Source organism: Canis lupus, chromosome 35, assembly GCF_048164855.1.
Source record: "Canis lupus baileyi chromosome 35, mCanLup2.hap1, whole genome shotgun sequence".
Lineage (NCBI taxonomy): Eukaryota > Metazoa > Chordata > Mammalia > Carnivora > Canidae > Canis > Canis lupus.
The window spans coordinates 14,452,286-14,513,233 of record NC_132872.1 but is presented as its reverse complement, the minus strand read 5'-3'; the positions used below and the strand labels follow the sequence as shown (position 1 = coordinate 14,513,233).

The following is a 60,948-nucleotide window of genomic DNA, read 5'->3' as shown; positions in this document are numbered from 1 at the left end:
AGCTGTATCGGGATTGTGTGAAGTGACTGTATTGTTTTTAATTAGTGGGGGTTAGGGATAGCTCAAGTCTCCAAGGAATCTGGAAGCAAGGCTTTCAGGAACTTGAGGGGCCATCTCCTGGCAAGATAAGGTTACTTTTAAATATTAAACCACTAAGGCACCCATGAGTTCCTGGAGGAAGGTCACACTGCATATTTCAGGGATCTATCAGTGGGCTGCAAAGTATAGGGAGATTCTAATTTAAGCTACAATTCTTTTTTTTTTTTTTTTTTTTTTAGATTTTATTTATTTATTCATGAGAGACATACAGAGAAAGAGGCAGAGACATAGGCAGAGGGAGAAGCGGGCTTCATGCAGGGAGCCCAACGTGGGACTCCATCCTGGGACTCTGGGATCACACCCTGAGCCAAAGGCAGACGCTCAATCGCTGAGCCACCCAGGCGCCCCATGCTACAATTCTTTTGCCTTTGTTTCCCACATCATTATGAGGCTTCATCTTCCCTTCCCTGTATCATAGCCCGGGATGCCTGATTTGAGGCTTGGTCCCTTGCTCCTCGGGGACTACTCCCCACCTGTGATATCCCTTCCCGTGCTGGAAGTTTGGCTCCTGGCTGCATCTCTGCCCTTCCTACCCTTTTCAATGGGACTTCAGTTTATGTCTTTAGCTGTGAAAAATCTCTTCCACCAGAGGTCAAGTTATCTTTTATCACTAGCACTGATTAAGGTAAAGACATACTTGGGAACATGCCCTAAAAGAAATGAAAGCTACTTTTAGAAACTACTCATTAGGCCAGGTGATGTGGCTGTAAGTGAAAGAAGTACCATACACAGGCTCAGGACAATGAACCATCTGCAAGGGCTGGGGGGGTTGGGGGGGGGACACAAGCACTTCCAGTTTGAGTCAAAACCTTTAAGATTATGGAAATGAATCCTGAGAACAACCACAAGTCGTTGGCTACCTGGCAGGTACTTGCCCGTGGATCTGAGTAATCTTTCCTGTTCCATTGCTCGAATTCATACAAATAGGATACAGTCTTAGATTCATTAATAATAGTGAGAAACCAATATTTGCATGCTCGTCATGCATTTTTAGGCCCTTGAAGGGTTCCTGAAAAGATCCGCCCATTCTGTAGGCTGCCCTTTCAGTCTGTTGTTTCCTTTGCCTTGCAGTAGCTTTTTAGCTTGATATAGTTCCATTTGTCTGTTTGTGCCTTTGTTGTCTGTACTGTTTGTTGTTACAGCCATGAAATCATTGTCAAGACTAACCTCGTGAAACTTCTTCTCAATGTGTTCTTCTAGGAGTTTTATAGCTTCTGGTTTTATGTTTAAGTCTTTAATCTATTTTGAGTTAATTTTTCTGGTGTTGTAAAGGACGGGTCCAATTTCATGCTTTTGAATATGGATATCTTGGTTTCTCCAAGATCATTTATTCAAGGGATGATGCTACCTCCATTATGTATTCTTGGCACCCTTGTAAAAATCAGTTGACCACATATGTGTGGATTTATTTATGAGCCCTCTAGTCTATTCCATAGATCCATAGGTCTGTCATTATGCCGGTTCTGCACTATTTTGATTACTGTAGCTTTGTACTATATTCTGAAATCACAAAGTATGATGCCTCCAGCTTCATTATTCTTTTTCAAGATTGATTTAACTATTCATGTTTTTTTTTGTGTTCCATGGGAATTATATAGAATTGTAGTTTTTTTTTTTTTTTATTTCTGTCAAAAATGCTACGGGAACTTTGATAGGCATTGCATAAGAAAACCCAACTCTATTCCTTAAGGAGCTAGGAAAAGAAGAAAAAAGCTGATCTCAAAGATGGCAGAAGGAGATACCAAAGATTTGAGCAGTAATGAATGAATTAGGGAAAGGAAAGGTAGGAACGCCTGGGTGCCCAACGGTTGAGCACCTGCCGTTGGCTCAGGTCATGATCCTGGGGTTCGGGGATGGAGTCCCACATCGGGCTCCCCGCATGGAATCTGCTTCTCCCTCTTCCTGTGTCTCTGCCTCTCTCTCTTTATCTGTGTGTGTGTCTCTCAGGAATAGATAAAACTTAAAAAAAAAAAAAAAAAGTAGGATAGTGGGCAGAGCCAGGGGTGAGTGGCTGTTGGTGGTGGTGGCAGTGACAGGTTCTGGAGAGCTGGTAATGTGCAGCTTTTAATGTGCTTCTGGCTACGTAAGTATGTTTACTCAATGACACTTCAAGCTGTATACTTGTGATGTTTGCATACTCCTCTACAAATGATACATTTGATTAAAAAATTAAATATACTCATGTAGCAATGTTTATAAAAGTGGAAGTTATTTTTCTTCAATATGAAAATTAACGTATTGCGTCTTACACCTGGCGATGTCTTATGACAGTTAATGTCACTTTGATCCTCCTTCCTTTGTGTCTCTCTTCATTTTTGAAGTTTTTAGAATTTTCTCCTTGATTTTCTTAATTTGATCTTCTTAATGTCACTATACTATGTCTGTAAATCGATTTATGTTTATGTATCCTGTTGGGCAATCTGTAAGTCATTTAATCTTTTGATTAAATCTTCCTGATTACTTGTGTAGTCATGTTGATGACATTTTGGAACATAGGTGAGGTCCAGAGCCGATGACCAAGAAAAATTGTTTGGCAGTCTTTGGTGCAAAATGGTGGTTTTATTAAAGTATGGTGACAGGACCCGTGGGCAGGAAGAGCTGCTGCCCCCGGGGGTTGGGATTGTGGGGTTGGGATTGTGAGGGGTGGCTGATTATATACCTGCAGAGTTGGGGGAGGTAAAGAGAAGGGAGATTTCAAAAGGATTCTCACATGCTAAAGAGAACCTACAAGATACTGGAGGCCTTGCCATTGTCAAGTTAAAGATTGTTTTTCTCCCTAGCAAGGCATTAAGACAACTAGAAGCTTCCTGAGGAATGTCACACATATCCCATCCTGGGTGCGGGTTGTTTGTGGGCTATCAGCTGTGCTTTGTCCTCAGCTAGCCCTGTTCCCCCATCAGCTAGCCCTGTTCCCCCAACAGCTAGCCCTGTTCCCCCAGCTAGCCCTTTCTGTCTGGAAAGATCCAATCATTACACCATAATTTACAGCCCTCAGATTTATGGCTCCAAGGATGCCTAATTTAAAGCTCTTCCCCATCACCTTGTCCAAAGGTGGTGGTAGGAAAACAGAAAGACTTCAGGAGATGAACAATTCATGTATCTGTTTCTTTTTTTCCTCTCTCTCTAAAAGCCAAAAACTCTGGAACTTGTTAAAATAAGAAGAATCATCTTCCTCAATGCAAGTGGAAGGAAACCCTTCCCAGCAAGGAAAAAATTCAAACCAAACCAGTCACCGTGAAATAAGAGATCGTTACAGAACCGATAGCTTGAGTACAAGAGTTGATTCTGGATAAGAATAAACGTACATTTGGGTTTTTCTTTTTTTCTTTTTCTTTTTTTTTTTTTTTTTTTTTGCAAGCGTCTGTTGGTTAAATTCGGCTCAAAACTTTATTTTCGTAGGTGACATGTGGAGAAACTGAATAACATTTCTCAAAAGTCTCCATTACTCTCACGCCGGTGTGGAGTTGGATAGACTTGGAGAGAGAATGCGTGTGGACGCGCTACTCTCCGGCCCAGCTCACGAACTCAGGGAGCAGCCAGAAGCGACCAGAGTTCACAAATGGTTCAATCCCAACGCAGCAGACGGCATTCGGGTCCCAGGAGGACAGTAGTTAATCAGTACATACTGGGGGCCCACAGCCGGCTCCGCTCAGCGCCCCCGGAGCACCTTTCTTGACCCCCCGCACCTCCCCCTGCACCTCCCCAGGGAATCACAACCCCCGCCCCCCAGCCCCTCGCTCTCCCTGCAGGAGCACAGCGCTCCGGGTTCGCACCACCCGCGCTCCCCAATCGCACTTCCAAGACCCCTATTAAAAGCCTCCGTTGGGGGATCCCTGGGCGCCTGCCTTTGGCCCAGGGCGCGATCCTGGAGACCCGGGATCGAATCCCACGTCGGGCTCCCGGTGCATGGAGCCTGCTTCTCCCTCTGCCTGTGTCTCTGCCTCTCTCTCTCTCTCTCTCTCTGTGACTATCATAAATAAATTAAAAAAAAAAAAAAAAAAAGCCTCCGTTGGGTTTCAGCTCCTCCGGCCTAGACGCCCCCCGCCCTCGGCGCCCCCTGCCTCCCGGCGCAGGTGGCCCGACGGGGCGCTGATGCTCGGCCGCGCTCCCCCCGCCCGCGGCCCCCGCACCCCACCATTTCCTCCCTCAGTCCCGCCGAGTGGAAATGGAAAAACATGTATATATTTTCCTGCCAACGCGGTCTCAGTTTCTCTACGAGCTGCAGCTGTTTCGGGGTGCGAAAGTCAAGTGCGGAGCCCGCGGCCGGCTGCGGCGCGGCGCGGCGGGGAGGCGGTCGGCGGGGCTGGGGCGGGGACAGGGCCTCCTCCGCGCGCCCGGGCCGCCCCGTGAAATTCCCTCGGGCTCCCAGCCCCGGCCGCAGTGCGGCGCCGCCCGAGCCACCGCGGGGATGCGGGTGAGCGCGGCGCCGCGTGGACAGAGCGCGCGGGGGCGGGGGGGGGCAACGGGGGTACAGGGGGGCAGCGGGGGGCAGCGGGGGCTCAGGGAGGGCAGCGGGGGGCGCAGGGAGGGCAGACGGGGTGCAGGGGGGACAGCGGGGGCGCAGGGAGGGCTCAGGGAGTGCAGAGGGGGCGCAGGGAGGTCAGCGGGGGCGCAGGGGGGGCCGCAGGGAGGGCTCAGGGAGTGCAGAGAGGGCGCAAGGCGGCGCAGGGAGGGCAGCGGGGGCGCAGGGGGGGCGCCGGGAGGCCGGCGGGGGGGCGGGGCGTGGCGGGAGCCGGCGGCGCGGGGCTCGCGGGGGTCCTGGGGCTGGGGGGGCGGGGGCGGGGGCGGCTGGCAGGTCCAGCGCCGGGTCCCCGCGGGCACCGCCGCGGAGGTGGGACCGCGGAATCCAGCGCTCCCTGGCGCCGGGAGAGCTCGCTCCGCCCGGGGGGCGCCGGCCTCCCCCATCCTCCGGGCCTTGGGCTCGGGGGGGCCCAGAAAGGGACGAGAGGAGTCAGGGTTAAAGACCAGGGTATCCAGGCGACACAGGCACTTTGTGTGTTCGGGATCTGTTTACGCGCCGCGGACTGGACGAGGATCTGGGTCCACTGGGATGGTAGCAGGGAACCCTTAAGATCCAGATACGAGTAATACCTCGGGTTTGCTTTTGTTTTCTTTTTTCATATACGGTTTCTTGGCAAGACCGCTTGGCCAGTTATTTCAGTATCTTTCTTAACAAAGGAGAACGGTGGCCTCGGAGCTTGTGTTTACTCCGCGCCCTGGATGCTGCTAAATCTTGACAACCATCCTTCGGAGGAGGAATGCTTCTGTGATTTTACAAATAAGGAAAACAAGCAGAGAGGTTAATTTTTCCAAATCCATGCGACTACGCGCCATGGGATCAGGATTTGCTCCTAGAAACTCAGGGGAAGAGGCATGGATAGGAGCAGTTACCTGCCAGGGGGCCAGCCGCCAGGTAAGACCAGGCCTCTGGGAACTCTGGCCCTCTTGGCAAGGGGTAGAATTGGATTTCTCCATTTTCTCCATTTTGGACTCCCTATACGTGATTTGATTAATGGTATTTTTTTTCTTTTTTGAAAATGTTATTTTTTTTTAGGTTGCCTCACATATATCAGTGTTCCTATATCTTAGGCACTGTATTAAGTGGGTTAAATGCTTAATTCTCATAGTAACCCAATGAAATAACAATAGTATTTATTTAGCGCTTACTTACATCACTCACTAGTCTTGGGTGCATATCATGTGCTGTCTTGTTTAGTCTTTTTTAACAGAAGGATTGGTGATTTTATTTTTGCTTGCATCTTGGAGAGGTGAAGTCGTTTGTCGGAGCCCACACATCTGGTATTTGTGCTAACTCCGGCTCATCAACCACAATAATTATGTATATATTTAATAGCAAGGCTTTCCTTCTAATTCCCTTCCACCATCGTTGTGTTTTCTTTTTCTTTCTTTTTTTTTTTTTTTGGAACTGAGGGTATTTATTTTTTTTTTTGAGGTGCATATTTATTTTTTTAATTTATTTTTTATTGGTGTTCAATTTACTAACATACAGAATAACCCCCAGTGCCCGTCACCCATTCACTCCCACCCCCCGCCCTCCTCCCCTTCTACCACCCCTAGTTCGTTTCCCAGAGTTAGCAGTCTTTACGTTCTGTCTCCCTTTCTGATATTTCCCACACATTTCTTCTCCCTTCCCTTATATTCCCTTTCACTATTATTTATATTCCCCAAATGAATGAGAACATATAATGTTTGTCCTTCTCCGACTGACTTACTTCACTCAGCATAATACCCTCAAAGATACAAATGCAATGAAACGCCGGGACACCTGCACCCCGATGTTTATAGCAGCAATGGCCACGATAGCCAAACTGTGGAAGGAGCCTCGGTGTTTTCCTTTTCTTTCTTAAAAATTCTTTGCTCCCAGCCTACCCAGCGTGTTTAGGTGTGCATCTGCTTTCTCTGTTATCCTAAAACACAGATTTTCACTATGAGAGCCAATCCGTTCTGCATTCCTCATCATCTTTGCTAGGATTTGGGTTTCCATGTGAGAGAGGGGCATATGGTTAAAAAAAAAAAATGGCATGGAGTTCAAGTGCCAAAGAAAGCTTTTTAGTTTCGGAAGCCAAGAGCCTGAGCACTTGAGCCTTAAAGCCTAAATGCTGGAAAACCCAAGGACATACATTATTCCAGAGGGGAAGAATGCAGGGAATGGAGAAACCAGCTTTCTTGATCCTAAGGGAAATAAGTATTTTCTAGGCTGGGAGAGCAAAGAGGGACTAAATAAAATCTGAATTCAGACACGATCTTGTGTTCTGAAAAGGCAGCCCTGTGCCCGGTCTCTGTGAATGGGGAGGGAGTTCAGGAGGCTGGTAAATAGAACGTACAAGGAGGTGTTGAAATCCAAGAATGGAAAACACCTGCACCTTGCTTTCCTGGGGGGGGGGTGGGGGACGACTGTGGGAAGAGACCGGCCTTCTCATCATGACAAGGAAAGCATAAATTGGAGATGGGTAGATACATGGGGGTCTAGGCAGAGAAAGCTTGTAGATTTTTCCTTGGCCTAACACAGAGAGGACCTGGGAGCATGGAATCAAAACAAAAGAGAGTAAGAGAAGACACTTTGTATAAACCCAAGGTTTAATTGCACAAATGTGCCCAAGACTAGTGAGTGACGTAAGTAAGCGCTAAATAAATAAATACTGTTATTTCATTGGGTTACTATGAGAATTAAGCATTTAAACCACTTAATACAGTGCCTAAGATAGTAACACTGATATACGGACCATATGACTGGAGGGGAACGCAGCTGTCTCAGGGACTTCTACTGTGGATAGATGGTTGCAACCAAGGGTTAGTAGCCCTGTGCCATGGCTTGGCAATGTGTGAGCCTCTAAGCCTGGAGATGCAGTGCCAGAGATTGGGACAATTATGAGGTGCTGAAGTGGTAGGGGCTCAACTGACAGAGATTATGAGATATTGGCTGAAATGAAGTCTCTACCTCTATAGCTGAAATGACAATATGAAATTCAGTTAAAGAAAAATACAGAGAAACCCACATTTCTTCCACATCTCTATCATAGAGAACTATAGGGAAAAGTTCTGTTTCTTGCCTCTACCCTCATGAACACATGCACGAAGACCAAGTAAATGGATCCATGGGGGCCACTATAGAGAGAAGTTAATTTATCTGCTTCCCATCCTCTCATTTTGTAATAAATGATACCCAGAATAGCATTAAATGTTACCATGTAAGAATACCAAGGATTTCTGCCCAGACATGTGAAAATAAAGCAATTAAATAAATAAATAAATAAATAAATAAATAAATAAATAAATACTACTTTTAAAAAATATTTATTTATTTACTTGAGAGAGAGAGAGAGAGAGAGAATGAATGAGCACAAGTGGGAGGGACAGAGGGAGAGGGAGAGAGAATCTCAAGCAGACTCTGTGCTAAGTGCGGAGCCTGAGACAGGGCTTGATCCCTGGACCTTGAGATCATGACCTGAGCTGAAAGCAAAGGTTGGATGCTTAACCAGCTGCGCCCCTGGACATTACTATTTTTTAAAAGGAGTGATTCACATAAAGTTTGCAGAACTTGCAGGAGAATCTACTTTGGCGAAGGTCAAGGCAGTCATTATCTTTCTGGAAAGTGGTTGCCCCTGAATTATGTCTTTAATGTTAACAGATGTGGATTATTTGGGAAGTGGGTGCTCTTTAGCATTTATAGCCTCTGTGTTTTCTCTGTGTTTTTAGGGCAATTTGTTCCCCCAGCCATCCCCCATCTTTGAGGCCTTGCCCTAGACAATAATGGCCCTAAATCAAGACCTCAAATTGCTAGGGATTGCCATTACAGAGGAGTCATGCTTTTCTCTTCCCACATCCTGAGCACACTCCTTTATTTCTTCCATTATAGTCTCTGGTTCTGCATCCACAAAACCAAAGTCATCTGGTGGTTAAAACGTCAGCTGCAGCATTTCCCTCAAGTAGCCCTGAGACCGAAGCTTCCTTAGCTTCTGATCCACATGCAAATGCCCATTTCTGTGCTTTGCTTTCTGTCTTCAGGTGTTCAGGAGGCTCTTCTGTCAACTGTCTACCTGTGGACTGATTTGGCTCTTGGCAAGAGTGATGCTATGCAGGGCGCAAGGTAAAAAGATACCAGTTCCCCTGCCTGGAGTCCAGAAAGCATAATTTCTGGAGAGGAGACAGACATCTGGCTACTGTTGTTTTGTGCTATGCTACTTCATTTGTCTGCATGAATTATTTAAACATGTAATTTGCTTGGAGGAATGGGAGTGGTTCTTTCTGCTTTCCACATTTTTTGTTTTCAAAGTGGAAAAACACTTTGAATATTTAGAAACTGTTTCCATAGCTAAAACCAGACATGAAAAAATTCATTTCGATTAAGATATCTTTCTCGATTAAGATGTCTTTCACCTGTCAAATCAAATAAGTTTGAAATATTATTTAAGTTAAAAAAAAGAAATATTATCTAAATGTAATTCTCTATGTTTATAAAGATTTGGAAATGCTTGGGGAGGATGGATGAACATACCCTTCTTGGAAGATAAGCTGGCAGTAAACCTTTAAATTGGGTGTACCCCTCTTTTGCAGAAAACAATGGAAAATAATGAAATAGAGAGGTTACATAGGTTCACGGTCTATTATATAAAGCATATGCCTGTGCTGTCCACTTATCTGTTGAGTTTCCTAATTGTGCCAGGCCTTTCTCTGTTCCAGGGGAAGCCACCCCTCACTTTGCCACTGACCTTTTATCACCTTGCATGTGATGTTGCTCTCCGTCAGCCTTCACGGGTAGAGACAGGGCAGGCTTCACACCATCCACGGCAGAGCCTTTACCAACCGACTGGTGGGGAGCGAGGGGTGGGGGAGAATGGAATGGAATCTAAATGGAATTCCATAGAAGCATCCAAGAATTGTAAACTTTCCACTAAATTATTTCTTCCATTGTCAAGTAGGACAATCACCTAAGAAGTGAAAACCCTAGCTCTGGTTCCTTTTCTACTCTCCATTCTAAGAGCAGCAATTTCTTCAAATCTCTGCTCTGCAAAATCTCAACAAACCTTCAGAAAACCCCAACAACAGGTATAGACTCTAGAACTTTTCACATCTACCAAGAGTACACCTCCCGAAAACTATACTTCCGTGGCACTCGTGGCTTCAATTTGTATCTCTTGCTCTGCCTACCTTCTCATCCCTGACGTTGTGGAAGCGCCATTGAGAGGATATTGTTTATTTGTTTGTGCTTCTTTTTTTTTCTAATCACACTAGCTAACGTTTTCTCTATGTTATTCATTTAAAAAAAAAAAACAGATTTTGGTATTTTTGATTAGGTCTACATGTTGTGTACCATTTCATTAATTTGTGCCTTTATCTATGTTAATTCACTCCTTTTATCTTTTGGGGGAGTGAGATGTTTGGATATATGTGTGCATTCATTTTTTCCATCATTCTTGCTTCCTTAGGATTGAATATTTTCCTCTGAAAATGGCTTTATTAATTTCTATGGATTTTAATACATTATATCTCCTTGTCTTTTATAGTAATTGATGGAATTGGTTATTCTTGCTATGGTATCTGGTATAGTTAGAGTTCAAAGAAGTATGCAAATTTTTTGTTGATTGCGTTGAGGACAGTGTTCAAGGTCATAGGGTAAGAGCTTTTCTTACACTATTTCAAGTTCAATCTAGGGGAATATTTATAAAGATTATATGTTCTCTTTGGGTAAAAGTTTATAAATACATTCCTATATACACACACATATATAAAACCTAAACATATATGTAATGATTTATGTATAAATCCTCACTTTTCAAATCTTCTCATTCTTATATTTGACTTTTTTGCTTTATATGTAGCATCTAATATACGGAATTGAAAATCCCTGAGCAAACTATCGAAAAACTCTCCCATTATCATTGTGCATTTAAAATTTTTTCTTTGCAATTCTATGGCCTTTTATATTTTTCACTTAGGTTGTTAGACACATAAACCTTTGTTTGTTAGGGATTTATTTACTTATTTGAGAGAGAGAGTGAGAGAGAACATGGCAGGGAGAGGGAGAGGAAATCTCAAGCAGACTCCTCGCTGAGCCTGGAGCCCAACGTGGGGCTCAATCCCATGACCCTGAGGCCATGACTTGAGCTAAAATTAAGAGGTGGATGCTTAACTGACTGAGCCACCCAGGCTTCCCATCATAAAGGCTTATAATGAATATATCTTATTTTAGATTGCTCCTTTTATTATTTTGAAAAATACATTTTGTCCCTTACAGTGCTTTTGTCTCCCATTCTTCCTTTTGCCTTCTTGTAAGTCTCAACGGTCTGATGCCAGAACATCCCAGGTCTTTGAATTTTTCTTTAATTTTTTTTCCATATCTTTATCTCTTTGTGCTACATTCTGGAAGAATTCCATGACCTGCTTTTCCTACTTAGTTTACTCTTCAGTGACGTCCAGTCTACTAAGTCAGCCAAATCATTAAGATTTTATATTTGTCACTTTCTGCAACTCTACTTTCTACTATTTACAATGCTGGCTTCTTTTTACACTTGAGATATTGCATTTACTCGTATCAAAGTGTTTATCAATTTATGGTAACTTTATTCATTTGGTAGGTATTCTTGGGTTTGTAGAGGCTTTTTCTTCTTTCGTTGTGTCAGCTTTCTCAAATGTCTGCCTAATTATATTAAGATTTCCCACTGAATCATCTGTTGTATCAGTATGAACAGCAAGCATTGGAGGGGGAAGAAATTACTATCACGCCTTATATTCTTCACTGCATTAAGTAAAAATGTGGGAATGGGTAGACTGTTACTGGTTGTCAAAGCCATCTGGTCCTGTGCAGGGTTCCTAAAGCATATTATTTTCATATATATGTGTATATATATATATATATATATATATATATATATATATATATATTTAAAGATTTTATTTACTTATTCATGAGAGACACAGAGAGAGAGGCAGAGACACAGGCAGAGGGAGAAGCAGGCTCCATTCAGGGAGCCCGACATGGGACTCGATCCCAGGTCTCCAGACTTGATCCCAGGTCTCCAGGATCATGCCCTGAGCTGAAGGCAGATGCTCAACCGCTGAGCCACCTGGGTTGCCCATAGTTTTATATTTTATTGTTACACTTTTCTTCCTTATGTCCCTGTGTTCACCACTGCTCTCTGGAGGCAGACGCCCCCTCTGTAGAGTGTATGTGTAGAGTGTGAAGAGCTGCTACATCTGCACTTAAACTAATCACTCTGCCAATTGTCCATGGGCCCTTTCTTGCTTCTACCCCTCTGGGCATGAGCCCTCTTGGTGATGCTTCTGTTCTCTCTGGCAGTCTTCATCTCCAACCTCATTCTACCTACTTCCAGTTTACAGGGGTTCTTCACACAACTTCTAGTCACTGAGAGTTTACTTTCTTGTTTTTTTTCTTTGTTTGTTTTTGTTTTTTTACTTTGTTACTCTTAAAGACCGACTAAACATATTTGAACCTACATTTCTCTAGCAGCGTCAGGCATGTAGGTAAATGTTTTTTTTGCACTATCCACTATCTTTTCTATGTTGAACTTTGAACATGCATTTTTTAATCAGAAAAGTATGTATGTCATGTATTAAATTTTAAAATATAAATGTTCTTTTATGATTCCATGTAAGTGGTGACCCAAGACGAAAAAAGGCTGCTGAATACACCCGCTTCCTTAAGATGCTCTCTGCAAAATCCCGAGGAAGTCTTGATAGTGACATGGCAAAAAGTCAAGCCTGTGAGCCTGGAAAACATGGTCACCTTCAGCAAGAATCATGGGGTCGTGGTCCAGCCTGCCTACAAGGACAAGATAAATGTCACCCAGCTGGAGCTCAAGAACTCAACCATTACCTTCTGGAATACCACCCTGGAGGATGAAGGGTGTTACAAGTGCCTCTTCAACACTTTTGGTTCTGGGAAGATCTCGGGAACAGCCTGCCTCACCCTCTCTGGTGAGGATCTCCGAGAATACATTGTCTCTGGCTAGACGTGTTATGCTCCACAATGTTCGGAACGTGGTGGTAGGCCTAGTTTTTCAGGATCCTAACCTCAGAAAGGTTCATGAGAAGATGCTTAGCCTTTCATGTCTGCTATGACCGTGCTTGTGGTTGTTTTGGAAAGTTCACGGGGGCTACATTGAATCTCTGCGTGGAGGGACCTTTGCTCTGAGAAATCATGTTGTCAGCAAGAGTAAATTAAGTACCATGGTGAGGATGATGGGTTCTCCGTAAATGTGATGTGATTCAGACCTAGCGTTGCCATTAGCCATCACGTGGCCTTGGAAGAGTCCTGTCCGCTCTGAACCAGAGTTTATTTATCTGATAGATCATGTGTGGGATCTCTAACAGCTTTACCATTTTTGGATCTAACATGTTGGCCAGATTGGGCTCACCTGGAGCCAATTACAGTGGTCCCTCTCATTTTGTCTCACCAAAATTCTCTCGGGATTGATAAGGGGACATATGGCAGAGGCTCTTCATAACCTGATGCCAACTAGGGATTTAACTGGATAATAAGCATTCTTTTACAATCCAAGAGGCTTAGTTTGAGAAGATTCTTTTACTTTTAACTGACACATAGCTGAGATTGGGAACTGAGAAGTGGGAGTAAGGGGCAACTTTGGACCATGGCACAGCTGGTGAGTGTTTTAGAAGGGAAAGAGAAATGTAGACAGAGTTATCAGGAGTGTGAAAGTGAGAGTGCGAGCCCACCAAGAATATTGGACATGGGTAAGAGGAGGCTCAGTAGACAAGAGTGCAGAGGGGGGGATGGCAACACTGGAAAAAGGTTTCTCTTGCTTATTTTGCCTATGAAGAGTCCTCTCTGCAGGATATTACCTCAGGTTTTCTTCTTGACTCTAATTCTTTTGTTTTCTTTGTCTCTTTGAAGACAAAGAGACTTTGTCTCTCTTTGTCTTTCCCCATCTTCCCTTCCAGTCTTCCCTTCTTTCCTTTCATCCTTCCTCCTACCTCTTCACTTTTCTTTTTTCTTCTTATGTCATGTTTTACTCATTTCTGTTACTTTTTTAAAATTTTTGAGATTTTATTTACTTATTCATGAGAGACACAGAGAGAGAGTCAGAGACATAGGCAGAGGGAGAAGCAGGACTCCATTCTAGGACCCCTGAGCCACAGGCAGGTGCTCAACCACTTAGCCCCCCTAGCTTCCCATCTGTTACCTTTTCTTTTCTCCTTTCTTCTTTTTTTTCTCCTCATCTTTCTCTTTTCTACTGCCCCTCCTTTACTTATAACCTTTTGTATTATTTTTTGCCTGAAAACCAGGTTCCCCTGCGTCTTCTGGCTAGTAACCCAGTTCTTTTCCACACTGAGCCTTTCCAGCCACACCTTAGAGCTTTCATGGAAGTCATCTCTTGATATACCAGAGAGCCCTGACACCCAGTCTCCATGCCAACCATACTCGCCTTTCTTCACTTTTATCTGTCTTCCCCTCAAGCCCAGTGACTTTAGTAATCTCATGGAAAAAAGCCACAGTCCTTTGGCTCTGTATTTCCTCCAGCCCACTGCCACCTACCTGCCTCTTGAACCTCTAAGCACAGACCAGGCTTTCATTTAGCTCCTGCCCTTTAGTTATCTTGTAGGCTCCAGAGCAACCACAGGAAAGCTGGCTTGCATTTGCTTAGCAGAGATAAACTACACATTGAAAGTACACACTGATAATGACTTCGCTAGTCAAGGGACTTTTGAAAGGGAACAGGGTTGCAGCTGAACTAACGTAATATCCTTTTCTCATAAGCTCGTTATTTTCCTCTTAACTCCATAAGGTGATCCCCAAGGTCCTTCCAGCTGTCATTCTGTGACTTTCTGGTTATCAGCAGTGAATTTCTAATTTACATTTTCTATAGATAATTCTGAGTGGGGACTTTTCAAGTCTCCTCCATTGCATCTCATTCCCTGGTCCAGCTCCAAGCAGACCAAGGCCCACTTCTGAGCAGCAGCCCATCCACGGGCTCTGTTCTGAAGCTGCCCTGGGGCTTCCGAGAAGCACAGGCTACCTGTCTGGAAGCGCTGACCATTGTCAGACTATGAGAGGGATACCCAGAAGAAGTCAGAGATGGCTGCCTTGCCCATGGAAAAGGAGAACAGAATAAGTAGGCTCTAGACTGTTTGGGAAAGAAGACCCCCTCTGTCCATTGAGCTAATTCCCCTGCAGACAAACTACAGAGAGGATTTTTCTTGTTACAGGGTTGTACTAGGCCAGTTTCCATCCCTCTGGCCAGGCGATTGCTTAGACACAGGAAGAACCGAGAAGGCCCAGTTCAAGTCGGATGGGCCACCTTATCCCTTGAGGCCTCCCCCTCACCAGTGTCTTTCTGTAAAGATCTTCCTTCAGCCTCTGAGGAGCATGTGGTGCTTAATTCATGGTAGACCATCATTTTTTTTTGTCCCAGTACAGCCCACAGTGTTTCTTCACTACAACTTCTTCGAAGACCAGCTAAATATCACGTGCTTTGCCAATGCCCGCCCAGCACCTGTGATCTCCTGGAAGGTCGCTGGGTCAGGGATTGAAAACAGTACTGAGGTTCTCTTGCACCCCAATGGGACCACATCAGTCATAAGCGTCCTCCACGTCAAAGATCCCAAGAGACAAGTGGGGAAGGAAGTGGTTTGCCAGGTTCTGCACCTGGGGACAGTGACCAGCCTCAGGCAGACTGTGGATAAAGGTAAGAGAAGGTGGGCAAAGATGGCTGTGGGTGCGTCTGCCATCAGCACCTGGAAGGTGCTGAATGTTCTGCAAAGCCTCTTGGCCACTTAGCAGAGGAGCTCGAGGGAGAGAATGGAGTAAGTAAGGAAAGAAAAACAGAGTTGAGAAAGTTTTACTTAGTAAGTGTGGTAGGTTGGCCACATACCAAATACTTCTGCTGAGATCCACCCATGCATTTTTGTCGTTGTTGTTGTTTCCCATGCTGCTGACACTTCCAGAGTGTCTACTGTCGCAAGCTTTGGGACTCTTGAACTGGCACAGTAAGCGAGACTCAGGCCCTAGGCTCACAAAGCTCCTATCCCAGAATGGGAGCACAGAATGGGCAGTTATACCACTGTGTGCGATAAGAAAGCTACGGTACACACTGGTGCACCCCCGGGACGACTGAGGGTTTGGGAGGAGAGCATCAGCTCAGTCTAGAGGGATCCACGAGCATTTCCTGGAAGAGGTGACATCTATGAGGAAGGCTTTGCATAATCTACACTGTGGAAGAGGGGCCACTGAGCTTTTAAGAAAGGGATTGACCTGACGATGTCTTCCGCATCCCTTTGAAACAGACTGCCTCCTGCGCAAGACCCCTTTTGCTTTCTTGTGTTTCTCTTTAAGCTGCTGTCTCTGGGCCTCATGGATACAAGAAATGAGTGTTGTGGGCAGGAAACTAAAGGGAGTGGCAGTTTTAGGCAGGATGCTTTTGGAATAGCCACAGTTTTGATCTGTGTGATTTGGAAGCACTAGGTCTGGGTGAGGCTCTCCGTAATAAGCCTCCTAAAAAGATATTGGTGCTTTTTTTTTTTTTTTTTTCCCCAGGGAGCATTTTAAGCAATGAAGCCTAGAAAAAGTTTCCCCTGTATGCCTTATTGGTTTCCCCTGCATGCCTTATTGGTGTGTAGCTTCTAGGGAACATTTCCGGTTGTCATTTGGGGGGGGGGGGTCCTTGAAAAAAAACAGACTAATCAAAAAGTCGACATTTAGGTAAATTTAGTCAAGAGATTTGCAGGGTTAGATTTGGACATCTGTGAAGAGATCCTCATTTTCAGCCAAGGCAGAGGGTAAATCTCCCCAGAAAACAAACACCTGAAAAGGCACATGTCTTCTTTTCCAAGAATGCCAAACTCAACTTCCATAGTTTGTAAATTCTTTTTAAAGATTTTATTTATTTATTTATTTATTTATTTATTTATTTATTTATTCATTCATTCATTCATGAGAGACACAAAGAAAGAGGCAGAGACACAGGCAGAGGGAGAAGCAGGCTCCCTCTGGAGAGCCCAATGCGGGACTCGATCCCAGGACCCTGGGATCACACCCAGAGCTGAAGGCAGATGTTCAACCGCTGAGCCACCCAGGTGTCCCATGTTTGTTCTGTGAACATCGCTGAAAGTCTTCGATGCTTCAAGCATATTAAGCACTGGAAGTATGGAAGTTAGACACGTCTCTCTGTCTGAAGGTGCTCCATTGAATTGTGATGTGCAAATCCCTTTATAGAAGTATGGGGAAGATGCTGGAAACTCCTGAATCAGGAAACTCTCCCCCTGCCTTAGTAGTGCAGAGTGACACTGAGGAGCCGCATTTATTGACTGTTGGAAAGAGATTTAATAACAAAGACATAGGTTAGAAGAAATACAATAAAAACATTGAGATGAGTTACTCCTGGGGTTGGAATCCTGAAATTCGCGGTTTTTTTCCTTCATATTTCTCTATATTTTCCACAGCTTCCTCAATAAATATATTACTTTAATGGACTGTATGGCAAAGAATGTGTGCTTTGGAGGCAAACTGATCCCTGAGCAAGCCTTAGTTCTAACACTTAAGATGCTGATTTGGGGCTTCCTTAGCTTCTCTGAGCCTCAGTTTTTTTGTTCTGTTGTTGTTTTTTTATGTGAGGTGATAATACCTAACTCTTGGGCTGTCTTGAGTATTAAATGAAGTTACATGTTCAAAGCTCTTATGAGATAGTAACCACATAAAACATGTAGTTAGACTATTATTAACTGGTTGTTATTGAAATAATGTGGAACCACTAACAGAGATCTCAGTTGGTATATATTCAAGGATAATTTTCATTGAAAGCTCAATTTAAGGAAAAACTCATCACAAGAGTTGCTTTATCACTTTTTGCCTCACAGTTTCCACTTATGACTTTGTTTCTCCTTTCTCCCCCCTTCACCATCTATAGGTTTTTGGTTTTCTGTTCCGCTGTTGTTAAGTATTGTTTCCCTGGTAATTCTTCTGGTCTTAATCTCAATCTTATTATACTGGAAACGTCGTCGGAACCAGGACAGAGGTGAGTTATAGGACATACAGACAAGGAAACAAATGATTTTTTAATAGCAATTTGGGAGGGACACAGGAAGATGGTAAGTAAGGATGGCAACAATGTGTTTTGTTTGTTGTGTGCTGGTATTTTAGGACACTTCGGGATGTGTGTCATTTTCTTGTAGTTGGACATTAAGCTGGATGCTTCTGCTTTTCATTTGCTAAGATCATTTCATGGCTAATTATGTCTAAATTAAGAGGAAGGGTTGATGAGAGGAAATGTGGAAAATGTTTATGCACTCACTGCAGCTGATGGCAAAACTAGAGAAAGAAGTCTCAAGTACACACACTTGTTCCAATCCGTGTTAACGAGGACAATCTCTTTTCTATTGATAGCACTCCTCAGGCCAGCTACTGCAGTAAGAGACTCTGAGATAGTCCAGTATATTCACTAATTAGATAGTATTTTCTTTGTTATACTCTTGCTATGTCTCAAACACTATAGGTAGCATACAGGTGATCTGTACTTATAAATATGTCATGTCGGGCAGCCCCGGTGGCTCAGTGATTTAGCGCCGCCTTCAGCCCAGGGTGTGATCCTGGAGGCCCGGGATTGAGTCCCACATCGGGCTCCCTGCATGGATCCTGCTTCTGCCTCTGCCTGTGTCTCTGCCTCTCTCTCTCTCTCTCTTCCTCTCTCTCTCTCTCTGTGTGTGTGTATGTGTCTTTCATGAATAAATAAATAAAATGTTTTAAAAAAAATAAAAAATAAAATAAAATAAATAAATATGTCATGTCATTCTGTCCTTATAGACTATAGATTTTCTCTGTCTCTACAATGTCTATCACAGTGTCTCATGTATGTTAGATGTTCAAGAAGGTTTAATTAAAATAGTGAATGAATCATGGGATGAATGGATAGATTTTCAAACTGATGCTTTCAATTCTTTTTTTTTTTTTTTTTAAAGATTTTATTTATTCATGCAGAGACACAGGCAGAGGGAGAAGCAGGCTCCATGCAGGGAGCCCGATGTGGGACTCGATCCCAGGACTCCAGGATCACACCCTGGGCTGAAGGCGGCGCTAAACCGCTGAGCCACCCAGGTGTCCCTCAATTCTTTTCTTTTTGTAATTTCAGAATCTCATAAATGCAGAGTCTGAAACATTGGGAGATAGTATAAAATGAGACACTCTAAAACAAGAGGAGTCAGCGAGAGAGAGAGAATTAATGTTTTTGTTTTCATAAGGCAGTGCATAATTTATTAAAGTTAATGGAAACCTGCAGTTTATGGTGTTTGTGGTGGGGATTTCCAAGGGTGAAAGGCTGATAAGAGAGTTTTTTCCTGTAGAGAAGAAAAAAAAAAAAAAAACCTGTTGGTTTAGAGTGTTATTTTAAGTTTCTATGAAAAATTTCACTCAACCGCTACCCTTTTTCCCTTTTTATTTTGTGTCTCTTCAACTATCTTTCATGTTCTAGGTTTTTTGAACACTTAATTTTGCCTTATATAAGCCTTATATAAACACCAGATTAATTCTTGTGATTTTATAAAAAAAAAAAAAGGCGACAAATCTTCAGTTTCAACAACCCTTTTGTAAAAGTAGATAAAAGTATCTGTTCTGTGGGAAGAGAAGATTACAGATCAGATCATTTTATTGCATATAAACATAAGCCCTAGAATTCATTAGTGCTCTGCAGAATGTCAAAGGCAGAAGGCTCTTTGATTCTACTTTATCCAAACATTTCATTTTTTCCAAGTAGGATTCGAATCCAGAGAGGGAAATGGACTTCCTTCCCTAAGGTCACACAGCTAGTTAACAAGAGGCTTAGGACTAGAACCCCGGTTTTGGTCTGCTGACCTCTGCCAGAATGTTCTTCCAGCTATGATGCCCTGGAGTCCTGACTTGAAAGGCATTATTGGGCTGCATTGATTTTAGTCCTTGCTTGCTGCTACTGCTATACTCTTTTGAAAAGTAAAGCACGAAGTGTTCAAATTCATCTTAAAAAGTCCCTGTTGGAGGAGAATCTAATAATACAATCTATTCAAGTCCAAGGTAAATTCCACTAGAGTGGGGCATTTGCAAAATAATTGTCCTTTGTTCATTAAGTAAGTCTTGGGTTCCTGGGAAATATAATTGTTCAAGGTCTTTTCCAGTTCCTGAAGCAAAGGGAGTCAGCTCTCTTTATTCTCAGGCTTTTCTCATTTATGAAATAAGCACTTGAACCTCTATAGAATTTTGCAAGCACTGGGATTGCCATTTATTGGTGATATCTTCATGACATACGACTAACCTAGTTAATCACATTGGATGTTCAATGGCATATTTTGGGTGACTGAAGTTTTTTGCTAGTTTCAAAAATTTGCTAATTAAAAAAAAAAAAACAAAAAACAGCCAGATCATTTGGTCCCATATACTTAAATAGTTAGTAAAACTAAGTGCCAGTAATACTGGAGACTTAAACACTCAAGAACAAAACTTAAATTATACAAAAAAGTAGGAGAAAGGGAAGGAAACCCTTCCCTAGAAGATATTGACACCTTAAGGTTCTTTAAGTACCAAATTCTGATTATCAATTTGTGATGAAAGTGGGTGGTCCTATGACATTTGCTTCCTATCTTTCCTAACCTTACTTTGGGTTTTCTTTTTTTCCTCTCTTTTTCTTTCCATCATCACCCAAACACATAAAACTTTTGAATGGACAGGAAAACATGATAAAAAAAAATGACACCAAGTTTCTGAGCCTGGTGACTGGGAAAATGGCACTGTGTTTAGAAATAAGGAAGTGAAGAAGGGGAACTGAATGTGTGTGAACGTGTATGTGCCTGTGTTCAAAATTCATGGAGAGACATGAGGAGAGGGAGGCTGAATTAAGTCTTGAATTTACTGAAGTAGAAAAGAATCATCTCCAGAAAGCCAGCCAGTGGGAAGACAAATCTAGTTAAATAAGGTTCGACTCTTTGTTAAATAAATAAGAACAGCAACAACAAAGTCTATTTTAGAACAAAATCCCTTAGTCATTGCTCACAAAAGCACAAGCAAGTTTGTAGTTTTGGGATAGAGGAGTGATCTGTAATGGTGATGTTATTTTTGTAGAAACAGTAGACTCTCTTTTTATTGTGATTCTGTTTAATGCCAGAGAGAATGGTGGTGTTCTTTTCACCAGTAAAGGTACATGCTGGAGGAAGGTTATGATGAGATAGAGGCAGTTTCTCTCTGTGCCATTCCTGATGGGATCATCATGGTTACTGCCCATGAGACAACAACAGTAAGATAATAGGTTGATATGTCTTCAAAGAACATCCTATTTTCTTTTTCTTTCATGAATCTAGTTCTTTATTACTAAAATAGAAAGTGAAAAAATAAAATAAAATTTCCTAGGGAAATTTTCCACCATTCTATAATAATAGTTCTTTCTATTAAAACCCAGTTGATGTCATAAATTTGTCCCTTCCACATAGACTACAATGAAGTTAAGTTTGGAATTGAGAATAGCCTTTGCTTTCTCATTAATCAACCCACCAGTGATCACTTGCTTCTCAGAAACTAACCTCACTTTGGGGGCAGATCTTAGTAGATGGTTAACCACCTCAATTTTTGAAATTTTTATTTTGAGTACCAGTTTTCTTTTGTTTGATTGAGTCAAGGCAGCATTGGCAAACAATAGAAAATTTAGACTCTCATATGAAATGCATATGCCAAACTTCACTTTTTCTTCAAGTGTCTAGAGGGGTTTTTTTTCCTCATCCTCATCATCTGTGTAATTACCCTGAATTCATTAATTTCCCTTTGTAATAATGTAATCTGGAAATGGGCTCTTTTGGAGGTAACAGTGGCAGTATTACTAAAACTCTATGTCCTGGTTGGAATCGTGTCACTTTCTTCTATTTTAAGCTTAGTGCTATAACAAAGAACAGAAGTGCCCAATAAATAGATTGTGATGGTGAAATTGGTAATAGTTGGAAGGACAATACAAAGACTATTTGTTTCGAAAATAATAAGAATCTTTGCGTAATAAGTGTACTTATGTCTCCCTGACGCAAGCTGCATGGGTGGCAGCCCGCACCCCTAACCCAGTTTCCTCATAGCTCCAAGCAGAAGAAATGTGGTGCTTTACTTATTTATTTATTTATTTTTTAATTTTTATTTACTTATGATAGTCACACAGAGAGAGAGAGAAAGGCAGAGACACAGGGAGAAGCAGGCTCCATGCACCGGGAGCCCGACGTGGGATTCAATCCCGGGTCTCCAGGATCGCGCCCTGGGCCAAAGGCAGGCGCCAAACCGCTGCGCCACCCAGGGATCCCTGCTTTACTTATTTAATGTATTTTTTAAAAGATTTTATTTATTTATTCATGAGAGACACAGAAGGAGAGAGGCAGAGACTTAGGCAGAGGGAGAAGCAGGCTCCTTGCAGGGAGCCCAATGTGGGACTCGATCCCGGAGCTCCAGGATCACACCCTGAGCCGAAGGTCGTTCAACTGCTGAGCCACCTAGGTGTCCTGAAATGTGGTGCTTTAGATGAGAAAAGTGTGAGGCAATCTTTATTGAACTGCTTAGGCCAAAATTGCTGGAAGAAATCTTGCGTTCCAACATATTTTTCTACAAGAGTTTACCCTTGGATGGGTGCAGATGCCATCCGTCATATCCTGTCATGACCTGATTACAAAGTCACTTACTAGCAGAACCTTAGGCCTGGGCAATCTTGCCTGAGCTGTTCTGGGTCTTTTACCACAATTAGTGGATACTGGAATTTTGGGAGGTTTAAAACATTACAGTTTCTGGTAAAGAATTACTTAAGGTTACACCGAGAATGAGAGGTGGCACCAAGATAAAAATCCCGGGTCTTTTCCTTCATTGACTACATGCCTTGTGGGGAGGTCTACATCCTTTCAGTTTATGTGCTAGAAATCTGGTAGCCCTGAAAGGCCCTCCATATGTCCACTATGTGACCACTCCCAGCCCAATGTCCAGCAAGTTCGTATCTACAGGAAACAAAGCTCAAGGTCTTATAAATGAGACACGTGTAGATTATTTGGAATATTTTTGACTTTTTTTTTTTTTTTTTTTGCTTGTAGTCTTGATTCTCCAAAACATTATTTCCTAGAATTACCTATGTCCTTAGAAACAGTCACAGTCTCCCATATCACATTGGGTCAGGAATGTCCTTATCTTTGCCCAGGTATATTCTATGCTTACTGACCTTTCTGTTATTTATCCTCAAATGTATTAGGATAGGCATTATAAATGTTTGAAGTTAATATCTTGATCTTTCTTTTATCCAGAGCCCTAGAGGAATCACACCCTGAAAGTTTTCAGAACCCAGAAAGTTATGCCCTGGTCTACTTGAATCTGACTCAGGAGGAAGGCAGGAGGAAAAGGGTCTTCTCTAAGGGACCTAAAGAACAGAAGAGGTAGGGGTAAAAGACCTAAGAATTTCAAGATTTTCTACTGCCATCTAAGCTACCCAGCGCTTCTGGGAGTTCCAAAAGGAAGTCATTTTACCTCTCAAGTCTGTTGTAGGACTTGATTATGTGAAGCAATGCAGCGTTGTGCTGTCGAAAGGATACTGGATTTTGAATCAGTAGCCACAACTCAGAGGCTGACTCGGGCTCTACCTGATGGCAGCCCTTTGTTCATCGTTGTAGCTCAATGAGCTTCACAGCTGCATCCAGAAAATTAGAAATCTGGACCTGATAGTTTGCCATTCTGCTCTAAAAACTGATGTAACACCAGGAAAAAAAGAAATAAAGAAATGGAAAAAAAAAAAAAAAAAAAGAACGGAGAACACAGGAAGGTGTTAAGGACCAGAGAACTTTTCTGAAACCACCTTTTACCTTTCTGTTGCTGTTCCATCTCTTCTTCCATATTGTTCTTAGGTCCAGGAGTCTTGTTTCCTCATCACCTGGTGATGGTAGTCACTCTATGAGGTAACTCATTGCCTGGTTAGTCACAGGTCTTTCTAGAACCCTTGGTTTCACTGCTGTTCTTCATGTTCTTCTGTGATGTTGACCACAATGACTATGGAACTGAATTCATTACTTACTAGTCAGAATAACGCTGACAACCTTAACTTGACTTATCTACTTATATAGAAGAAGAAGTATTCTTGGTCCAGCAGCTCACATTTTAAAAAAAGCATTTCCTGTCCCATTTGACTTATAATATGATCGAGTTCTATATTAGTCATTGTGAACTCAATTTAGTATAATGAAAATATATAATGAAACAAAAACAAGCATTTAGGAAGTTTCCTGAATAACAGTCCATTCAAACGCTTTTCCCTCCTAGCTTCTTTTCCCATGAGTTAACTTCTCATAATAGCAGAGAAAATATGTATGGGTTTACAAATGCCTTTGTCCTAAATATATTGTTCTAACTAGTGAAACAATTTTGAACTCTTTTTTTTTTTTTTTTTTACAATTTTGAACTCTTAATCACAAGACCAAATTAGTGACTTTTTCAGTACCTTTTGTCTCTACTCAGTGACCTAGGAACTAAAACGCAAGTTGTGTTCACTGTTGAATTGGATATTTGTATATTTAATTTAGTAAGCTTTTCATATGTTATTTAATTCTGTATTATTATATTTGTATTAAGATACTGAATGATTATAAATGTCAAATCTAAATACTTGGTTCGTGATACTTTTTTGGGAAATGTGGACATTAATGATAATCTTTATATTTTCCCGCTGTATGTGAAACCCTCCCCTCCCCTCTATCTCTCACCTGCTAAAAGATGCCACTAACATTTCTGATAAATCACAAAGTCACAAATCAGATATCCCCAGTCAGGCCAGTGGGAGCTCCATAAAGTTGGTAACTGTGTCCTTTTGACGTAACCTGGTCATTTGGGGGGCACTTCCTTGTATATAGTCTTTTGATTTTGCTTTTAGATACCAACCTTTGAAAAACTGATTAGGTTACACAGTTTCAAATCTAATAGGAGCTTCCTTCCACCCTGCCTGGTATCTCAGCTGCCAGATCAGGCAGGATAACTAAAGCAGCAGTTCTCAAAAACTTAGAACATGCTCAAACACATTATTGAGGACCCCAAGGAGCTTTCTTGTAAAGAGAAGTAAATATACAAATTTACCACATTTGTAATTAAAGCTTATAAATTTTAAAAACAAAACTATACAAGCATGTGTCCTGTTAGCATCACCATCAGCGTGATGTCAACATTACCCATCACGTAGCATCTGGCAAGTTCCACAGCACACTTCTGAGAAGATGAGAGTGAAAAGGGCAAATGATGTATTGGCATGATGACAACAATAGTTTTGACTTTGTAGACCCTCTGAAACAGCCTCAGGGACAATATTAAAGACGGATGATTTAAAGTATATGCAAGGAAGGAGACCACCTTATGAGGAGATTTTGTGAGTCTCCCAAAGAAACTCCTTATTAAACAGATATCTTTTCAGTGCCTAAGCGTTCCATTATTTCATCAGAACAGTGCAGGGAGCTAGGACTAGTCCTTCTTCATCACTAATACAGGTGTGTCTCAGAGATATTGTGGGTTTGGTTCCAGACCTCTGCAAAAAGGCAAATATCACAACAAAATGACTCAGATGAATTTCTTGGCCTCCTAGTGCATATAAAGTGTTAAGTTGACAGTATACTATAGTCTATTAAGTGTGCATTAATGTTATGTCTAAAAAAAAAAAACCTATGTACATACCTTAGTTTTAAAATACTCTATTGTGGGGTATGTGGGTGGCCCAGTCAGTTAAGCATCTGCCTTCAGCTCACTCAGGTCATGACCCTGGGGTCCCAGGCTCAGGATCAGGTTCCCCACTCAGCTGGGAGTCTGCTTCTCCCTCCACCCTCCCCCATCTCATGCTCTCTCTTTCTCACTCTCTCTCAGATAAATAAAATCTTAAAAAAAAAATACTTCATTGCTAAAAAATCCTAACCATCATCTGAGCTTTCAGTGACTCGTAATCACTGATCACAGGTCACCTAACAAATAGAATAGTAATGAAGAAGTTTGAAAAATTGTGACAATTACCAACATATGACACAGAGACATGCGGTGAGCAAATGCTTTTGGAAAAATGGCACCAATAGGCTTGCTAGGGGCAGGATTGCCACAAACCTGCAATTTATTAAAAAAAAACACAGTTTCTGTGAGATACACTTGAAATTCAATTAAATTGGCTTAAGAAATGGCTTATCAGTTACCTTGGAGGATATCAAGATACTTGGAATTAGAATAGTAGGTTGTGATGGAAAAAATTGGGGAGGGTATTAGCCAATGAAGGTAGGAGGAGGAAGGGGTAACCCAGAAACCTGTCTTGCTCTAACTCCTGCCCCTTCACCCCTAGGAGGAGCTCACCAACTGCTCCACGCTTATCCAGAATGTTACAATTAGGGGTGCTTTCTCTGAATTTGTGAATTGGAAAGAGGCAGCTTGGGCTTTGCGTGTTTACATAAGATTGGGGAAGTTGTAAGCATTTAAGTCACTTAGAATAATTCAATCATACAGCTCTCTTGCTGGTAAAAATTTAGAAAAATTCCAAGGTGGTAATAAACCTGCCTCAGAGTCAAGGGAAACCAAAAGAAGCCTTTTTCACACAAAACTAAAACTGAAGATAATTTTGAGAGTGTGTCAAAATGTATTAATCTCCAACTAGGTAACATATTATAAATACAGGTTCAAAGAGTACAAAATACATATTGTACCTAGAGATCATAAAGCTTTGGCAAAAACAGTTTTCTTTTTTACAAACAAATTTTCTTCTGTGGCTATTCATTCTTAGCCTACCAAGAACGAGATTGAACTTTTTTTTGAGAAAGAAACCTCCCTAAATTAATTTCTCACAGCTATAATGCTCCTTTCTGGGTTTTGGTTTTTATATTTGCTCCCAAAACATTCCAGATTTGACCTCGGTCTCCCTGCCACGATTGCTCAGGCTGATGAATTTGCATGAGGTCACACAAAACTGATTCATTTCTGAGCAAATGAACTTGGGCACAGACATCACATTCATCTGAGGCTGTGTAATCAGGAATGTGTGAAAAATGAGGCCCCAATTTTTCAGTGATTTTCCTCAGGTAACTGTAAACATGAGATGGGTTGAAACTCCCAACTGAGAATCACAGGCTTCTGGCCCAGTGCCCTCTGTCCCTTCCACTTGTCCTGTGATTCAGCTCACACCCTACTTATCTGCATATCTTGTTTGTTCTTATCTATACTTTCAGAATCCAACTCCTCCCCCCCATCCTTCCACCCGGCCCAAACCATCGCTATCTTTCTCCTTGGCTGTTGCCATAGCTTTCTTTTTATTTAGCCTCCCTGCTGTTTTTCCTTTGTTTGGTCTATTTTCACAACTTTAAAAATCTAAGTCAATACAAATCATGTCATTCTGCACAAAATATCCAAACGCTTCCCATCTTGTTTTAGAAGCCAAGGTCTTTACTCGGGCTATAAGGCTGCCCATGATCAGGCTATGCCTGACAACTCCCTGAATTCATCTGCCCCTCTTTCTCCAGATCAAGCTCTGCCAACCACACCAGCCTCCTTCATTTTGCCACCATTTGGACATGCTTCCACCCCAGGGTCTTGGCACCTACTCTTCTCTGCCTGGAATATGCTTCCACATAGCCACATAAGCCCTTTCCCCAACAAATACTCTCTCCTGCTTTATTTTTCTCCACTGCACCCACTGCCATCTAGCATACTCTATGCTTTATTTATTTCATTTATTAGGTGTCTTCTCCCATTAGATAGTAAGCAGAGATTCTTATCTGCTTGCTTCCTTGCTTTTTCCCAGCAACCAGTATAGGTGGCCAATAAATATTTTTTTTTGGACAAATTAATGTTATGGTAATACATTCTGGGAAGGAGGACTGGTTCAAATAACTTGGCACTGGAACATCTTCCTGTTCTATGAGAAAGTGTGATTGACCTAGAATGTAGGAAGAAGACTCTTAGAAATTGGTGGTCATGAGGCATAGGGACAAACATAATAGATTTAGAGCCAAAAGGGGGGTTTTAAACTCCACTCCTAAAAAAAAAAAAAAATAAAAATAAAAATAAAAAAATAAATAAAAAAAATAAACTCCACTCCTGGGAGCACCTGGGGGCTCAGTGGTTGAGTGTCTGCCTTCAGTTCAGGTCATGATCCTGGGGTCCTGGGATCGAGTCCCGCATTGGACTCCCCACAGGGAACCTGCTTCTCCCTCTGCCTATGTCTCTGTCTCTCTCTGTGTCTCTCATGAATAAATAAAATATTTAAAATAATAATAAACTTCACTCCTGGCACTTAATAATGTGTGATCTTGGGCCAGTCGCTTCATCTCTCTGAATTTACATTTCCTCAGTTATAAACGGAGTGTGTACCGAGTCTCTAACAGAGGGGCTGTAGGGTTCAAGAAGCCGTGTGTCTCTCAGCAGGCCCAAGTGCTGGGGCATGTCTGCCCCCGGTGATCTCAGAACTCCCATCGAAATAGCACGGCCTCATGTCTGTCCTCAATTGTTCTTCAATCCCTCCTCATCTGCACAGCCAGCCCGACCTTTGTCCAGAAGTGGACGTGGGGGGCTGAGGGCGATGGAGGACTGCTGGCAGTGGGAGCCGTCCTCTTGCTGGGCAAAGAAAAATCCAGCTGGGCTTGTCTCCAACAGAAGCAGAGGCCCCAGTGTGCCATCCAGGATGACTTGGCCTCTCCTTGCTCTGAGGCTGAGACAAAGGGAATAAACCATACAAAAGTTAAAGTCTTTTCTGTTTAGCATTGGCTTTCTCTTTCTTTTTTTTCTTTACCAAGTTTATTTAAACAAGACACTTGACTTGAGGGGGAAACCATGTAGGATTCATTTCTTTTAGAGTAGTTTAGCTCTACTTACAGACAGATTGCCCTACATGTAACAACTATTAAAAAAAAAAAGCCATAAAATTGTCCTTGGTTTTACAGTGATAAATGAAAAACAATAAAATTCTCCAATTGAACAAGGTACGCAAAAACCTTTATGTTGTTCTCTTTTTTGTTGTTGTTGTTGTTAAACAGTGAGAGCAAAATAACTCATTGGAATGTAAGCAGCAGGAGGTGGCAGTGGTGGTGGAGGGAAAGTAGCATTGGCTTCCCAAATGTGGTTTTGCCATCTTGCTCTATAGTATTAACAACCACGACCCACCATCAGAGATGGCAAAGAGCCCTCCGAAACCCTTAAAAACGATGCCAGAATTGACATCCTTGAATTCCTGGATTCTCTCCCTAGACTTAATGTTGTTTTGGCAGATCTGATACTATGTCATGACCCAAGGACCTTGCCAGAACTTGAAATGTTCCAGAGAATTCCTTTGGCTTAAAGAGATCCTAGAATTTTATCTTCCTTTTCCATTTGTCCTTTCTGAGAAACCAAGGCAATCCTACAGCTGTCTAGACATAGCTGGAACTAGCTGGGCAGAGAAGATAATTCTCTCTCCTCTGTCTTAGAACTAACTTTAATCTACAAATCCCGTGGAACGACAGAATGTATTGTCCAAGGCAACTCTAGGTCTGTCAAGATGTATTTGATTTGACCAGGTTCTATCTCCAAAGTGTTACCAGCAGCCACCATCTTGTATAAACCATGGACAACAACAGTTTGAGACCTAATGTGTCAAGAGCTGATTGGTATGATGCTTCTGGGTGAGCTGAAACTTCCTGTTGTATGCCAAGGGAACAGCACCCTTTGAGTCTCTATGCAAGGGACCGAGTAGGAATCACAGAAAGTCAGCATTAGTAGTAATCTCAGATGGGGAAACTGAGTCCTAGAGATGTCAAGTGACTCTCTGAAACCATTCAAGCCTCATTCCTTTACCAGGAGAGACAAAAGTAGGGAGTAGCAATTTCCAACGTAGCTCAAAGACTCTTCTGTGGCCTGATAGAAGTGGTTAGGGGCATTGACTCAGCCAAGAAAAACCATTTCCTAAGTTTAAATATAGCCTCAGGAGGTCAGAGCTTTACTGGAACCCCAAATTTTCCTGAACTCCTCCCTCTGCATGAGGATCAAAGCTATTCCCATCACTGGTTTTTGATGTACTTCCAGCTCCTCTCACAGTGAACAGGTAAACATCTGGTTTGATACATATGTGAGGTTACATTCTGGAGAATTCTTTTCTTTGGCTGTCGTAATTTTGACTATCTTCAGCAAACATGTTTTTTGCCTTGGATCTTGACTATGGCGGGACGGAAACACATTCTTGGGTAGGGAGAGGAAAGTTTCTCCAAGTAGATTTAAAAACAAAAACAAAGAAAACCAAGAATCACCCTATGAAGTGAACACTTATAAAGCCAGACTTGAATGAGTTTCCATTCACCCTCATCAGGTTCCAAAACCTAAACATATCAGAGAACATTTCAACAGTGGCAAAAGATGAATAGAAAGAAATGATTTCACAAGTTGGAGCTCATGTTTGGCTTCGCTTATTGAACAAAGGGATGGACGAGAGTGATGATGTCATTCAATGAAGTTTGTAATGATTGGTTTTTACAACAAGTAAGTATATAATAATTTTCTTACCATACGATTATTAGAGAGAGACATGACATTTCTTTTTACCATCTTACATCTTTCTGTGAGTTGCATTTATGGTGATCAGCATGTGTCTCATGGAGGGTAGCATCTATAGCAAGCACTGTTCTAGCTGCCCCACTGTACTGGGTCCTGAGAGATAGTTGCAGAGGGAGGCACTAGTAAAAACATTTTCCTGGAGAAATCTGACACTTAATGACAGGCAAATTAACCTATCTGCATGTTTTGTTTTGGTTTTTTTTTTAGATTTTATTTATTTATTCATGAGAAACACAGAGAGAGGGAGAGAGAGGCAGAGACACAGGCAGAGGGAGAAGCAGGCTCCATGCAGGGAGCCCCACGTGGGACTCGACCCTGGGTCTCCAGGATCACACCCTGGGCTGAAGGCGGCGCTAAACCACTGAGTGACTGGGGCTGCCCCTATCTGCATGTATTTAAAAACAACTTGTGAAATATCATGAAGTGATGTCATGAATGGGAAATAAAATTTAGAAATATGCTGATTATAATTCAGTTTATACTTTGATGGCATGTGATGTCTTGAATATGGATGATAGGGAATGTGACACTGACATGTTGATCAGTGCTGACACTGAGGTTCCTTACCCTCTTCTTTCTAGTTTTCTGTAAATGTTTGAAAATCTCATAATCCAAAGTTTAAAGAACTGAGCTCCGACTTTGCTACTAACTGGGTGTTTGAGGGTGGCCTTTCTCTCAGCAAGAAAATTCTCTCCTCTATTTTCACTATCTATTCATCTCTCTTGCCTTTTCATGTGGTTTCCAAATAAAATCTGTCTTTAGTCAGTAACTTTGAATTCCTTACTCTAGACTTTTATCAATGAAAATCCAATATTATTATAAAACTTTAAACACATATTTTATTTCTCATCCTCAGATACTCCAAGCTACTATAGCCAGCTCTGAGCACATTTGCAAACCAGATCCAGGGAGCATGTGTATCTACTCACGCATGCGCTCATTTCACAGCAATCTTTCAGAGTAGTGGACTAAGGATACATAATCCATTTAATGGACATCTGGTCCTAGCCTGTTATAGAATCACTTATGACTTCTGCTGTTTTTGAAAAGTGAAGAAGCATTTGTGGGTGCTGTCCATGCATTTGCTGAGAAATGATTCCCAGATCAGACTGCATTATATTGTTTAGGGCTTCAAGTAAAAGACAGTACTGTAAAAACTTACTTTCTTGAGGGAATTGACCTACTACCTCTTCTCTAATTCTAATTATCTAAATGACTGATTTACTCTTCTTACCTTGATTATCAAGAAGGCCAAGTCCAATTAAGAAGTTACTTTCCAGTTATGAAGATAATAAATAATATAAGCTCATTATAGAAAAGTTATAAAGGACCGAAAACAAGGGAAAGAGAGACATCAAAGAATTAACCCATTATCCCATCATCAGGAAAATTCATTAACATTTTTTGTAAGAGCCCAAATATGACAGCCAGTTAATGGAATTGAACTTACCATCATGGTTGATGTGAGAGCTCACCTCTGACTCGGTTCTGATTTTCCCAATTTACTACTTTTTAAGTATATGTATTTTGAAAGTGTTTCAAATCACTTTGGGGAAGAAGAAGGGCAAATAAAAATTAATCCTTAAAATAATATGGTGGTAATACCGGGTAACGATTGCCAAGTTTGCATTTCCTGGCATAACACCTTTCTGACTGCAAGATTATGAGGATTATATCAGATGCATCTGGTTATACAATGAAAATTTCAAAGTACTATAAAATAATGATAATAAAAACAGCTAGTGCTTATTGAGTACATTGCTATTTTGCCAGGCACAACAACCCTATGCAAAGGCACCACCGCGGCATTTCAGCCTTTGGTGTTACTAAATAGTTCACTTGACTCTTTTGTGGGAGAATGAGGTCCATGCCTTAATCCAGAATGGCTGGAGCCGCCAAAAACTAGACAAGGTAAAGAACTGATTGCCCAGAGAGACGTCAGAAGGAGTGAGCCACGTGGCCAACCTTGATTTTGGACTTCTAGCTTCTAGAACTGGGAAAGAAGAAATCTCTGTTGTTTTAAACCACCAGATCTGTGGTAATTTGTTATGGTAGCCCTAGGAAAGTAACACTTTGATCCCGAAAACAGAGCCAGAACAAGTTCAGAAAAAGTAAAAACTTGCTTTTCTTTTTTATAGATTTTATTTATTTATTTATTCATGAGAGATACACACAGAGAGGCAGAGACACAAGCAGAGGGAGAAGCAGGCCCCATGCAGGGAGCCCAACGTGGGACTCGATCCCGGGACTCGATCACACCCTGGGCCAAAGGCAGGTGCTCAACCACTGAGCCACCCAGGAGTCCCCAGAAAAAGTAAAAACTTGAACTGATTATTGGCATTGTTCAGGAATGCAAGGGGCATGACTTATGAAATCATGGGCCTCTGGCAATTGGAGTGGTGGTTTAGTGGTTGACTAGTCAGGAGGACCGGGTTCAGGGACTGGAATTGGGAGTCTTTTAAAATTGGTTATGCTTTTATTTTCTCTGATTTACATATTTCTGATGATAGTTTCTGGAATCACTCCTCAAAAATCCCCAGATTTTACTCACCTCATTTTTCCATGATCTCTGATTGGCTTAAAAATAATACAGTTAGATCCAAACAGGAAGATTAGTTTCCAGGGCCAGAGGAAGCCAATGTTGACCATAACTGGCAAATAGATTTAGGAATACCTGTCAGGGTTTTACATCCGTGCAGTCACATCCCTGAGGTGGATTCATCTGATGCTTTCCACGTTTGTAGAGAAGCAGACTTCCCCACAGGCTCCAGCATCGTCAAAATGATGAGCGAAGCTGGCCAAGCAGAGTAGGTCTCACGGGCTCAGTGGGTGCCTCTCCTGGCATATCCTACGGTATATTTCCAGAATGTTCTTTAATTTATCATTTCATTGGTCAAGTCTACTGTCTCCTGTGCTTCCCTTTGGAAGATTGCTGGTGGGGCTATGATTAGTTAGCCAAGAGCAAGCTAATTCTACATAAACAAAAGATTTCTTCCACAATTCCAAGACTTGGAAAAGTGGTGAAGTGCTGTTTACATAACCCCAAGCCCTGTAATATGGCTTTCTCTAAAAAACAACCATTTGGAACAGAATATACACCCCCACAGTATATTTTCCTTGTCTAAACAAATCCTGCTCTCCCCTTCAAGGTACAGTTTACTCCTCTGGAAGAATGTTCTCAGATTTTCCAGGTTAAGATCCCATGGTACGTTTACAGATTTATATTTTAGTGCTTAATATAGCACTTAATTTTTTCCTTCAGTGTCCTGAGAACAAAATCTATGTCTTATTTTTTCCTAAGTATCCCTTGTGGCCCTCAGAACCCGGGGCACATAGGAGGTGCTCAGTAAATGTTTGTAGAATACATTAAAGTTGCTTCAAATTTGGGATCATGAAATGAACTTACGCTGTTTCTATTTGTTTTTTGTTTGTTTGTTTGTTTTTTGTTTTTTGTTTCTATTTGAAACAATAGGTGGAAAAGGGAAATTGTTGAATGTATTACATGTAAAGGCACAACTATTGATTCCTGGGAGGCTCAGGAGCCTGAATTTCTGGGTCACAGCAGATGTCTTTCTTCTTGTGGGTTAATTGAAAATGTGAAAAGCATTGAATTAAATCATGACTGAGTACTTAATATCTGTAAAACTCAGTAGACATTTTAGCATGTATTTTGGTAATATTTTGGTTAAAAATCCAAGTGTGCCTGTCAATATTTGACCCACACAGCTATCCTTACCCGCAGGAAATTTCAGATAATGTGTTGAGAGCCTCCTGGGGCCCAGTGATTCTACAGACACAGTCACTTTCTGGGGGGTTAATATTGACAGATAAACATATGGTGGCTGAGATTAATGACAAAGACAAATGTCACCCCTCTTCCTTAGTAGCAGACCTGCGGTACAAACCCAGGTGAGCAGGTTCTAAAGTCCAAGCTCTTTTTTTTTTTTTTTCCTCTATCTTTCAATAGAAACCACCTCCCAGGAAAGCAGCAGCTTTTCTGAGAACTGCCAGTCAGATTATGAAAAACGATACTGAAAACCCAACCTTGGAGATCAAGAGGGAGTCTCAAACTTTTGCACACTCCTCACAAGACCTTGCCCCCCTCGATTTCTCAAACCACATCTTTGTCACCATTGCCTGGCATATCTTTACCCCTGTTTATGTCAATCACTGCAAGAAGCCCAGGAGTGACTCCTAGGAAAGTGCTCATTCCTCTAGGCACTGAGCTCCCCTTTCCTGACCCTGCCTCCCACCGATCCCCAGCTCCAGGAATCCTTCACCTCTGTTCCCTGGAACTCTTTCTATTTTTTGCATTGATGGACTGATTGGAGTATAATCTATATACCATTTTATATTAGTTTCAGGGGCACAACATATTGATTCAACAATTCTATATATTTCTCAATGCTCACCAAGGTAAGTGTAGTCACCCTATCACCTTATGTCAATGTTGACTATATTCTTTATGCTGTCCTTTTCACCTCTGTGACTTTCTGATTTTATAACTGGAAGTTTAGGGGCACCTGGGTGGCTCAGTCAGTTAAGTGTCTGTCTTCAGCTCAGATCAGGATCCCAGAGTCCTGGGATGGAGCCCCACATCGGGCTCCCCACTCATCAGGGAGTCTGCTGCTCCATGTCCCTCTGCCCCCTCCCCTGCTTGTGCTCTCTCTCTTTCTCTCTCTCTCTTTTTAAAGATTTTATTTATTTATTCATGAGAGACACACAGAGAGAGGCAGAGACACAGGCAGAGGGAGAGGCAGGCTCCCTGCGAGGGGCCCCATGCAGGACCCAGTCCCAGGACTCCAGATCTCGTCCTGGGCCGAAGGCAGGCACTCAGCCACTGAGTCTCCAAGGCGCCCTCTCTCTCTCTCTTTCTCAAATAAATAAATAAAATCTTTGAAGGACAAAAAGGAAAAAGCTGGAAGTTTGTACCTCTTAATCCCCTTTATCTATTTCAACCAGTTTCCTAAATGTTTCCTTTCATCTTTTGCACTAACTGAACCCCATGCCCCCTCGAGAACAGAGTCCCCCAGAATCCCCTGCAGTGGGTTTTGCTGGACCTGGGAATGGTGTGGGGAGATGTGTTTTTTGTCTCCCTGACACTTTGAGGCCATTTTCTTCCTGATTCCATATAAAGCCCTTTCTTTGAATCTCAAATGGTCAAATAATTTACTAACCCGTCCTCTTAGAGTCACCTACCTCCCCAGGTCCTTCTCCTTATCCCTTGACAACCTTAGTCCCTGGCTAACTGTTACTGTCTCCAAAATGACTTCGGTCATAATTATTGGTTATATGTACATAGACGGTTCTTTTCAATTCCCATCCCTCTTCTCCTCCACTAAACGAGCCCCAGTCTTTATCCTACCTCAGGCACTTACTCATTTTTTTTTAAGATTTATTTATTTATTTATTTTAGAGGAGGGGAGGGGCAGAGGGAGAGGGAGAGAGTCTCAAGCGTCTCAAGAGTCTCAAGAGTCTCCCTGGGGACCATGGAGCTGGAAGTGGGGCTCCATCCCACTACCTGAGCTGAAACCAAGAGTCAGATGCTCAACTGACTGAGCCCCCCCGCGCCCTTCAGGCACTCACTCCTATGTTCATGTCCTAATCTTGTTTCTTACAGACACTGCTACTCATTCATGACCCCATTTTCACACCTCCTACTGCTGTAGGCCACACCCTATTTTTTCCCATTTACTTCCTCAGTTACCCCAACTCCAGCTAAACTTTGTAGTTTTCTTGTCTTTTTTAAAGATTTTATGTATTTATTCATGAGAGACACAGAGATAGAGAGAGAGACAGAGACAGAGAGAGATTAAAGATTAAAGATTTTATGTATTTATTCATGAGAGACACAGAGATAGAGAGAGAGACAGAGAGACAGAGAGAGAGAGAGAGGGCAGAGACAGAGGCAGAAGGAGAAGCAGGTTCTTATGGGAAGCCTGATGTGGGACTTGATCCCAGGACATCAGGATCATGCCCTGAGCTGAAGGCAGATGCTTAACCACTGAGCCACCGAGGCATCCCTGTCTGTGGTTTTCTTTATTCTTTATCTGTTGTTCTCAGTGGAAGACAATTTCGACCCCCAACCCCAACCCCAGGAGACACTTGGAAATGTCTGGAGACATGGATGGTTGTCATAGCTGGATGCTAAGAAGATGCCTTTGGCATCTAGAAGGAGAAGCCAGAGATGCAGCTAGACATTCTACAGTGCACAAGACAGCCCTCCGCAGCAAAACATTATCCAGTCCCGACTGTCAATAGTGCCAAGGTTGAGGTATTCTGCTTAATATGACCAGGATCCTCAATATATTGATTCTTCTAGGGCTTATGGATTGCATTGTGTCCTTGAAAAAGAAATATTGAAGTCCTAATCCCTGATTCCTCATAACGTAAACTTATTTGGAGACTAAGTCATTGCAGATATAATTAGTTAAGATGGGCTCATGCTGGAGCAGGCTGGGCCTCTCACCCAATGACTGGTATCTTTATAAAAAGAATGCCATGTGGAGATCTAGAGACACAGGGGAAAAGGCCACATGAACATGGAGTGATGCACCTACAAGTCGGGGAATGCCAGAGATAGCGAGGAAATTACCAGAAGCCAGGAAGAGGCGCGGGAGGAATCGCCAGGAAGAGAGAGTATGGCTCTGCTGACACCTTGATTTGGGACTTCTAGCCTTTGGGACACAAAAAGCAACCCAGGTTGTGATACTTTGTTATGGTGGCCCCGGGAAGCTATACTTGTGGTTTCACTAAACTTTACTCCATTTGTGGCCTCTCTTGCTGCCTTGCGCAGCTGAAATAATGGTGATCGCTGATACAATAGAATATACAATCTCGCTCCAATCAAGAGGCAGAGAGATTGAAATCTGAGTATATGTTACAGTATTTATCTATCCAAATCAAGAGATAAAAGATTGTAAGCAAATATGATAAAAGTTTGGGTAAGGATGAAACTGGGAAGAAGGCAAAGACTTATGTGATTCACCTAATTGACATACCAGTAGGTTCTCCAGTGACATAGAAGAACCCTTAAACAAGGCCTTACTCTCTACACCCAAACTGACTCTTTTTGGGGTGTGCTTTGTATTGGTTAACATCTTCCAGGTTTTACAAATCCTTGATCAATGACACAGAACCCCAAGTCCTTGGCATTGGTGTCAAATTTCTGACCAACGACTCCAAGTGTGTAATCTCAGTTACTGTACTGGGTCTGAAATAATGGTCTTGTTCCACTGTTGATTAAATAACTTTGACAACCTGAGAAAGAGATGATAAATAATAGATATGGTGCTTTTTTTTGGTATAAATTTATTTTTATGCAAAGATAGCAAGTTTAAAAATAATTTTACTGCTTTGTGCATTCTTTATATTAAAGACATTTAAGAGAAACTAACACAGTTAACAAAGTATTTTAACTGAAATATTTGGGAGGGTTACCCATTTTTGCCCATTTGCAGTTTAATACTTAATATAATCTGATTTTCTAAATTTATGAGTTTAGGGGGTTTTAAAATTCATTTTAAAAATTATTATTGGGACCCTGGGTGGTTCAGTGGTTGAGCGGCTGCCTTTGGCCCAGGACGTGATCCTGGAGTCCAGGGATCGAGTCCCACATCGGGCTCCCTGCATGGAGCCTGTTTCTCCCTCTCCATGTGTCTCTGCCTCTCTCCCTGTGTCTCTCATGATTAATAAGTAAAATCTTTTTTAAAAATTAAAAAATAAAAATTATTACTGAGGTATAATTGATACACCATCGTTTTGGTGTCAAGTATGCAACAAGTTGATTTGACAAGTCTGTGCATTACTCAATGCTCCCTATGATCATAAGTGTAGTCACCATCTGCCACTATTATGTTATTGCAATATTATTGACTATATTCCCTATGCTGTACTTTTCCATCTTTCTGACCTGTTTACTTGGTAAATGGAAATTTGTACCTCTTCTTTTTCTTAAGATTGTATTTATGTATTCATGAGACACAGAGTCAAACAGAGTCAGACACTTAACTGATTGAGCCAACCAGGTGCCCCCATTTGTTCTGTTTCTTAGATTGTACAGATAAGTGAAATCATATGCTATTTGTCTTCCTCTGTCTGAATTGTTCCACTTAGCATAATACCCGCTAGGCCCATCCATGTTGTTGTTTAGGAAAGATCTCTTTCTTTTTTGTGGCTAAGTAATATTCCACTGTATATAAATACCATATCCTCGTCATTCATTCTTGTATGGATAGATAATCCATATCTTGGCTATTGTAAATAATGATGCAATTAATGTAGAAGTGCATATATGTTGTCAAATTAGTGTTTTTGCTTTCTTTGGGGAAATACCCAATAGTGGATTTATTGGATCATATGGTATTTCTTTTTTTTTTTCATATGGTATTTCCATTTTTAATTTTTTAAGGAATCTCTAACCCACAATAGTTGCACAAGTCTCCATTCCCACCAACAATGCACAAGTTTTATTCTGTTCTTTATTCTGTTCCATTGATCTATGTGTTTATTTTTGTGCCAGTACCTTACTGTTTTGATTACCACAACTCTGTTGTAGATTTTGAGCTCTGGGATTGTTATACCTCCAGCTTTGGTTGTCTTTCTCAAGACTACTTAGGTGAATTTAGTTTTTATGATGCTTAAGAGAGTCATAGGTAAATGTATATGTTTTCTTTTGTGCTTTATTATAGTTGCTTATATGTTTAGGAAGGTTTGTTTATGGGGTTTGTATGTCTGTTTTCTTAAGTGCTTGGGATTCTTGGGGAAATCCATTATATGAAATATGACAGTAGCTGTAATATTCATGGGAATGAAAGTAACCAAGTCTGTAAATGTGCTTAAATATATAGGAATATTCAAATTATCAGGTTTATATATTCATTTGTTGAATTATACAGATTCAAAATATAAAATAATTTTATACGTTGTATCTAAAGGATTATGCAAATTTCACTTGTCAAATATATAAGCTAACCTAACAATAAGTACAAACTGCATTTGATTTCAAACTAAAAATTCTTAATTTACTAGAATTTTGCAATTTAAAGGTTTAGAAAAAGTACATTTTAAATTTATAACTGTAGACTATTGAATATCAGTGATAACACAGGCTACTGTAAGTATTGTTTTCTGTACACAAAAGCCTCTATGAGATTTAAAAAAAAAAAAAAAAAGCCCAATTGATGTCAGCCTCTGATGGTTCTAAGAAGTCTTTCTGATGAGAATGACTCTGAGACTGGAAATAATTGAAAAAGTTAGCCAGGACAGAAAGCCTGAGCAGGAGAGAGGAATGACAGTGTGAAAGGAACACAGAATTTCAGTCACCCTGGAAGTAAAGGATGAAATAGGAATCCCTAGGGAGCTAAATGTCACAACTCCTTATTTGGAAAACTATTCAAGAGGCAGCTAAACAAAGCTCTCCAATATGCCTCCCACTTCCAAAGCACATACTTGTTAGGATAAAAATGAATCTAACTGCCTTCCTCCAGAACTTTTTTCCATGAAGAGGCCTTGGTGGGCAGCACCAACTGGGAAACAAGGCTTTGGTTTGTGCTTCGTTCAACAGAATCTGGTGCCAGCTCTGTGGCTCAGGAAACAAAGCTCAATTGTATCTTCCACTCCTCTCTCTTTTTAATCTAATAAACTTTTCTGATGGGCAATGGTACCAGTCAGGCCTCCCCCCTGGTAGCCACAGGATCTCCATCTGCATTGAGGTCAACACACAGGCATCAATGGTAGGAAGCAGAAATCAGATCAGTAGGAAACATGTGAACAGAATAAAATGTGAACTAGACCTCTGCTCTGCTGCTGGCCCCTCCAGGTTCCCTGGGCTCCTCCTCCTGCCTGACCATTCCCACAGAGCCTCCCAGATTCACTAGGGTTCGACACAGGTAGCTTTGGCTGTTTCCATGCATCTGCATTCTCAACTCAGGGCCTTCATTGGCATTTGCTGTTTCCTCTACTGGAATATGAACCTTCCCTGCTTTGTCCACTCCTATATTTCCAGTATCCAGACAGCATTTTCACATAACGCCTCTCAGAGAACCTGTGTGAGTGAGGACATGAATGGAGACTAGGAAGTATAAGAATACTCTTTCAATGGCCTCTTCAGCATTTTCTGGTTTTATTCACCAAAAAAGGAGATAGGGCCCTTCTGGTCAGCACCAGATTTGTTCTCTGCTCTCCATACAGGAGATGCCCAGCACCCTTCAGAAAGCTTTCTGGAAAACTCACAAAGCAAAGTCTTTTAAAGGTACAGATGGACTGTGTGTACTCAGTCTTTTTTTTTCCCCCTTCCTACTGGCAGTTCTTTTGTTTTAAAGATTTTATTTATTTATTTGACAGAGAGAAATAGAGAAAGCACAAGCAGAGGGGAAGAGGGAGAAGCAGGCTCCCCACTGAGCAGGAAGCCTGAGCAGAGCCCTGGGATGCTGACCCGAGTTGAAGGCAGATGCTCGAACAACAGAGCCACCCTGGGATCCCTCATACTGGCTGTTTTAAGTCCTGCTCAACCACATGGAATAAGAGACCAGAATAAAGTATAACCCAATCAGAGTCCTTCTGTCCAATGTGCAGCAAATCCGATCATTGAGACATCAGGTTTGCAGCAAGGAAAGAGTTTATTTGGGAGGCAGCCAAAACAAGAAAAGACTGGGGGATTTCTTAGAGACACTTCATGTTCTGCAGATTTTTAATTTTTAATTCTATTTTTAATAGGCTTTTTTTTTTTTTTTACTTTAGAGTTGTGCATGTGTGTTTTTTTCAAATAGACTTTGGTTTTAGGTTCAAAGAAAAATTGAGCAGATGGTATGAGGTATCCCATATATCCCTTGCTTTCCTCCCATGTACAGCCTCCTTCACTATCAACATCCTGCACAGAGTGGTACATTTGTACCCACATTGATACATCATTTTCACCCAAAGTTCACACTATATATTAAGGTTCACTTAGCGTTATATATTTTATGAGTTTCAACAAATATATGATGACATATATCTACCATTAGAGTGCATATAGAATAGTTTTATACTCTAAAAACCCTGTGTATTCCCTTCATCCTTCTCCCACCCCTCTCCCTGTAGGCTCTGGCAATCACTGGTCCTTGATTATTTTGTTTTTTCCAGAATGTCCCATAGTGGGAATCATCCAATATGTTGTCTTGTCAGATCTGCTTCTTTTACTTAGTGACACGTATTTAAGTTTCTTTCATATTCTTTTCATGGCTTGATAGCTTTTTTTTTTTTCTTTTTTTTAAACATTACACGATAGTCCGTTGGCTGGATGGAGCACAGTTTATTTTTCCATTCACCAAGGACGTCATGGTTACTTTCAAGTTCTGGCGATTGTAAATAAAGCTGCTGAAATCATCCCCATGCAAGTTTTTTTGTGGACATACATTTTCAACTCTTTTGGGTAAATACTAAGAAGTGGGATTGCTAGATTGCAGAGTTAAAAATATGTTTAGTTTTGCAAGAAACTGCCAAATTGTCTTCCAAAGTGTACCATTTTATGTTTTCATGAGAAATGAATGAGAGTTCCTATTGTTCCATATCTTCCCGGCATTTGGTAGGGTTAGTATTTGGGGTTTGGGTCATTCTAATAAGCGTGAAGTAGTAGCTCATTGTTGTTTATACAGGTGCTTATTTGTCACTAGTATACCTTCTTTGGTGAGGTGTCTGTTCAGGTCTTCAGTCTTTTGGAAAATAGGTTATTCATATACTTATTCTTGAGTTTTAAGAGTACTTTGCATATTTTATTTTATTTTATTTTATTTTAAGGATTTTATTTATTTTTTTATTTATTTGACACATAGAGAGAGCACAAGCAGGGGGAGCAGGAGAGGAGAGGGAGAAGCAGATTCCCTGCGGAGAAGGGAGCCCATTGTGGGCTGGATCCCAGGATCCTGCAATCATGACTTGAGCCGAAGGCAGACGTTTAGTGACTGAGTCACCCAGGCGCCTCTCTTTGTATATTTTAGATAACAGTCCTTTATCAAATATGTATTTTGCAAATATTTTCTCCCCATCTGTGGCTTGTCCTTTCATTCTCTTGACTGTGTGTCCCATGAAGAGCAAAAGTTTTTAATTTTAGTAAAGACCAGCTTATCAATTAATTATTTAGTAGACTGTGTCTTTGGTATTGTATCTAAAGAGACATCACCAGCTGCCTCCCTCGTTGGCTGCTCCTGGTCCTGCTGTGTGCTCGTTCAGTGTGGACCTGGTACCTCTTTTGTGAAGGGGCTGCTGAGGAGACTCTGGCCCTCACCATGGCCAACCAAAAGCCCAAGGAGGGAGTCAGGACTGAGAACCACAATCATATTAATTTGAAGGTACTGGGGCAGGATGGTTCAGCCTGCTTTTCCCTCTGCCTCTGCCTCTGCCTCTGCCTCCCTCTCTCTCTCTGAGTCTCCTATGAATAAATAAATAAAATCTTAAAAAAAAAGAAAACTATAATTTGCTTTTATCACATCCTGACTACTATAGTAGAGTTTTCTCAATTCTTTCGTTTTCCCCTTCCCAATTTCTTTATTGCACATAACTGTGTATGTGCACAAGCATATTGTATTTTTTTAACTAAATGGCCAGTGATATGTTTTGATTGACATCAAATGGACATGAGATGGGGAAAAGGGGGTCCTGTGAAAATGCCCCTTTTCCATTCTTGGCATTCAGCTCCTGTCTTTCTATGTCACAATTTAACAAAAAAAGAACAACATAAAAGTCCTTGCATGTCTTGTTTGATTGGAGAATTTTAATGGTTTTCATTTATTGTTGCAAAATCAAGGACAATTTTATAACTTTTTCTGTATACAGTTGTTACATGTAGGGCAATCTGCCTTTTTATTTTTTTTTAAGATTTTTTATTTATTTATTCATGAAAGACACACAGAGAGAGGCAGAGACAGACAAAGGGAGAATCAGGCTCCTCGCAGGGAGCCCAATGTGGGACCCAATCCCCAGACTGGGATCACGCCCTGAGCTAAAGGCAGAGGCTCAACTGCTGAGCCACCCAGGCGTCCCGAATCTGACTTTAAGTAGGTGTAAATCGCTCTAAAAGAAATGAATCCTACATGTTTTCCCTTCAAGTGAAGTGTCTTGTTGTTTAAATAAACTTCTTATTAAAAATGGGGAAAAAAGTCATCATGCTCAAGTTCACCTGTATTTTTCTCCTACATTATCTTCTTGGACGTTGACAGTTTTGCACTTTCTATATTTAGGACTATGATCTATTTTGAGTTACTTTTTATGAAGGGTATAAGGTCAGCGTTTAGATTCATTTTATTACGTGTGAATGTAATAAAAGTTCTTCCACCATGAATAGTTGAAGAGACTGTCTTTGCTCCACTGTTTTGCCTTTGCTCCTTTGTCAAAAATCAGCTGACTATATTTTAGGGATCTATTTCTGGGCTCTCTATTCTGTCCCATTGATCTATTTGTCTTCTTTTTCACCAATACTAGACTATATTGATTACTGTAGCTTTATAGCAAGTCTTAAAGAGGATAGAGCTGGTCTTCTGACTTTGTTTTTCTTCAATATTGTGTTGGCTATACTTGGCTATTCTTTTGCCAATTAATATAAACTTTTGAATCAGTTCATTGATACCCACAAAATAGTTTATTGAAAAAATTTTTTAAAGATTTTATTTATTTATTCATTAGAGACAGAGAGAGAGGAAGGCAGAGAGATAGGCTGAGAGAGAAGCAGTCTCCTCACAGGGAGCCGGATGCCAGACTTGATCCCAGGATCCCAGGATCATGCCGTGAGCCAAAGGCAGACACTCAACCGCTGAACCCCCAGGTGTCCCAATTTGTTGAAATTTTGACTGGAATTATGTTGAGTAGAGAATAAATACCATCTGGACAATAATGAGTCTCCCTATCCATGACCATGGGATAGCTTCCCATTTAGTTCTTCTTCACACTCTTTCATAAGACTTTTGTAGTTCTCCTCATATAGATTTTTTTTAAGATTTTATTTATTTATATATGAAAGACACAGAGAGAGAGAGGCAAAGACATAGGCAGAGGGAGGAGAAGCAGGCAGAGGAGAAGCAGGCTCCATGCAGGGAGCCTGACATTGGACTCGATCCCTGGTCTCCAGGATCACGCCCTGGGCTGAAGGCGACGCTAAACCGCTGAGCAACCAGGGCTGCCCTCATATGGATCTTATACATATTTTGTTACATTTATACCTAGGTATTTTTTTGGGGGGGAAGTAATAACATAAATACGATTGTGTTTTGAAATTCAAATTTCACTTGTTTGTTGCTGGTATATAGAAAAATGACTGACTTTCATATATTAATCTTGAATCCTGTAATTCTGCTATAATCACTCCTTTTTCAGATTTTTTTGTCAATTCTATCAGATTTTTTACATAGATAATTATGTTATCTGTGAACAAAGACAGTTTATTTCTTCCATCTTAATCTGTATATGTTCTGTTTTCTTTACATGTCTATTGCATTAGCTAGGACTTCCAGTACAATAGTGAAAAGAAATGGACATTCTTGCTTTGTTCCCAATCTTAGCAGGGAAGTTCTAGTTTTTCACCATTAAGTATCATGTTAGGTAAATTCTATTTTTAAAAGTACTTCTTACGCTGTTATAAATTTGAATACAAAATAACACTTAAGTATCTTTTTATGCCTAATTTTAAATAAGTGCAGCCAATTAAGGTACCATATTTTTCTTCCAGGGTGACTTCTGGGAAATCTTGGAAGGAAGCCCACTCACAGAACTGAAATTCTGATAAATTTGCCATTGATAAAGAACATTTTAGGTCTGGAGTAGTTTTCACTTGGTTGGAAGACAATGCTGAGAGCTTCCTCAGGAGCCTCCCTGGAGAAACGTCCAGCAGATTAATGGATGATCACTGACTCAACCAAATTTTGATCAACCTATAGGAAACTTGGGCTTGGAATTCAGACCCAGTTTACTAATGGCTTGCTTAAACATTGAGAAAGGCACATTTCCTTAGTGTAAACCCTGTGCTTTTCAATACTAAATTCAATGGCAGATATAAAGCAAGTTAAAGGGGCTCCATGACATCTTCTGGAGTCATTTTAGTGTCTTGGTCCTAAAGGGCATTCTAAAGAAAGTATTTTATCATATGTTCAGACTTTTTACAAACCTTACTATGGATAGAAAAACAGAAATAAGTTGGTTAGTAAAATCCTCCCAAATGCCAGCAGAATGGACCCCATAATGCTCCTAGACCCTCTGCATAAGAGGAGTTGAAGATGTTTGTCTGTTCACCTCCCTTTAACTTCAGCTTCAGCTACAATCTTTCCTTAACTCTATAGATAAGCAGGGGGCAAAGCAATGAGTTTTTGGTCTTTCGTGTGTGCGTGTTTTTTTTTTAACTCATACAGCTTATTTTATTTTATTTTTTAAAAGATTTTATTCATCTATTCATGAGAGAGAGAGAGACAGAGAGAGAGAGAGAGAGGAGAGAGAGGCAGATACACAGGCAGAGGGAGAAGCAGGCTCCATGCAGGGAGCCCAAAGTGGAACTCGATCCCAGGTCTCCAGGATCACGCTCCAGGCCAAAGGTAAACGCTACACCGCTGAAGCCACCCCATAGGGATCTCCATAAAGCTTATTTTAAATTAATTTATTAAGAAAGGATTTATAAGGAATACAGGGTAATATAATAAACGTGTAATGCAATTACACAAAGTTTAAGAAATAGATTATTGCCAACTACTAACACTGTTTAAACTCAAAGGAGAAAAAAAATAAAAAAAAAATAAACTCAAAGGAGGGCAATCTTAGTATTCATTTCTTTTTCTAAGTTATTAGAGTCGTGTTTTTTCTTAATTGCCTTTGAAAATGATAAATAATACGTAGGAACCAGATGCTTGCTTATTGTGCCATTAAGCATTATATTTATTGCCAAACAAGGACACCTGTCCTAATGACTTCACTTCATTTACTCATTCATTCAACAAACATTTCTTCTATTATATGACAGGTGCTCGTGTTTTACTTGGCATCCTATGATGATGTTCTTAATTTAAGAGGAGATGATTCCCATAACTTATTCCTTATGCCATATTGTCAGTCTTAGGGTTCTTTCAAATCTCACCTATGGGCAAGGCTTTTGCAGCTTTGTTCCTCTCCAAGGAAAATGGACCTGCCTTGTTCTTGCCTATAAGTATACACTTGTTATAATTACTAACCATCTTCCCTGGATTTTCAGGGGTCAGTTCTGTGTTCAAATTTTTGGCTCATAAAATATGCTAATTACAGTTATGTGTAAATGACTTCCTTGTACTTGTCTTCGTTGAGAATATAGCCTGTATGTTTGTCACATGAGGGAAGGTACTCTATAAATATTTGTTGGATAAATTGATGAAAATGTTTTCATTGGAGGCAGAATTTATTAAAAGGAAAAAATATATCACATTTACTTTTCAGCTAGATTAGGGTACTTTTAAGGAGAAAATAAGATCTTTCTCACCTCAACCTTGTACTTCTGCCATCTCTGCCTCAAAAATCTCTGTTACAATCTTTCATATTACTGTGTTTGTGCTCATATGCACACCTTTCTGACTAAGGTGAACTGTCCCTCCACTTCTGCTCCACTTATGTAAATCTTTCCCACCCTTCAACGGTGATTCATCCAGGAAATTTCCCCAGGATCTGTCTCTATGCTTTTACTGACTAGTCACTAGACATATAAAGACCTAGGGATAAAAAGAAAAAAATTCAGATAATTTTTTCTAAGCTTTTGATTACTGTTACTTCCTAACTTCTTTTAAAAAGAAAAATAAGGGGGTAAGAGTAAATAGACTCCATGCCTCCATATTTTTTTCAGAAAGACAAGTATATATTATATCTTAAATATAACAAACTGAATTATTTACATAAGTAAACCAAGTGTTACATAATGGACTTTCATGCCCCCAAATACTGTAATTTCACATTTGCTCAAGTTACAAAAGGGAAATAGGTCTCTATATTTTCCTTAAAAACATCATTCTAACCTCATTCTCCTAAATTATAGCTTTTGACGGACATTTGGAAATTAATCATATAATGCCTCATGACATGATCTACATCATGTTATTTGATATTTATAGGGTTGTTTAATAGTTAATTATTTAAACAACATGGTAAGGGTACCAAGAAAAAAGTAGGTCCCCATAAATCTTGGAAGGAGGGGAATTACTTTGGGATTGATTGAAGTTTTGAGGCTCTGGACTTGAGAATTCTAAGTGAAAAAAAGGAGGGGAGGGGAAGGGAAGGAGTGGAAACAAAGTTTATGTATGTCTCTAGAATGGGACCTGCATTCTCAGATGCCTGGAGAAGTCAGGGGAGGTAAATTAAAATAAATGATTAATAAGAATGAGTGGTAGGCTCAGTGTCAAACTTGAACTCAAGCACTAAGTAGTAAGAAATAGAATGGCTAAGAAGATAGGAAACTGCTCTTGTAACATTGAAATATTAGTTCATGGATCATGGAAATTAATATTTTAAGTATAAGTCTTGCTAGTCTTCTTCTATATCCCTGAATATGCCTTGACTGAGACCAAGATAATTTTCCATTTCTCAATGGAGTATTCAACCTGCCTTGAAGCTTTTGAAACTGCCTTCCCCTTCATCCCACTTGAAACTGAGATTTTTAAGTGAAGAATAAAAAGATTAGAACAAAGCTGGTGCTCCTGGACTTCAAAAAAAGTATCTTCAATCCAGGGCACCTTAATAAAACTCCTCATGCTCTTTGTAGGCACTTCTAGGCTAGCCCTTGTCTTTCTCCTCACCTTGAACCTGGCCTCTTGGCTTTAGAGTTGGTTTTCTCCCATGACTCATCCTCTTGCTCTTTAGAAAAAAAAAAAATCTGTATTTGGTCTGCTTGACTCCCATCTTCATTTTCCCCCAAGATTCTTGCCTCCAGGTTCCCCTTTGCCCTACAATCCATTCCCCTGTGAAACTTTATATTATTATCAAGCTCAGTGCAAATTTTCAGAACGCCAGGGAAGAGCAAAACCCTCAGGTCCCTACTTGCTAAGGAAAGGAATTTAGGTATGAATAAAGTTGCAAGGAAATTGAGAGAAAATGTTCCCCAAGCAGATTAAGAGCTGCCATATGAGTGGATAAGTGAACAGAGAGCCTTCTCCCCTTTGGCAGAGATGGCAGCCACAGGACTGGTTTTTGTCAACAGTTAAGCTCTCCAGGTAGTAGCAAGGTTCTTGTATCCACAATGCAACCAGTTTGATTGTGTTTGAACTTCTTAGTAAATAAGGTAATCGCAAGAGAGGGGAGAGGAGTAGTAGCATATCTCCAGGATGAGAAAGCTCTCAGTGGAGAAAGGAAGGAAATGGAGGAAGGACAACTATTGAAATTGTTAGTGTAAGGAAACTGTGGGAAAAGATAACTGAGAAAGCATGCAGACTCTTTGCTGCCCTTCTCCTGACCGTCAGCCCCCAGGAACGAAAAAATACAGATGTTTCCTCAATAAAACACTCTGAACACAGCAGAGTAATGCAGCTATTCTGGACTCGGAACCAGAAGATTCAGGTTCATTCTGGTACAAATATCACCTTGTCATCTCCCACAAGTCTGTTACTTCTCTAAACCTTGACTTTTCCATTTTTTAAAAGAGAGATGACATAAGAATATCCATCTTATACTGTCAAGAGAAATGCAAGAGGTAATGTACCTAAAAGAACTTTCAAATAATAAAATACCCCATTAATTTGAAATTGCATTATAATTTGCTAATGTTTTAGCAAGTATAGTGTTCATACTAAATCTTTGTGATTTAAATGATACAGGTTAAAAATAAAATTTGAGAGGTGCCTGGATGGGTCAGTGGGTTAAACATCTGCCTTCAGCTCAGCTCATGATCCCAGGGTGCTGGGATTGAGCCCTGCATCAGGCTCCCTCCTCAACAGGGAGTCTGCTTCTCCCTCTGCCCCTCTCTGTCCCCATGCTTGCTCGCTCTCTCTCTCTCTCTCTCTGTCCCTCCTTCTCAAATAAATAAATAAAACCAATAAAATAAAATAAAATAAAATAAAATAAAATAAAATAAAATAAATTTGGATTTTTAATCCAAAAAAGTGTATTAAAAGAGACCTCTAGCAGTAATATAATAGCATGATGAGTTTTGAGTCACATTCAGTGCAAATCCAAGATCTGCAACAGGCTAACTACATGATCATAGGTATCACTTTTCAAGCCGCCTGTCCTCATCCGTAAATAATTCTTTGCAGGGACGCTTGGGTGGCTCAGTGGTTGAGTGTCTGCCTTTGGCTCAGGGTGTGATCCTAGAGTCCCAGGATTGAGTTCCACGTCGGGCTCCTTGCATGGAGCCTGCTTCTCTGCTTGCTTCTCCTCCCTCTGCCTGTGTCTCTGCCTCTCTCTCTCTGTGTGTCTCTCATGAATAAATAAATAAAATCTTAAAATATTAATAATTCTTTGCATTGTTTTCCAGAGTTAAATAAGAAAGCACAGCAGAGCATAGTGTTTGTTTTCTTTCCTTTCCTTCTTTTTTTTTTTTTCCTTTCCTTCTTTCTACTGCTTGATATACCCTCTTAGTTTCTCAAGGTTATTAAAACCCGAAAAAGAAAATTACCTTAGTGGATCCGAGCGAGAGATACTGGCATGGGAATATCCTAGAGTCAGGTGGGGAATAAATGTTTCATGGATGGCAGACAGTACTAGAATCAGCTTCTGCACCTGCAGTCTGGTATCATTTGTACTCTCATAAACCTATAATAATTAGTTTAAAGAATTTCGGGTGATGCAAGGTTGACTTGACAGCATGCAGTTGTTATTATGAAAAGGGATGCAGGGCTACATAGGAAAACTATGTGTTCATGACTGTCACTGATTTTAAAGATTTCTTTTTTTCCTGAGCTGACACAAAATTGTACCTCCTGAATGCATGCCCTACAGTTTGAAGAATTTATTATCAGGTCAATGGGTTGTCTTCTTTGTGCTTATTTATGGTTATGATACCTTAGTTATGAGTCTGTGGAATGAATAGTTAAGCTTCCATCAAGGATACAGTAAGCTGAGAGATTCAAGCAATGACACATTTACTTAACACATCCAAACACATGCTACAATATTTTAGCAGTGGGAGGATGCTTGGGCAGGCAGACCTAGCACATTTCTAAGTCACACAGTTGTGTTGAAGGAACAAATTCCTTGGAACCCAGGCCAATTTTGCCATGTAAAAGTCACTGGGTGTAACTCTCCCAAGGAAGGGTGGGTTATTATTTTTTTCCTTCTAATGTGTACTTTGAGAAACTATTACAAGACAAATAGGTTGGCAAGAAACAATGAATGCAACCGGCTCTGTGGGAACAATAAGGTAGGGTATCCTAATCATCCCTGAAGAAGATCTTGGCATTGGGACACCTGGGTGGCTCAGTGGTTGAGCAACTGCCTTTGGCTCAGGTTGTGATCCCAGGGTTCTGGGAATTGAATCCCAAATTGGGATCCTTGCAGGGAGCCTGGTTCTCCCTCTGCCTATGTCTCTGCCTCTCTGTATCTCATGAATAAATATATAAATAAAATTAAAAAAAAAAAACAAGGAAGATCTTGGCATCAAGGCTGATACCTGGAAATGAATGGAAACAAACTGCTTTAAGGGCAGCAGTATCAGTGCCAGGAGGAAGACAGGACCAACTCAAATTATCTCCCACACATAGCCAGCATCATTTCATAGCAGCTGGGGCAACATCAGCGAGGGAAGAATTTCTTTGGAAATAACCTTTACTTTAGGTCATAAAGCATGACTCAGTGGAGTGAGTTTATGGAAGCAGGTTTGACACGCTCCAGCTTCAAGATGAAGTGCTTCCTGACATGCTTATGATGAATATGTGTAAACCCTTTAGGCTTTTGGGATTACCACAAAGAAGATGACTACAAAGGAGGAGAGAAGCTTATTATCATGAAGAGCAGATCTATACAAGGTTTAACCTGCTTTTGATTTGAATAATAAAATATGACCTCACTTATCCTACTAGGTATGATTAAGAATATAGTGAGATGGGACGCCTGGGTGGCTCAGCGGTGGAGCATTGCCTTTGGCTCAGGGTGCGATCCCAGTTGAGGGATCGAGTCCCACATCAGGCCCCCCCCACAGGGAGCCAGCTTCTCCCTCTGCCTATGCCTCTGCCTCTCTCTCTGTCTCTCATGAATAGATAAAATTAAAAAGAAAAAAAGAATATAGTGAGATGAATTTCAGACTGAAGCTCAGATGTAAAGATACCACATTTCTTTTATTTAAGAAAACCCAACTTATCCTACTTTCTAAAAAAAAAAAATTATTTTTATTTCACATGGGAAAAAAGCATGCTTTGGAGAGAAGATTGAGCTTGGGTCTCCTTGAACTCTAAGAAAATATGATTATGATTCTACAAAGAAGTAAAAACACCACATATATGCTAAATTGTAATTACTCTTGTTATTCTGTATAGTAGCCTTTAATAATAATATTGAAGGACACATACAAGGTAGACAACTGACTTTTTAAAAAATAATCATACTGATTAAGGCCACTGCTTGAGCAACTGGAAATTAATTGATTTTAGTAGTAGTGTAACATGGTAAGAAAATTGCCAAAACTGACCAAGGGAAACAAATACTGTGAAAGATACAACCGCAAAGCAGAACGTAGGAAAATTAATGCTATCAAGTTAGCAGAGTAGTTTCAAGTATGTTTTGGTATTTCTTTTTTTTTTTTTTTTTTTAAGATATTATTTATTTATTCATGAGAGACACACACACACACAGAGGCAGAGACACAGGCAGAGGGAGAAGCAGGCTCCATGCAGGGAGCCCAATATGGGACTCGATCCCAGGTCTCCAGGATCACGCCCTGGGCTGAAGGCAGCGCTAAACCGCTAAGCCCACCGGGACTGCCCTGTTTTGGTATTTCTTAAAAAAAATAAATAAATAAAAATAAATTAAAAAAAATTAAAAAAAATAAATAAAAAAACTGGAGCCTGCATATTTTGGAGACACAGAACATGCATTCATGAGTCTGTTCCTATCAGTTTAATAGTAACATTCTTGATTGAGGCCCTTGCTACAGCACGGAAATTGTATCAGATTAATTCACATTATTGAGCAGGAATAATGAATCACAAAGGCTGGAGATTTGCAAGTTAAATATAGTGTCTGTATGGAGAAAGATTGCATTTCCTGATGGGAATCTTCAGTGACATAAGAACCGATATTCCAGAAAGTTATTTTAAAAATTAATCCGGAGAGTTATTTCCAACCACTATTTTGCGAGAAACAGCAAAATTTCTTGGGGTAAAAATCATTTGAAGGAATTCCATTGTCACTTATATCATGGTGAATCATGAGTATTTCAGCAAGTAATATCGGGGTGCCACTTCTCCTGCAGGCTTTTCCCCATTTTGCACTGCTGAAGCCCAGTCACTTGAATATAGTGGTTTTCAATTACTATTTATTGGATGGATGAATGATAAATACAGAATAGTTTAGAACTTTCCAATTCGAGTAAACTTGTTACCACTAAACTTTGACTTAATCATTTCCTTTCTTCTTGGCAAGCATCGCAGAAGAAATAGTTCTAGTCTTTCAAATTGCTGTACAAATCTGTGAGGCCTGAATTCCCTTAAAGGAATTGTAGTAGAAAAGCAGACAAATTATAAGGTATTAGAAATAAATCCTAATCCATGTTTTGACAGAGCAGTTTTACTTATTAAATTAGAAAATTTCTCAACTCAAACTAAATTTCTACATTCTGAAATTAATCATATCATACCAAACTATGTTATTTTGCTTTTGTTATGAAAAATAATAGGAAAATCCAATGTGTGCAAATGAGTAAGGGACAGGCAGGCCTAGGTAGGGAGAGATAGGAAGGGGGCTACAGGATCAGGCTCACAGAAATTCCCAAAATGCTGAGGTGTATGGAAACCAGAAATAAGGGAACAAACCAGATCACCTTGCCCTAGGTGTGGGTGGGGAGGGTGTCTTTGTTTATGACAGTCACCTGTGACCAACAAATAACCAGGCCTTAAAAAGAAGTAAGCCATCAAAGATGTTATTGATGGGGGAACAGAGGACGGATGAGCGGAGGACAAAGCACACTGACAAGTCCTTGAAACAGGGAGAGTGACAGTCCTTTACAGACTCAACTGCCTCCATGTTCATACTTCGTTAAGGGCCAAAGGCTATATTACCCTGACCCCTAGGATCCTGTAAGTCTACTTTAACATATAAAAACTCCTTTAGAAACTTCCCTTTATCTCTAAACCCCCAAGATACATGTTGGCAATCATCCTCCAAGCACATGGCCCACCGATATTCTTCTGAAGGGTCTCATGACTCAGGTTTTATTAGACAGTAATAAGTGACCTTTTCCCAAAAATAGCCAGCCCCCTCAAGGTGCTGTAAACCTTGCTTCCAAAATTCCTTAGACAGTACGCTATCCTCAAACCCCTCCCAACTGCCAGGCATTAATCAGCCACCCCTCACAGGCCTGGGGCAGCAGCTCTTACTGTCCATGGTTCCTGTCCCCAGGTTTTAATAAAACCACCATTTTGCACCAAACACATCTCAAGAATTTTTTCTTGGTCGTCGGCTCTGGACCTCACCCATAATTCCAAAACTTCATCAGTATCCCCAGTCCTTACAATCCAAGACATCACAAGAATGGTAAGGCCACAAAGCTCCCTGGCCAGTGTATCCTGCCTGAAAGACCATCAGATAAATAACAAAATTAAATTGCATTCTTTTTCACTTTAGTATGGAGAGAGAAATCCTGGCTCAATGAATCGATAGAAAAGAGAGTGACTTTAATCCAAGGCAAATGGGCTGATTGTGGAGCCCAAACAGAAAAGTCTTTCATTTTAGGCATCTTTCTATTGCTTTGTCTTTGCTCATTTACTTGTCATCCTTTCCAAAGATGAAGAAAGGGCAAGGAACTGCTAAAATAAGAAATTTATAAAGGGAACTATTTTTATAACACGTGCCCAAGCTGATTAAACAACATCAGACTACACATCTGTCACTTACTTCATCTATTTAATGTCTAAACTTTGTGTCAAACCCACTTGACACTCGAAAATAAGGAATTATGGACTTGTCATTTATCTCATCTCTATACAATTTAAATGTTAGAAATTATTCTCTCAAATATGGACACAGGCTGTATTTTTATTATTTTATTTATTATTTTTAAAATATTTTATTTATTTATTCATGAGAGACACACAGAAAGAAGCAGGGACATAGGCAGAGGGAGAAGCAGGCTCCATGCGGGGAGCCCGATGTGGGACTCGATCCCTGGACTCCAGGATCATGCCCTGAGCCAAAGACAGACGCTTAACTGCTGAGCCACCCAGGTGTCCCCAGGTTGTATTTGTCAATTCTGGGATCCCCAGCACGTAGAACAGACACTGACATATACTTGATATTTAATAAAAGTTTGTTGAATGAATGAATGACCTATGCATTGGTGATAGGAGACTGAGAGAAATAATGAAACAAAGGAAGAAAAATCCTATGTCACAGACATGGTCTTCTTTCTGTTATCTGCCTGGGCAGTGGCAACAAAATATTACCCAATATTTGCAACAGTGGAAACCTGATTTTGAAATTTTTTGGACTTTCAGAAATGGGATGCTGTTCCAAGGAAATCAAAGAATGAAGTTTACTGAACTTAGTTTTCCTGTGTATTCAAGTGTCATTAACAATGGAACTCATAAAGACATTTCTATTGCATATCAAAAGCAAAAACTGCAAGGAAATGACTACTTTCTACAATCATTTTTCTTGAGTTATTTGAATGTAGAGCTTCTCAAACTCTAATATGCCCGTTAATCACCTGGAGGACTTACCAAAATGTGGGGCTTACCAAAATGTGTGGCTTACAGGTTATGATTCACTGAGTCTGCCCTGGGGCCTGAGATTGTGCATTGCTAACAGCTCCCAAAAGAAAGCAACACCGCTGATCTGTAGGTCACACTTGAGTAATGTGTGTTTTGTTTACTTTTGGAAAGGATTCCCGTATTTTCCTTTATCTTCACTCAAAGCCTGACCATATATTCAATGTTAAATATGAAGGTCTAGGTGAATCCCTAGGTGAATCCTCAGAGTGATTCTTTATTCTTCCTGTATCACTGGTTATTCTGAGGTCACCACATCAGGCTGTTGATGTGACATATTCTGATGAATCAATCTTATTATTAAGACATTCTTTTCATTATTGAGACATCCAAATTAACCACTTAGGGAAACTGCCCCTGAGTATGACTGATCATCTTACAATAAGTATAGCATCATTAACAGATTGTTCAGTCATCAGAAAAATTCCCTTTCTTTCCCATTTTTTCAGTTTTTTTTTTCTATTACCTGAAGCTATGAGTTGAACCACTTCTCTCTGAAAAGGCTGAGCAACTACTCTCAATCATTATCCTTTTAAGTTGTGAAGTATTTAAAAATATTTATACTGTTAAATTGAATATAACAAAGCAGTGAGGTTGGCAAACAATTTGCATTATTTAAAAATTATAGTCCATTCAAGGTTATTGCTCTACCAATAGTTCTCAGACTTGAGAATCACTAAGAATCATCTGGAGGACTTAAACCACAAATGCTGAGGCTCACTCTTAGTTTCTTGCTTCATTAAGTGTGGGTGATTTGTATCTCTAACAAATACCCAGGTGAGATTCTATGCCATAGTTCCTTAAGCTCAGCACTACTGACATTTCAGAACGGATAATTCTTTATTGTGGGGGCTGTCCATGACCTTATAGGATGTTTATTAATATCCCTGGCCTCTTTCCACTAAATGTCAGTAGTACTTCCACTCCCTACAGTTATGACAATCAAAAATGTCTTTAGACATTGACAAATGCCCCTTGAAGATGAATTTACCTTGGGCTGAGAATCACTGTTCTAAGCTATGTTATTCTCATTAATGCACATTTTAACATGCTTTATGAAGTGGAAGACTAAGGATGTGCCAACTCTGATGTAACAGAGGCCTGTGTGGCAAGTGTGCACAGCATTCCCCATGAGTGTTTCTGTGAAGAAACTGGTTATTACTGATACTTGAGGTCACTACTATCCTAACAAAACTGTTCCTACACCTAAGCAAAAGGACATAAATTAACATCCTTATGCCTGGGGAATCTCTAGATATCAAGTAGGGTGTCCAGAAAATACATGTGATTAGTGTAAGATCACATCCTGTCTGTCTGTCTTCCTCTCTTTTTCTCTATCTGTCTCTCTTCCACAGAACTGTGCTTTCTCCATGTTTAGTAGTATTTTTCCAATATCCCTTTGGATCTCACATTAAAATCTTATCTCTGTATCCAAGAAGTATTGTGTAATCTTTCTGTATTCATTGATTGTGTAGTTCCTTCATTTAATTCATTGAGCTACTCCTTAAAAGAAAAATGTTACAAAGACTCATGGAAAACCCAATGAATAATAATGCTATTGATATCAATAGAGGTTAACTTCTTTCTGTTAAACTCTAGTTCTCATATTGACCTGGAATTCTTACTAAGAGAGATTTCTCAAAACTTGTTTTTGTTCATTTGCTGAAAGAAATCCATTGATCTTGGATTCAGATTTCCACTGAAACAGAAAAAAGAAATGTTAATTTAGAAACTGTGATTCAAAAAAACAAAATGAATTCCAGAAGTCTCAAATAGTAAAGACTAATAGAAGGCTGAAGAAAAGAAGAGGGTGGATTTTCTTCAGCTATATTCTCTACCCCCTTCCTCTTGCCCCCATCTTGAACATCCCTACAACAAGCCGTACCAGGCCCTCCTGACTATACGGTCCCAATATCCCCATACCCACTCCTGTAGCCTCCTTTTGCTCTCTCTACCCCATCCCAACTAAAGAAAAAAGACCCAGTAACAATGCTGAAAGAAGACAAGTAAATTCCTGCAATACTAGATGAGAACAAAGAAGAGCTCTAGAAACTAAGCCCAAGACAATAATACTCATGTTCAAGGGAATCCGCTCCTTCGGAGGCAGATCTCAGAAGATGCTCTGGGACTAAAAGAATTGATGCTGAAAGAAGTGGAAGAGCTCTGAAGGTTAATAATTTACATTAGAATGATAAGGTATATTTAACACTTATAAGTTCACATTTTATTTGATACTGTTTAATGTGTATATAAATTTTTGCATTTTAAAAAAAGATTTTATTTATTTATTCATGAGAGACAGAGAGAGAGAGAGAGAAAGAGAGAGGCAGAGACCTAGGCAGAGGGAGAAGTAGGTTCCATATGGGGCCAGATGTGGGACTTGGTCCTGGGACTCCAGGATCACGCCCTGGACCGAAGGCAGACACTTCACCGCTGAGCCCCCCAGGCGTCCCAATTTTTGCATTTGAAATGCGTTATATATTTAGCCATGTGGGTTTTTTTACTTTATGAATTCTGATCAGGATTTCAAATAAAACTCTGAAATTTGGAAACACTGGAACAAATCCTTAATACTGGCATTATATTTTTTCCAGTGTTGTGCTTACTTATTCAACATGTCTAAAACTGAAGTCATACCCATTCCCCAAATACTTCCTTTCTATTGGAATCTTCAGTAAAAGGAATTCCCTTTTCAAGCATTCAAACCCTGGGTTTGATGCCTCCTTCTTACTCGGTCCTACATTCCAACCTGTTAACAAGTCTCAAAAGTTCTGTCTGTTAAATATATATTGAATCACATGGACAAGAAAGAGATTGGAGAAATCCAGTCTTCCTAAGCAAAGATTATAGCACAACATTGGAGCAAAAGAAAAATATGAGTTTGGATGCATAGGGGAGACTAAGAGAAACCTTGCCTGTGCCACCCCTCCCTCAAAGGTTACACAGGATAGGGCTGAACCACTAGTCAGTAGTGACTTCCCTACAAGGGAAAAAGCCAAGTAGATACCTGGCTACCCTAGCTGTGCATGGCATTGGAGAAATCCATTTCCCTCCCGCAACACTCACAGTACTGATGCAGGATCTCTGTGACTGGGAGAAGGGAGAAGATTGGGAAAGAAGCATGCAAGAATATCAAAGGCATTAAGGAGACTTGGTTCTTCCTGACTGCCCTCAGGACTTCTACAGGAGGTCTGCTCACAAATCCTTGGGGGAACCTCACCCAAAGGTTGTCCTAACAGTTTGCAGTCAACCCAAGGCTCCGAGTGTCAAGCCCCTATCTCTACCCACTCTGTGACCAGCTCCTCTGCACACTCCCAAATGTGGTAGCTAGTGAGCTCTAGTTAACAGAATGCTTTCAGAAAATCAGACCTGGGTCTTTGGACAAGGGGATATATGTGGTCTACAAGAACTCTCCACAAACTTGAACTATAGCACCATCTGCTGGAAAGCAAAGGAGAGATGGGGGTTTTGGGGGGTTTTTTTGCTTTTTTGTTTTTGTAATAACCACAGAAGACTTAGAATTTTGTCATGAGAAAAATCAAGAAGTGTGGAGCAGGTGTATCCATACAAAGTTGTAGAGAACACCAGATATAACAGGACCAATGAACAGAACATCCCAACTGAAGGCAATTAGTAAAGATTTGAGAAGATGTCTGCTACTTTAATTGTGAAAGCTGCAATGCAAAATTCCAAGAGACATGAAGAATCAAGAAAACACATTATTACCAAAAAATAACATTATTCCTCCAATAACTGAACTCAAAGGCATGGAATTTTGTGACTTAGCTCATTATTCAATATACCTTTTCCTCTTTTGAGGAAACTCAACAAGCTACAGGACATAGAGACAAATCAATGAAATAAGGAAAATAATACATAAATAAAATGAGAAATTAAGCAAAGAAATAGCAATCATAGAAAGGAACAAACAGAAATTCTGGAGTTAAAAAATTCAGTGAATTAAATGAAAAATGCAGTAGCATCTATAGCAAAGTAGACCCAATGGGAGATAGAATCAGTGATCTAGAGGATAAGAACTCTGAAATAACCCAATTGGAGGAGAACAAAGAAAAAATAATGAAAAACCACAAAGAAAATCTATGAGATCTTTAAAAATATACCAAATATTAGAATAACTGGGTTTCCAGAAGGACAAGAGAAGGAGAAGGGGGCAGAAATTTTATTTAAAGAAATAATAGCTAATAATTTCCCAAGCTTGAGGAAAGTCATGAACATTCAAGTTTATGCAGCTAATAGGAGCACCCTATCATCTTTTTTTAAAAAAAGATTTTATTTATTTATTCCTGGAAGACACAGAGAGAAGCAGAGACACAGGCAGAGGGAGAAGCAGGCTGCTCATAGGGAGCCCAATGTGGGACTTGATCCCCAGACCTGGATCATGCCTGAGCCAAAGGCAGCAGCTCAACCGCTGAGCCACCAAGGCGTCCCTGATCACCCTTTTATCTTAATGTAAAAAGAACTTCCGTATGACACATTATAATGAAGCTGTCAAAAAATCAAAGACAAAGAGAAAAATGCTAAAAGCAGCCAGATGAAAAAACCTACAAAGGACCTTCCCCCCTTGGGTGATAAGCAGATTTCTCAGTAGAAACCTTATAGGCTTGGGAGGAGTGGAATTGCATATTACAAGTGTTGACAGAAAGAAAAATTACCAAACAAGAATAGTTTATTTAGCAAAGTCGTCATTTAAGTAGGAGGCAGAAATAAAGGCTTCCCCAGACAAACAAAAGCTGAGGGAGTTCATTCCACTATATGTGAATTGCAAGAAATGCTGAAAGAAATTCTTTAAGCAAAAATGAAAAGATGCTAACTAGTGATATGAAAAAATGTGAAGGCATACAATACACTGGTAAAGATAAATACATACTCAGATTTAGAAAACTATTCTATAATAGTATGGTGTGTTAACCACTTGCCTATAGTATAAAAGTTAAAGGAACAGTATTAAAAATAACCATAGCTACTATAATTTGTTAATAAATACACAATATAAAAAGAGATAAATTTTGAGATAAAAAATATAAATGGGGTGAGAGCAAAAGGGTGGAGCTTTCATATATTATCAAAGTTAAGTTGTTCTCAGCTTAAAATTCGACTGCTTCATCTGTGGGTTTTTTTTTAAGATTTTATTAATTTATTCATGAGAGACACAGAGACATAGAGAAGCAGGCTCCCTATGGGGAGGCTGACACAGGACTCAGTCCCAGGACCCTGGGATGACAACCCAAGCCGAAGGCAGACACTCAACCACTGAGCCACCCAGGTACCCCATGTATTATCTGTGTTTTATGTGAACCTCATGGTAGTCATAAAGCAAAAGCCTAGATTAGATTAAGAAAATAATTTTTAAAGGATAAACAAAGCATACCACTACAGAAAATCACCTATTTACAGAAGTAGGCAGAAAGAGAGGAAAGTAGAAATAATGGCACTACCAAACAGTGGGAGAGCAAGAATGTGGCATTAGTAAATCCTTACTTATCAGTAATTACTCTAAATGTAAATGGATTGAATTCACCAATCAAAAGGCACAGAGTGGCTAGATAGATTAAAGACACAAGACCCAATAATATGCTGTATACAAGAACTCATTTCAGATTTAAGGATACACATAGGACCAAAATGAAGAAATAGAAAAAGATATTACAAGGAAATGGAAACCAAAAGAAAGAAAGAGTACCTGTATTTATATCAAACGAAATAACCTTTAAGGCAAAAATAATAACAGGAGATGAAGAAGGTCATTATATAATCATAAAAGGGTCAATTCATCATGAGGATATAATGAACATAAATATATACACGCCCAACATTGGATCTCTTAAATATATTAAGCAAACACTAACAGATCTGAAGGGAGAAATAGACAATACAATAACAGTAGGGAACTTCAATACCCTTTCA

General features: G+C 40.5%; 1 protein-coding gene across 14 annotated transcripts; it reads left to right on the top strand.

The window, feature by feature from the left end:
• Positions 1 to 4,373: 4,373 nt before the first annotated feature.
• On the top strand, positions 4,374 to 30,609 carry CD200 (CD200 molecule). 14 transcript variants are annotated; one of them, XR_012024446.1, is made up of 8 exons: positions 4,379 to 4,513; positions 5,239 to 5,512; positions 8,626 to 8,707; positions 12,235 to 12,555; positions 15,012 to 15,284; positions 17,502 to 17,609; positions 29,895 to 30,064; positions 30,347 to 30,609. XR_012024446.1 is itself a non-coding variant. In XM_072812303.1 (8 exons), exons 5-8 carry the CDS (start codon positions 12,357 to 12,359, stop codon positions 22,869 to 22,871), a joined length of 588 nt encoding a protein of 195 aa, XP_072668404.1. In that variant the 5' UTR covers positions 4,379 to 4,513; positions 5,239 to 5,512; positions 8,626 to 8,707; positions 9,540 to 9,666; positions 12,235 to 12,356; the 3' UTR covers positions 22,872 to 24,209. The 14 variants fall into 14 exon arrangements, 13 of the variants coding, with proteins under 13 accessions (XP_072668395.1, XP_072668400.1, XP_072668404.1 ...); XM_072812303.1 differs by lacking the exons at positions 29,895 to 30,064; positions 30,347 to 30,609 and adding exons at positions 9,540 to 9,666; positions 22,864 to 24,209; XM_072812294.1 differs by lacking the exon at positions 29,895 to 30,064 and having other exon boundaries at positions 4,374 to 4,513; positions 5,278 to 5,512.
• Positions 30,610 to 60,948: the final 30,339 nt, after the last annotated feature.

Bases quoted from the DNA above. Each gene is read 5' to 3' on its own strand.
- CD200 (XM_072812294.1), top strand. From the start codon at position 5,417: ATGCGACTACGCGCCATGGGATCAGGATTTGCTCCTAGAAACTCAGGG. The intron at 5,513-8,625 runs GTAAGACCAGGC...TTCTGTCTTCAG, and splicing joins GCCAGGGGGCCAGCCGCCAG to GTGTTCAGGAGGCTCTTCTG. The intron at 15,285-17,501 runs GTAAGAGAAGGT...CACCATCTATAG, and splicing joins CAGGCAGACTGTGGATAAAG to GTTTTTGGTTTTCTGTTCCG.